Below are 72,089 nucleotides of genomic sequence, written 5' to 3'. Positions count from 1 at the left end.
TGGGAAAAGTATTGACTTTCCTCTCGGCAGAGCGCATGCCAGTCCTCCCTGCCTCGGTTTACGTCTCTAAGTCTTCTTTTCAGCCCTCTTCTTCATGAGGCTGCACCACCCCGCAGGCTGCATCCAGCTCTGACCTCTGACTTCTAACGAAATGCATTTCTTAACTGATCAGTGACACAATGCTTCATATTTGTAGATGGGCTTTTTAAAATAAAATAATTTTAGGGTTTATTTTTAGAACTGACAAGAAAATAAACCAAAATAAAACAACTCCCCCGGCCCCCAAATCTGAAAGAACAGTGAGTTCAGCTTCTACCTAAAGTGTAATCAGAGAAAGGCAACCAGAGAGTGATTCTGGAGAAAGGTTCCACAGTCAGACAAGTTTGGGGAACATCGGTGTGAGCCCCCAGGTGGTAGTTCGTGTTAGGGGCCCCCGAGGCCGTTCTAACTTATAGTGACACTGTGCCCACGCACAACAACACAAGACAACGCCCAGTCTGTGCCATCTTCACAGTCACTCCTATGGTTGAACCCAGTGCTGTAGCCGCGTGTCAGCCCGTCTCCTTGAAGGTATTCCTCTTTTTCACGAGTCCTTCTCCAGGGACTGGTCACTCAGATAATATAGCCAAAGCACACGAGACAAAGTCTCCCCCTACTTGCTTCTAAGGGCATCTCGATGGTACTTCTTCCAAGACAGAGTTGTTCATCCTTCTGGCAGTCTGTGGTTTAGTTAACATCATTCCCCAACACCATAATTTCAAGGCCATCAGCCCTTCTATCTTCCTTTTTCTTTGCACACCTATAGCATGTGTATGAAGCAATGGAAAATACCCTGGTTTGGATAAACACATCTTAGTCCTCACAGTGAAATCTCAGCTTCTTAAACACACCTTCAAGTGGTGTTTTGTAGCATATTTGCCCAATTGTGTTAGTCTGGGTTGACTAGAGAAACAAATGCATAGACATTCATATGTGTGTAAGAAATGAATTTAGATAAAAAGTAATTGTATATTAAGAAAACATCCCAGTCCAGATCAAGTCCAAAGTCTGGTAGTAGCCCATATGTCCGATACCAGTCTGTAAATTCCTCTTCAGGCTCTTGGGCAACACATGCAATGACACCAAGTGCAGGAAGATAACAGGCCAGTGGGTGGAATATTTTGTGGATTTAGTGGCAGTGGGAACATCTCAGTGCTGGCAGGGGTCTCCACGTGGCTCCTCCAGCTCCAGGGCTCTAGCTCCATCAGTGTAACTCCACGTGTCTTGTCAGGAGGAAATGAAGCACAAAGAGTGTGGCTGGCCTCCAGGGAGCTACTTATCTTTGTTGCGCCTCCAAATAAGGTCATCGAGTTATAACCTGATTGACAGGTAGACTCCACCCCTTCGCAAGTTGACAGATTTTATAACTTCCACACCAGTTTAAAACATAGTTTAACTTGCAGACTGCTGCTTCCATGGGGGTTGAATGTAGATCCGAGGAAAATGCAATCCTGGACCAATTTTAACCATTCCTCTGTTTGTTGTGATGTTGCTTGTTGGCCAAGTTGTGAAGTTTTATTTTCTCTATGTTAAGGTGTAATGCATACCAAAAGCTATAGTCTTTGATCTTTATCAGTAAGCCTTTGAAATCCTTCCAGCAAACAAGACTGTATCATCTGCGTGCTGCAGGCTGTGAATGAGACTTTCTTCAGTGCTGATAGTGAGTCCTTCCTATAGTTCCAAGAGAGGGGATAGAAGAATATGAGAAAATTATCAAGGAATTTGATTAGTATCACAGGCTAATAAAATTTTCTTGGGGATAATTATAAAGTGGTTATAGCAGTACAATCACAGTGAGCTATCAGAAAATCAAGTCAAATTCCGAAAAGAACATGGACCGAGGAATATCGTTACTGGTATCAGATGGATCTTCGCTGAAAGCCGAGAATACCAGAAAGATGTTTACCTTCCTTTTACTGACTGCAAAGTATGTAGCTCATAACAAATTATAGATAACATTGCAAAGAATAGGAATTCCAGACAATTGTGCTCATGTGGAGCCTGTTCATAGGCCAAAAGGCATCACTGAAACAGAAGACAGGGATACTGAGTGGTTTAAGAGCCAAAATAGCATGGCTTGGGCCGGTATCCAATAGCAAAGATGTCTAAGTTGTGCTGACGCAGCCATGTTATTTGTTGGACTTGTTCTCTTTCACCACTCCCAGGTTACCCTGACATTTGGAGGTAACAAGCCACAATAAATGATTTCGTCCATTGCCCCAAATTTAATTTGAAACCGTTTTATTAAATGTTTTTTCGAGCATAATTTACAAGTGCCAATCCTATTTCCTCCAGCTTTTCAAATGAGAAAACAGAGGCCCAAAGACTCCAGCAGCCTGGCTGAGACCGGGTTGTTAATAGCTGGGACGTATTAAGGTCTTACCATCATAGGCTGATTTCCCTTTTGCAGCTCTGTCTTGTGTGGCCCAATCTCAGAGCCTAGGCACATGTAAAGACCAACAAAATTAAATCTGTTGCCATTGAGTCGAGTCTGACTCATGGTGAGACTACACGACGGTTTCCAGGGTCCTGTGGATCGGCTGACCTTTTGGGCACTGTCAAATATCCCCAGGAAAAGCCACGCCCTAACACTAAGTACATCACGTACATTTCTGCAGCGGCAGGCATCCTAGGCCCTGTGTTCTGTAGATGTATGAGTGGATCTGTGATTGGTGTGGCTGCTTCTGCGCAGAGCATCCCCGTGTGCCTATTTGCCCACTTGCCGGTGACTGGGAAGCTGTCCTGGTGGGACTTTCTGTTTATGAGTGGTCTTTAACTTCCAACCTTTGCACCTCCGGAAATTTGAAATGGAAACCCCAATCTACATACACTCACTTGCAGCTAATTCAGGGTGTCCTCTATGGAACACGTCAATGGGCTGAAAATGGACCAAGGCAGGAAGCAGGAGGGATTGAGCAGTAACCATAAGGCAGGTAAGATCCAAGGCACGGAACACCACTCTTTCTTACTCTCCGCTCGAGTACTGACTATTCTGAGGATTCTATGTGCTTCCGGAGGACAGTTTTCAAACCCAAACTCAACTGACTGCCAGAGTGGATTCCAAATCCCGACATCCCTACAGGACAGGCTCGAACCTTCTCTGGGACCTTGGGACTGTGCCTTTTGGGCAGTAGAAAGCCTTGTCTTTTTCCCGGGGCTGCTGGTGGTTTCAAACTGCGGACCTGTGGGTAACAACCCAGTGCCTTACTCACTGTATCACCTGGGATCCCAGGAAAGTGTTAAGTTGTTTCAAATTATTTATTTCCGAAATATAATTGTTTCTCACCTAAAAACATTTATCTTAGAAATAACTTCTCCTTTGTGGGGAGAGTAAAATGTTTGCTTCAGAAAGGAGTATAGAATAGAGCAAATTTTTTTCTCATTTGCAAACAAGATACCTGCAGATTTTCTTGAACCATGGTCTTGAACCATGTCTTGAACCATGTCTGCCAACTATTCCCTCCCCTTGGGAAGTACTTTCATAAAGATTGTTATGCTTTTAAAACAAACAAACAAACAAACAGGTTGCATGTGGGATCCTGATTGTGACTGAACCTAGGACAGAAAAAGGACATTAAGAAAAACTGAAGAAACCTGAATAAATAACTTCTGAAAATAATGGTGGCATCGTGGTTATGAGTTGGGCTGCTAGCTGCAAGGTCAGCAGTTTGAAACCATCAGCTGCTCTAAGGGAGAAATATGAGGCTTTCAACTCCTGTAAACACTATGGGAAATTCACTCGATGACAGTGAGTTTGAGTTTTTTTTCTTTTTTTAAGTTCTGTGAATCATAGTGCATCCACAGTCCTTCCTTGGGTGTGATAAGCATATCATATGCATATGAGACATTGCACTAGGGGAAGCTGAGTGTGAGTTTCATGGGCACTAGCTTACTATCAACTCAGCTGTTCCGTAGACCTAAAACTACACTAAAAGATGATTTTTTTTTAATCCTTGCCATAGATTGGGCAATGCACCCACACCTGCACCACAGGCAGTTTTTGAGAACCATGCAGCTGCTCCCAGCAGTGCCATGTGCATGTGTGCATGTGTGCCTGATCCAGCTGGGGGGACATGCACACCGTCAGAGCCTCTTCCTTTCCTCACGAAGAGAGACACCCAGCAAGCAAATCCTCCTCTAAGCAAAATCTCCCCAGCCTCAGGTTTGTAAATGGCAACGAATGGCCTGGCGTCCTTTCTCCTCCATGCTCTCCTACCCCAAGCCCCATCAAGGAGCCTTGAGGAAGGATTGTGTCAAGATTTGTCATGTGGGTTCTTGTGAGGTGCGTCAAATGGATTCTGGCTCAGAGTGGCCCTGCACGCAGAATGACCCACTACCCGGCCCGCGCCCGCCTCACGGTGTGCTTGTGTTTGAGCCCCTGCTGGTAGCCACGGTGGCTATCGGTCTCATGGGGGTCTTCCTCTTCACTGCTGACCCTACTTTACCAAGCCTGATGACCTTCCCCAGGGGCTGGTCTCCCCTGATCACGTGTCCAAAGTGTTGTCTTGGTTGTAGTACAAAATGCTAAACCCGAGGGCCAGAGGCTGCCTTTTCCCCTCCCTGCCTCACAACCTTGCTTCCTCCAGGTGTGTCTCTCAACCTCTGTGTCACCAGGGCAGCTCTTGCTGCTGGCATCCAACAGATCACGCAGGGAGAGAAATATGGTCCCCCTCTCTCTCACCCCTGAGAGAACGGGCTCTTAGCTTCCCCACATGGTAATTCCATTCACCTCACAGTCAAGAGCATATCACGAGGGGCAGGCATTTAGAGTAACACACTTCTCTGAGGTGGAAAGTTAAAAAAAAGGAACTGATTGTGACGATTACCATAGGCAGGAGTTGACGCAATATTTATCCAACTCAAGCCCTTGTGTGCTGCTCATGGACCAGAACCCCTGACTTCAGAGCTACCCCGGGAGACCATAAGCATCAGGACAGCTAGGACAAGTTCTGGAGAAAATATCCTGTTTGCTCCTCTCTGGAAACTATTTGGGATGAGAATCCAGCGATAGGCCTGCGGCATGAGGTCTTCCAGGTCTGTCCCAGAACTCTGGGCCTTGAGATCAATCTGGTTGCTCACAGTCTTTGGAACTGGCATCTGATCAGGGAGCGTTGCGGGGAGCCCAGTTGTCAGCCCTCCAGATCCGTGTCCATCCTGGCCACAGACCTCCTGCTTCATTCCTGTGATTGCCAGGTAACTCTTGACCTCTCCTTCTTGTCGTCTGTTTCTGGACCTAAAATGAGTCTCATGGACGTGATGGCAGTCTGGCCGCCCCTTTGCTGGCAAGTCCCTCAAACTGCTTCTCCCTGCTTCCAGCTCCTCTGATCATGCCATACTTGATACAGCGATGCCCGCAAGTTTGCAGCCCAGAGGAGCTCATGTTCTGAGCCCCAAAGGATGTTTGTCTTGAGCACTGGGAGGGAGTCCAAATGCTGCTGAACTGCTCCTTGGGATTCCTGAGTTGATGGAACCTGAGGGACTCAGGAGGGAGGACATGCTCTCTGGCCAAAGACTCGGGGAATCGTGGTGTCAAGCTCAGGACAACTACGGAAATGACTCAGATGTGTCATGAGAAGACGTTCAAGAGAATGACGGTGTCCGTGAGCATGTCTCCTTTTCTTCCCCAAATTAACACATTGTTAGATAGGAAATATTGGATGTACCAAATAAACCCAAAAATATTAAACGAAGGGCAAAATCGTGTTTTCTAAACCTCAGCTTAACACACACACATAATATACATCTATTTTGCCAGAAGAGTACGTCTTTGGCATGATTCACATCTCCATTGATTTTCATTGAGGACTTTCATTTCTGATTTGCTACATTAATGGCTGTTCCCTATTCACATGTGATAGTCACGATTGTTTCATGGTTGTTTTATTCTTGTACTTCTCATACAAATGGGGATGATGATCATTCTATGATGCTTCCACCATAAGAGCCGAACTTTACTTCCAATGTGGAAATCGTAGCAAAAATCCAGCCCTGGGACCCGATCAAGTGTCTTCTTGGATGTAATGCAGCAAGAGACTGTGTCTTGGGTCAGTACGCATGCAGGGAGTCCTCATGAGCGTATGACTTATCAGAGTCAACGTTGATGTAAAAACAAAATAAGCAGATGTCGACAGGATTGTCTTTCCATTTTTATTCCTTATTAATTCAATAATTACCCTTTATCGGTTATGAGTGTAGCCCTAGTTTGGGGCTGTGACTATTGTTCTAAGAGAAATAATGGATTATCGCCAATGTATTGGCTTACCACCCCCATCGTTCACATATTTATCAATTGATATTTTATTGATCCACCAGTTATCCATTGATACTATGGTGGCTTGTGTATTGCTGTGATGCTGGAAGCATTAGTATTTCAAACACCAGTCAGGTCATCTATGGTGGGTAGACACTAGCAGATTCTCCAGACTACGACAGAATAGGAAGAAAGACCTGGTGATCTACTTACAAAAATTAACCAATGAAACCTTATGGGTTCAACCAAGTATTATCTTTTTCTCTTGCTTTGTATGATATCATGTGGGATCAGTTGCTCGAGGAGAACATCATGGTAGTGAGGGCAAAGGAGACTCCGGGTGAAATAGTCTGCACGATAGCTGCAACGATGGACTCAAGCCTGCAAGCAACCATGAGGATGAGGCGGGCCAGGCAAAGTTCTATTATGTTGGACACACAGCAACTTGAGAGCTGCTAACAGCCACCACGATCTCAAGAACTGCTGGTTCGGAAGGAAGAGGTCCAAGCTGCACTGAAGCCTTTAGCGGAAAGCAAGGTTCTAGGAACTGACAGAACACCATAGGCTTGTTCCAAGAAGCTAATGAAATAGTGGAAGCATGCACTTATCGATGCCAAGAAATTTGGAAGACAGCTACCTAGCCGATCGACTGGAAGAGATTCATATCTGTGTCCATTTCGAAGAAAGGTGACCCAGCAAAATGTGTAAATAAATGTCACCTGTAAGCAAAATTCTTCGGAAGATCGTTCAACATGGTTGCAGCGATATATTGACAGGGAGCGGCCAGAAATTACAACCAGAATCAGAAATGGGCCTGGCATGAGGGACGGCATGGCTGACAGTAGGTAGAGCTTGGCTGAAAGCAGAGGAAACTAGAGAGCTGTTTACTTGTCGGTTATATAATGGCATTGGACGGTGTGTAACGAAGTGAACTCTGGCTCACTCTGAGAAGAATGGGAGTTCTGAAACATGCATGGTGTCATGCAGAAACTGTACATGGATCAAGAGGCAGTCATTGGAACGGGGACCAGAGATTAGTGTGTGATTTAAAATCAGGAAAGGTTCATATCAGGGTTGTGTCTTCTTACCATATTTGTTCAATATGTTTGCTGAGCAAAAATATAAGAAGCTGGACTATATGAAGAAAAATACTGTATCAGAATAAAAAGAAAGCTTATTAAAAACCTGTGATATGCATATGACACAACCTTGCTTGCTGAAATCAAGGAGAACTTGAAGCACTTGCTTATGAAGATCAAGGACAACTTCAGTATGGATTGCAACTCAATGTTAAAGAAAGAAAGAAACAAACAAACAAAGAAAAAAGAAAGAAACAAACAAAGAAATCCTTAGACCAATAAACAGCAACATGATAAATGAAGAGAAGAATAAAATTGTCAAGGATTTTATCTTGCTTGGATCCACGATCAATGCTCATGGAAGCAGCAGTCAAGAAATGAAGGGACATGTTGCACTGGGAAAATCTGCTACATAAAACCTCTTAATATGTTAAAGAGCAAAGATATCATTTTGAGGACTCACGTGCACCTGACACAAGCCGTGGTACTTTCCAGTGAAAGTTGGAAATGAATAAGGAAAACTGAGCAAGAATTGATGTATTTGAAGAATAGTTCTGGTGAAGGATATTGAAAGGACCATGGACTGCCAATAGCACAAAAAACCAGTCTTGGAAAAAGTACAGCCAGAAAGTTCCTAAGTGTGTGTGGGGGGCTGGCCCCAATCCCAACTACTAAGTGGACACCTGCTCCTCCCCCCAGAAGAATTTATTTCAAAGGATGGCATTGAATCTGCAACTCCAGGAGAGGGACATACCTGATCTGAGCACACGGGAGCAGATGAAGCGGGAGGAGGAGAGAGTGGAGCATACTAGGCCTTGAGGATGATGACCCCAATTAGAGCAGCCAGTCCACAGAGAGGACCACATGGCCGGCCCCACTATGAGACATGACGCCCCTCACTGACTGATAGCCCTACGGGGGACAACACGGGAGACACAGTGTGGGAATTGCACCCGATCTGATCCTGCCACACCAAGGCAAAACACTAAGGGGGTGCAACAGAACAGCAAGGGAATGGAGCGGCAAGGTCCTCAGGGAATGCTGAAAGTGGACTTTGGGACCAAGGCGTGGTGCCCCAACAAACTGGACTGGAAAACACTCCTAAAAGCCAACAAACAATCCTTGAACTAACTTCTTTCTTGTTGTGTGTTTTTTTTTTTTGTCATGGGTATGTTGTTATTTTGTTGTATATTGTTGCTTGGTTTTGCTCTGTCTTGTTTTTGTGCATGTTATTATCTCCACAGGTCTGTCTAAATAAGATAGGCTGGATGAACAATCTGGAGGAGAAAATAACTGGACCAACAGTTCCAGGGGGACATGGGAGAAGAGGAGGTGAGGGAAAGGTAGTGGTGTTAACAAACCCAGGGACAAGGGAAAAACAAGTGATCCAAATTGGTGGTGAGGAGGGTGTGGGAGGTCTGGTAGGGCGTGATCAAGGGTAATGTAACCAAGAGGAATTGCTGAAACCCTGGTGGGGACTGAGCATGATAGTGGGACAGGAGGAAGGTCAAGGGGAATAGAGGAAAGAGCTGGGAGGCAAAGGGCATTTATAGAGGTCTAGATAAAGACTGTACATATGCAAATATATTTATATATGAGGATGGGGAAATAGATCTATGTGCATATATTTATAGGTTTAGTATTAAGGTAGTAGAAGGACATTGGGCCTCCACTCAAGTACTCGCTCAATACAAGAATACTTTCTTCTATTAAATTGGCATTCTATGATGCTCACCTTCCTGACACAACTGTTGAAGACAAAGCGGGTGAATAAGCAAATGTGGTGAAGAAAGCTGATGGTGCCCATCTCTCAAAAGGTATAGCATCTGAGGTCTTAAAGGCTTGAAGGTAAACAAGCGGCCATCTACCTCTAAAGCAACAACGCCCACATGGAATAAGCACACTAGCCTGTGTGATCACTAGGTGCCGAAGGGATCAGGTATCAGGGATCATCAGAACAAAAAAATCTTACCATAATGACTGAGGGGGGAAGTGTGGAGTGGAGACCCAAAGCCCATTTGTAGGCCACTGGATATCCCCTTACAGAAGGGTCTCAGGGAGGAGACGAGCCAGTCAGAGTTCAGTATAGCAAAAATGAAAAATACAACTTTCCTCTAGTTCCTAAATGCTTCCTCCCCTCCCACTATCATGATCCCAATTCTACCTTGGAAGTCTGGCTAGACCAGAGGTTGTACACTGGTATAGATAGGAACTGGAAACACAGGGAATACAGGGTGGATGATCCCTTCAGGACCAGTGGTAAGAGTGGCGATACTGGGAGGGTGGAGGGAGGGTGGGTTGGGAAGGGGGAACCGATTACAAGGATCTACATGTGACCTCCTCCCTGGGGGACGGACAACAGAAAATTGGGTGAAGGGAGACGTTGGACAGGTCAAGATATGACAAAATAATAATTTATAAATTATCAAGAGTTCATGAGGGAGGGGAGAGCAGGGAGGGAGGGGCAAAAATGAGGGCCTGATACCACGGGCTTAAGTGGAGACCAAATGTTTTGAGAATGATGAGGACAATGAATGTACAAGTGTGCTTTACACAATTGATGTATGTATGGATTGTGATAAGAGTTGTTTGAGCCCCTCATAAAATTATTTAAAACAAAAAAATAAAGTTCCTTAGAAGCAAGGTTGGACACACTTCATCGCACATAGTTTGGACATGTCAAGAGAGACCAGTCACTGGAAGAGGACATCATTCTTGGTAATGTTAAAGGTCAGTGGAAAACAGGAAGACTTTCAACAAGATGAATTGCCACTGTAGCTGGAATATGGGTTCAGATATCATAATTGTGAGGAGGGTGCAGGACCCAGCAAGGTTTCATTTTGTAGTATATAGGGTCACTATGAGTCAGAACTAATATGATATAGCACCTAATAATAATATCACCAACCTATATCCATATAATCATATCGGTGGCATCCCTGCTGGATCCCCTCAGTAATTGTAGGAGACATTTCCGATGAACCTTTGGCTTAGACTCGGAACCAGTTCCTAGAGAACTATCTGGAACCTGAAAGGAGGTTCTTAGGGAATCAATATGGTATAGTAGGACAAGACATGTTTCCTGAAAGTGACCTATGGAGAAGAGCTATACCAACAGAAAGGGACATCAAAGAATTTTAGTTGACTTCGTGAACAGCCATCTTCCTCGTTCTTGGTACTATTGCTCAATTTTTTTTATTCCTCCAACTTTTTTGTCTGTTTGTCAAGCCCTCTTCTCTGCACCCTGATTTCCCATTGTTCTTATTCCGTTCTGCTGCACTAAATATTTCCGTGTTTAGCTGTGCCTCCAAAGCATGACCATTGGTACAGTTAAACTTGTGAACGTCTTATACCTCGGCAGTAGAGAAAGGAGGAGCACAAAAGGGAAGGTAAGAAGATTGTTCCCCATATATTTATATGTTAGCTATTAAGGTAGCAGACCGACATTGGGCCTCTACTCAAGTACTCCCTCAATGCAAGTTCACTTTGTTCTAATACCTCAGCATTCTGTGATGCTCACTTTCCTGACACAATCACTGAAGACAAATGGGTGCATAAATAAATGTAGTGAAGAAAGATGATGACTCCCTGCTATCAAAAGAGATAGCATCTGGGGTTTTAAAGGCTTGAAGATAAACAAGCGGCCATCTAGCTGAGAAGCAACTAAGCCCACATGAAAGAAGCACACCAGCCTGTGTGATCATGAGGTGTCAATGGGATCAGGTATCAGGCATCAAAGAACCATACAAAAAAATCATATCAATGTGAATGAGGTGGAGGTTGGAGTGGAGACCCAAAGCCCATCTGTAGACAATTGGGCATCCCCTTACAGAAGGGTCACAAGGAAGAGATGAGCCAGTCAGGGTGCAGTGTAGCACCGATGAAACATACAACTTTCCTCTGGTTCTTTAGTTCTCCCGCCCCCTCCCCTGTCATGACCCCAATTCTACCTTAAAAATCCAGCTAGACCAGATCATGTACACTGGTATAGACAATAGTTTTCAACACAGTGAATCCAGGATGGATAAACCCCTCAGGACAAATCGTGAGAGTAGTGATATCAGGAGGTAAGGGGAAAGGTTGGGGGGGGGGGGAGTAAGGGGGAACAAATCACAATGATCGACATATAACACAACAGAAAAGTGAGTGAAGGGAGACAGTTGTCGGTGTAAGACATGGAAAAAATGATAAATTATCAAGGGTTCATGAGGGATAGGGGTTGGGGAAGGGAAGAAATGAACTGATACCAAAGGCTCAAGTAGAAAGAAAATGTTTTTAAAATGATGATGGCAACATATGTACAAATGTGCTTGATACAATGGATGGATGTATGGATTGTGATAAGAGCTGTACAAGCCCCAGTAAAATTACTCAAAACCAAACAAACAAAGAGAAGATTGTTCCCACAGTGTGACTCAGTGGTCCAAAGAATCAGAAAGACTTAGATTTAAATTCCAATCCTGCCATTTACTAGCTGAGTGAATCTGAGCAACCTACTGGACATCTCCAAGCCGTGGTTGCCTGTTGTACACCATAACCGCCACTCACGGTGATCAATCGCACAGGTCAGAGTAGAACTACTCCCTTTACAGAAGGGTCTTTCCAGAAGCAGACTGCCTCATCTTTTTGCTGTCAAGTTGCTAGAAGGTTTGAGCTGCCTACTTACTAGTTAAGCACTAGGACGGCAGGGCTCCTTTATTTGAAAAACTGAGTCTAAAGTCATCTATGGAGATGATTGGGTTGCTCTAAGGATTAGAGATAGTCTATAAAACTTTGACTCATCATGGATGTTCAGGAGATGGTTGCCATTAATCTATTACAGAATTATCTTATGTACACAATTTTACACCCTGCCTTTCTCATGTAATAGTATACTATGAACAGGCCCCATGTTCTTAAAACCTTTTCATGACATGTTTCCAGGCTGGAGATCAATCCATCAGGTGGATGTGCTATGATTAAATAACTGTTTCCTATGGCTGCTCTTATATTGGTGTTCTTGCTTTCTTTTCCTCCCCTAATGGAAAGAATGCCCCCGTGAGCATCTTGGTGTGTAACGCTTTATCTGCATTTAGGTACATTTCCCAAGGGCTGGGTTGCTAGAGATGGAATCACCCTGTCAAACAGCATGGACTCACTGAAACATCTTGATCTGTAGTGCCAAGTTACTTTCCAGGGGGCTTCTCTCCCATCTTACTATGGCAGTGGTTCTCAGCTGTGGGTCTCGACCCCTTTTGGGGTTGAACGACCGTTCCATAAGGGTCTTAGGAACTGAGACACCTCTATCCATCTCCAGGTTGGTCTACCCACATGCAGATACACCCATATACGAGTACCTGGCATGAAGACTGTTACCCATGCTACACCATGCTTCCAGACAAAATTTCATTTATTTGTCATTAGAAATAAATATTTCAAAATGCGTGATTACATATTGTTTTGTGATTAATCACTATGCTTTAATTATGTTCAATTTGTAACAATGAAAATATATCCTGCATATCAGATATTTACATTATAATTCATAACAGTAGCAAAATTACAGTTATGAAGTAGCAATGAAAGCAATTTTATGGGTGAGGGTCACCACAACATGAGGAGCTGTATGAAAGGTTTGTGGCATGAGGAAGATTGAGAACCACTGCACTATGGCCTTGCCAGCCCTCACCCTAACTTGCCTACCTGGGAGCCATCATTTCCCCTTATTTTCTGTTGATAGAGTCTCAATTTGTTCAAATGTTCTTGCATCCTCTAGGAATACATTCTGATTGTTCCAAACCAATCTTGGTCATGTCATTTCCCATGCTGGTAAGCAGTCCTGGACGTTAAGATGAATTGCGACATTTACTATGTTTTAGGTTGTAATAACAGAAAGCAGTTTTTATTCTTAAAAAGAGATATGAGGGGACCTACTGAGTCATCTAGTTATCTATGACAGAAATACCCAAGTGGATGACTTTAACCAGATAAGGTTATTGCGCCACAGTTTAGGCTGCTAGATGGCCAAATTCAAGGTGCTGGCTCTTGGGGAATGCTTTAGGTTTCTGTTAACTCTAGAGCAGTGGTCCTCAACCTTCCTCATGCCGCAACCTTTTAATACAGTTCTTCATGTGGTGGTGACCCCCAACCATAAAATTATTTTCGTTGCTACTTCATAATTATAATTTTGCTACTATTATGAATCATAAAGATCTGATATGCAGGATGTATTTTCATTGTTTTAAATTGACAATAATGAAAACATAGTGATGAATCACAAAACAATATATAACCATATATTATGAAATATTTATTTATAATTAAAAATAAATGAAATTTTGTCTTGAAGCATGGTATAGGATGGGTAACAGGCTTCATGGTGGGTACTCGTATGTGGGTGTATCTGCATGTGGGCGGACCTGCCTGGAGACGATAGAGGAGCAGTGTCTCGGTTCCTAAGACCATCGGAAATATGTGTTTTCTGATGGTCTTAGGCAGCCCCTGTGAAAGGGTAATTTGACCCCAAAGGGTGTTGTAACCCCCAGGTTGAGAACCATTGCTCTAGAGGAAGGTCTTGGTCTCCTTTCAACATCTGGAAACTTGGCATTCCTATGTGTGTTGACATAGTCTCCTGGGTCTGTTCTCAACACAGGTACCCTGGGTCCAAAGGACACAGTCCTCTCCTAGCTCTTTGTTCTTGGTGATAGTAAGTACCCCTTTTTGGCACACCTCTCTCTCTCTTTATATTATTTAAGATTAAAAAGTGGTGCAAGACACACCTCATGGATTATCTCCTTACATAGATCAAGGCTGTGACCCGAATAAAGGTGTCACATTCCTACCTATTCCAGGTACAGCTCAATAGCTGATCATATCCAATCACATCATTACATAACTGCCAAACCAACGAGAATCCTGGCCCAGGCACATCGACCCATTTGGGAGCGCACAATTCAATCCATGGCAGAGGGTCTCCCTTCTTTTACTGGATATTGCCACAGCTCCAAGTATTACTCCGGGAATAAAACCAACAAACAAGGGCGAAGGGTTAGAATTTGATGATATTGTTGAATTCCCAAATTAATCAACCTTAGACTGCTTTTCCTTGGTACTTCTTTTTAATGAGGTTACTATCTTATACATGTTGTTTAAGAACTTTGATTTGGATATTCTGTTATTATAACCTACAGCAGTCAAATGCCAGCATAATGATTTCAAAAAAAAATTGCCTATAATGAGTTCACACATAACCCAAAGAAACAAACCCACTGTCATGAAGCTGATTCCAACCTATCACAACCCTATAAAGATTTTCAAGACTGTAAATCCTATCAGATGTGATAGCACCATCTTTCTCCTGAGAAGCAGCTAATGGGTTTGAACTACCAACCTTGTGGTTAGCAGTCCAACACTGATTCTATAGCACCACCTATAGCTCCTTAGTGCATACCCACAAAAGCATCTTACTTTTGTTTTAATTTGCTGCTCTTTAAGAACTGTTGTGATTGCATGTTTATTATTCATATGATAACTAACAATTGATATTATCTTTTCCTGAAGAGCTCTAGTAGCACAGGGGGTTAAGTACTGGGCTGCTAATCTCACCAGCCACTATGTGGGAGAAAAATGGGGCTCTCTGCTCCCATAAAGATCTACGCCTCAGAAGCCTTAAGACCTAGTCTTACTTTGCCCTGAAGGGTTGCTATGACTCAGAATTGACTCAATGGCAGTGGGTTGTTATCTTTTCCTAAGTGAAAAGGTTTTCCAAAATTAGTGGCCCACAGCTGAGGACCGCTTGCAGGCTGGACTGAACAGATGGGTGTGGAATGGAGAATGGGTCATTCAAAGATGTACAGCTAAGGTACTGAGCATACAAGATGGCTGGGGAGACATTGGGCTCATTTTCATACAAATACTCCTTCAATTTATGAAATATCTTCAGGACAGTGAAATAGGCTTCTGTTACAAGTTTAGTCTTTGTGATAGTTAGATTTATTGTGCCAACTAGGCTTCCATAGGAACATGTGGGCAGTTTAATCAGATCGAAGCTTGATTGGAGATAAATAGCTCCATGAAGCCGCCTTCTCCCTCTTTTCTCCCTGGAGATAGGAACAGCGTGTTGCTGCTTGGGCTAGTCCTTTGCCTCAACCATGTGCTGCACTACCTGTGGGCTGAGCCAATCCATGGATTGTGGATTGTGTTGCCTTGACATGCACTCTAGAGTTTGATACTCCATCAGGACCTGGCTCTCTATACTCCTGAGCTAATGGCTATTGCTGCCCCACCCTGCTGCCTGCTGTCTTTCGGGGGAGCTACTCTGCTTATCTTGCCTCTTGCCTGGCAGCAGATTACACCATCTGCTTCCTTGATCTTGGACCATTGGCCAGAGAAGGTCCTTCAGTATATTAATTGTTTAACCAAGTGAGTTGAACTGAGCCCTCTGTACTGCTGTGTGGACTAAATTAGCTATTATATTTCTCTCTCTCTCTCTCTCTCTCTCTCTCTCTGTGTGTGTGTGTGTGTGTGTATAAAAGTGTCCTGGTTCTGTTTCTTGAGAGAACCCCACCTGACACAGTAATGATGGAAGTCCATCTTTCGGGGCTGTTTCCTTACAGCTAGACATTAGAGAGAGCTGTCTGTTTGCAAGGAAACAGGATGCTTGGTGAGCAAGAGAACAGCGTGAGTTCAAAAACCCAAGGAGGAGCTGAGGGCGAGCAAGCACGGGCCCTGTCGTGGCCCTCTGTGAGCATATATGCACAGGAGCACATTTAGTCTTTCTGGAGGCTCACGCTGGGCTTCCCAATGTCCAACCACTATGCCACTCCCACCTCTTACCCCATTAAGCTCACCCGTGTTTCTGCTCTAACATAAAAATGTTTTTATTAGATTTGCCAGATAGAAATGTGTGTTTCAATTACTCTGGTTTTGAAATCAACCTTGAGCACAAGCACAAGCGTTGGAGCAATTGACTCTGATTCATCTTCCAGAAAAAAGGAACATATTCAAAATGATTCACTCTCCCTCTTTATTAGCACATGTGAAGCCTACACAATTCTGAGTCATCAGTATTAAGGTAATGTACAATGGTCAGATAATTGGAAATATAAATGGGCTGAATTTAATAGGAGGTTTTCAATGTTATGAAGAGTCAGTGAGTTTAAGCCCTGACGATGCCTTGTCAATAAGCAAATCTATAATACAAGGATTCAGTTGTTTTATAAAAGACTTATTGACTTTTTGGTCAAGGCTCTAGTAGCTTCCATCAAAGTCTTGTTCTAAACCATTGTAAGTGAACAAATCAATAGCTAAAGGTACTGCTAGAAAAGTTTAAAACCAAATAACTCAGATACCAAGACAACTTGATTTTACTCATTTGTAATGTAGAGACACTTTTGTAGACAAACTGATATTTGTTTTGCCAAATTGTGAATCTCCAGGTCTTCTGCTTGAACCACCTTTCATTAAGTTTGCCAAACCCAACCAAACTGTGGTCTCGTTGCCAATGTCACCTCAAAAGATTAGACGTGATTATCAGGGCCGTGATCATCAGTGGTAAGATCCCAATCATATCGACACATGGACTCGCTCCAAAGCTGTGAGACAACATGAGAATGTGTGCCAGTAAGAAGACCTTGCTTCATAAAAATATAAGGCAGCTTGAGGGTGTGTGGTGTGTGTATATCACGTGGCCCGTGACTCTTATTGGTTGGCTATTTGCTGTTACTTGTACTCACTACTCGATGGTTTAAAAACTGATATTGCTTTAGTTTTAATTAAACTCTGCTGAAACAGGAGAAAACAGAGGAGGGGGTGGGAATAGATCATTTGTGTTTCTGGTTGCCTGCTTTTTACATGCAAAATTATAAACAGCATCCCAAAATAGCACTTTCTCTGCTCTTCCAAAGAGGCGTTCCACTCAGCTCTGAGTTATAAAAGCCACTGGTTTAAAGGAGCTAAGTGATCAATCAGGCTCCCATGAGGAGGGTTGAGGAGAAGGAAGCAAGGATAGCCCTGGTCACAGAGGGTTTGACTTCAGTGTCGCTGGCTGGTGACTGTCAGAGACAGCTGATTCTCACGTCTGGAGTGAACATGCCGCTCAGGAGATGCCAGTAAAAGCCACCTGTGGGCCTCCTGTCAAATCCAACTGCTGGCAGCCTCGTGTGTAGATGGAGGCTCCAGTTTTCTGCTCATGACCCGATGGCAGAAACTTTGGTGGATTCTTTTATGGAAGCAGATTCCAGCCACCACTCAGTGGGTTTGAACTGCCAACCTTGCGGGTAGTAGTCAAGCACAAATGGGTTGCACCACCAGATGACTTAAACTCATTGCTGCCTTGTGGCCTTTGACTCGTTGTGACCCCCGTGTGTTACAGAGTTAGAACTATGCTCCATTGTGTCCATTGGCTGTGGTTTTCATCACACCCTTCAGTAAGGTAGAGTCTAGGATGCATCCCAAAGGAGCCCTGGTGGCCTAATGGTTATGCTTTAGGCTGCTAATCACAAGGTCAGCAGTTCAAAACCACTAGCTGTTCCAAGACAGAAATAAATGGCCTTCTGCACCTGCAAAGAGTTACAGTCTTAGAAACCCACAGGTTCAGGTCTACACTGTCCTGTAGGATTGCTATGTAGTGAGTGAGCAGATGCTTCCTACCCTTATCCTTTAGCGGAGAACTTCCAAAATGGAAGCAGGGTCTCAGGATGCATCCCACCTTAATCCTGTAACAGAGACCTCAACTCCAAAATGGGATCATCACCACAGGTACAGGAGCTAGAATCTACAATATATCACGGAACGGATGATGGCAAACGAGAACATGGCTAGAAGGGCCATATTAATGAATCCACTATGTGGTACCACACCTTTCTTCTGCAGAGTTGCTGGGGCGATTCAACCCACCGATCTTTGATTAGCAGCCAACAGCAAATTGCTGGTGGCACCCCAGGACCTTGTTGTAGAGATACAGACCCCAAATATTAGCTAACACTGCTGCTGCTGCCGCCCATTTAACTACAAAGCCAGCTCACTGTTTCAGGCAGACAAGGTTGCCTTAAGTCCTGCCCAGTCCGCAGATGTCTGGTACAGCTGAGTCATGAGAGCTTTGGCTCCTAAGACCCGAGAGTTACACATTTTCTTCTCCCCTCTTCAACTTTTAATCATCAGAGCCCCGCTCAGTCCCCACAGCCAGTGGAGCCTACGCACCAGACCCAGACTCTCGCCATTTACTGCAGGCCCACGGAATCAGAATCCCTGATAGTGGAAGGGCAGGAAGAAGGGCTTTTGACAAGGGCCTCAGGAAGCCTATGCTCATCTTGATTTTTATGTTCCAAGTTTGTTGTTGTTGTTGTTTACATTGACTCAGAGAAACGGGGTACGGCATCAGGAAACACCGCGCGGTCCCGCACCATGCTCACGGTCGGGATTATGTTTGAGCCCATGGTTGCCGCCCGCGTGTCAGTCCGTCTGAGGGACTTCCTCTTTGTTGCTGCCACTCTTCTTTACCAAGCACGATGTCCTTCTCCAGAGTCTGGTCTCTCCTGACCACATGTCCAAAGCATGTGAGAAATTTCGAAGTCTCACCACCCATTCTGGCTGTGCTTCTTCCAAGACAGGTTTGTTGGCTCTTACAGCACTCCCTGATACTTTCTTTCTTTCTTTTAAACATTTTATTAGGGACTCATACCGCTCTTATCACAACCGTGGCACTTTCAGTGTTCTTCTCCAGCACCATAATTCAAACACTTCTGTTCTTCTTCCATCTTCCTTATTCAATGTCTAATTTTCACATGCAGATGAGGCAATTAAATCGACTGTGGCTTGGATCAGGCACACCTCAGTCCTCAAAGCAACCTCCATGGCTTTCAACTCTTTAAAGAGGTCCTGTGACTAGAATTACCCAATGCAAAGTGTCCTTTGATCTCTTGACTGCTGCTTCCATGAGCATTGATTGTGGAGTCATGCAAGATGAAATCCCTGACAACTTCAGTTCGTTCTCTGTTCATGATGATGTTATCTATTTGTTGGCTCGGTTGTGACAATTTTGGTCTTCTTTGCACTGAGTTCCAGTCCCTATTGAAGCCTGCAATCCTCGATCTTCCCCTATGTCATAGTTTGTTTTACTCTCCCCCTTTATGTTTTCCATCTCTGTTATGATTGTCTTTGTCTTATAAATTTTCTTATTACACCAGGAAAGGTACTTTGACCAGATTTTGGAAGTGTTTATCATTTCCATGGCAGACGGGTGCTGGTGACTCAGTTTGAGTCTTGGCTGAACTAAGTTTGATTCCCCAGGAGAGCTGCTGTGGCCACTTCCACACTGGCTGCTGGCTGAGGGCTGCGCGACCTGTCTACTGTTTACTTTGTCCTCTCCGAGATGCTTCTCTGGACCACGAGAGAAAGTTGTGCCAAAAACCATAGCAAACTCCCTGTGTCAGGCCTTGTTGACTAGAGAAACAAACCCAGTGACACTCATATCTGAGTAAGAGAGAGTTTTTATATTAAGGAGTAATTTTATATCAAGAAAGCATCCCAGCCCAGTCTAACTCAAGTACATAAGTCTGCTATTGGTCCAAAAATCTCTTGAGACCCATGCAGTCCCAAGTAATACTGTAGACTGTGGAGATATCACAGGTTGTGGGTGCAGAGTCATGTGGATCCAGTGGTGGTGGACACTTCACAGGGTTCTGGCAGCAACCAGGGTCCGCAGCAGGAAGGGGAAGGCAGAGAGAGAAGGGGAGGTTCCCAGGACCTTCCTTAAGGGAAGGCCACGCCCACAAGGCCTAACCATCAGGCGTTGACCTGATTAACAGGCTAAACCCCACCCCTACATTTATATATCTTTAAGTTGACAGGAAAGTATGTAACTACCACACTACCCATATACTACTAGTCCAGCCTCTGCTTCTAATATTACAACAAACCATTTATTCTGTGTATGTAATATTACTAACAATTCTCTCTTGCATATTCTGTGTATAGCATTTACACTGAAGAATAATGAACTTAATATATCGCAAATTCTTGACTATTCCTTTTGTGGATTTTCTAAGGAGATATTTTAATCCGAGGCTCAAGGTCTTCAGTGCTCTGAACCCTGCCAGGCTGTCATTCCCAATTTGGTGAAACTAGATGTGACTGGAAAGGCACTGCTGTTACATCTGTAAATATCTCAGCTTTTGCTATAATTTGGTTCATGTTTATGGTTTTTATTTAAGCGTTATTGATGATAATTCTTGTCGACACATGCTGCTTGCGAAATCAAATTTTGTACTCATATTTCTGTGTTTTGTGGTGCGTGTATGTTATGCTGGTTTTGCTCTGCTTTTTCTCTTTTGGAAAGAAATAGCTGATGATGGTTGTGCAGTGAATTATTTAAGCTACATGTGTGTTCATGGGATACTGCATCTCACAGCTAACCCATCATGGAAGTGGTGCCCTTGAAGATCAGGACAAAGGCTGATGTTAAGTCCCCCTACATTACCCGTGGGAAAGACACGGGTCCGTAGCCAGCATGTCTCTGATCTCTTTACTCCTGCTCCAGCTTCATCTCTGGGTGGCCTTACTTTCGTTAAGGCTCCAGACTGGAAGACATCCCAACATGCTGTTCTTCTCTTCACGCCCCACCCAAACGCTCCAGCTAGAGCCACCTGCCTCACGGCAGGACCCCAATTATCCCAACTGCTTGCCTGTTGCCCCCACCCCCACCCCATTACCACTACAACCCGGGTTCCCAGCTCTGAAGTAACCCTGCACACCTGATCAGACTGACCCAGGCCTTTCTCTAACCACCTCGCTCTGTGCATTGTGAGCTCAAAATTGAAGCCTTCGTTTTGGGGATGCTCATTTTTAGTATACTTGCATTTTAAAAAAAATCTGCATCATAAAGCTGCGATTAAGTATGTTTGAGAATGAGCTTGCCACTAATGACGAGAACAACAACAACACCATAACCCTGTAGTCATTGAGTCAGTTCTGACTCAGGGTGACTCCTTGTGTGTCAGACTAGAGCTGTGTGCCATCCGGGTTTCAGAAGCTGTAATCTTGTAGAAGTGGATTGGCACCAAATGAGCACTGCCCAAAGTGAACCGAGGTGCTACCTGGCTAGACTGTACGGGCCACAGCTGTCAAGCAAGATGTCCGTTCTACCAGCGAGCCAAAAAATAGCCTCTTGCAAGGGTCTTAAATTCTGTCTTGAGGTGAGAGAACCGGTCAGAAAGAGAATGGAGTAATAAAATTGGAGAGCTAGAAGGAGGCGAGAGAACTTGGGAGGAGACGGGGCTCATTTGAATATGACCGCTGCTTCATGTAGGTTTACCGGCCCACTAAGAAGCCCTGCTCGCACGGCAGTTAAAAGTGCCTGGCTGCTAACTGGAAGGTGATTCCAAGCCACCAGAACAGTCTGCTCCCATAAAGATATGACAAAATGACAATAATTTATAAATTATCAAGGGTTCATGAGGGAGGGGGGAGGGGGGAGCAGGGAGGGAGAGGGCAAATGAGGAGCTGATACCAAGGGCTCAAGTAGAAAGCAAAATGTTTTGAGAATGATGATGGCAACAAATGTACAAATGTGCTTGACACAATGGATGGATGTATGGATTGTGATAAGAGTTGTACGAGCCCCCAATAAAATGATTTAAAAATAAAGGTTGACAGCCTTAAAAACCCTATGATTCAGCCAGACTCTGTCAGCTCCTCGAGTCCAAATCAATTCAACAGAAGTGGGTGGACACTATCCCCATAGCTCAGATACACTTGCTGGGGCCTTCCCCAGAGGAGGAGGAAGACCCAAGTATGAACCAAAGTGTCTAAAGTATGATGCCTGAGCTGATCCTACAATGAACACAAATGCTACATCTCTACACCATATAGTTTGCTTACTCCTCAATATACAATTGTTACTAAGAATTGCAAGCACTAGGCTGAGGTTACAGATAGATAGACACACACACACATACACACAAACACACACACCTATAAACTTGTCCCCTACCCCTCTCTAACCTTAGGCTCCTGCTCCCTGTGTGTCGGGATGACTCTGCACAAAACAAACTATCATCCCAAAGGAGTCAATGACTAGCTTTTCCATTTGTAAAGTCTTGCCCTCGGGAGAACAGAGAGAGCTGGAGCATGCGCAAGATATGTCAGAGAAGAAGTGATAAGTAATAGCAAAGAAACTTCCTCACTCCTCACAGCCCTCCCCGCTCCTGTACAGGAAAGTGCCCCTTCCCCAAGTCCACCCACCAGGAAGCCAGAGGCAACCAGAGGTAGACAGAGACCTTGGTGGAAAATGTCTGCACCCTGGTCCCTTCTGAGGAGGAAGGAGGCAGCGCTTTCCCCCAGAGAGATTTGGGGATTCCAGTACAAAGGATCCCCGTGTTGACTTTCGCAGCAGCTTCTAGGAAGGAGGCAGAAACCCAGCCTGGCAAGTGAGTTTACGAAAACTGCAGAGTACAATGATGAATGGGACTCCGTGTGTGTGTGTGTGTGTGTGTGTGTGTGTGTGTGTGTGTGTGTGAGACAGTGGCGGGGGGGGGCTGTTGTTGATGCTGAAGCAATGGAATGATTCTGCTTACCCCACGACATCGTGTTTTCTATAGTTCTGAATGGCACAGAAGCATCAGGATGTCTCTGGGGATTCAGGAAGGTCAGCAGGACCCCAAGTTGCTAAGGTATGGCCTGGTACAAGGGCTGGCTCAGCAGATGTCTATTGACATATGTCCATCTCAAATTTAAGTGCAGACACAGGGAAGGTTAAAAACACTGCCATCAAGTCGATTCTGACTTCCAAAGGCCCTGTGAAGAGAGTAGAACTGTCCCTGTGGGTTTCAAGGCTGTGGGAGCAGAAAGCCTCATCTTTCTCCTGAGGAATAATTGGTGGGTTCGAACAGCTGACCTTGAAATTTTCAGTTTAACTCATAACCCATTCCATCACCAGAAAGGTCAGGATCCCTGGAAAAAAACAGAAATCAAATTTCTGTTGTCTAGGAAAAAGGGGAATTCATTATAAGTATTAACTTCATATGCAGGATGATGGATTTGTCCTATCTCTGGGTTTGTGAACTGAGGTTTATATCAATTATATATAGAAATAAGCATACCTGTGGTCCTCCCTCCTCCAAGTCCAGGCAGGATGCATCATGGGTGTCAGATACCCCTTGTTTTCCCTAACACTTTCAAGTGCTGCACCAACTCTGTGCGTTCATCTGTTTGTGGTGGTTTTATTCCTGATTGCCATGGAGAATGGCTCTCCCTGGTTTTCAGTGTGTGTGTGTGTGTGTGTGTGTGTGCACGCCGTTTCCCTCCAGAAAACAGCCGTCTGCTCTGAAGTCAGGAGGGTTACCTAGTCCTCGTGCTTGCTTCATTTGAGAGTTGGCCTTACATGATGTGGATTTCTAATCTCTATGGGAGGCTAAAATGAAAACGAGACCAATTCTTATCCAATGACCCCAAACAATTGGAACAAATTACTTTCGAAAGATTGCTTATGGATGGTGAGGGTGAGGGGAGGCGTCTACATTCTTCTTGATGATGACGGTTAGAAATTTTTAAAACAAAAGAAGAAAGAAACAGCTTTCTATTCAAGACTGTTCTGTTGCCCATTTTTCTCTTAGAAATCTCAACTTAGACATATGAACAACCAGTGTTAAGTTTGATATTTGAACTTTAGTTTAGCTTCTTGATTCTTAAAATTCAAAGTATCTAATTTGTGAATTCGATAATGTCCGTACGTTTTCCCATAGTTAATTCCTCCGAAAGGGACAGCCTCTCCCTTCTTCATAGTGTTAGTCTGGAAGCTCTGCTGAAATCTGTTCCCTTTGGGTGACCTGCTGGCATTTGAGATGTCAGTGACATCGCCTTCAGCATCATCAGCAGCACACAGACAGTCCAACAAACTGACAGACAAGTGGACTTCGCTTCATGAGCTTTGGGCATGTGGTCAGCAGAGACCAGTCCCTGGAGAAGGACATCATGCTGGGTAAAGTAGAGGGGCAGCAAAAAAAGAAGACATTTGACAAGTTGGATTGGCTCAGTGACTGAAATAAACAGTAAGAAAACTCATGAGGTAGCACGGGACCGGACAGGGCTTCCTCCTTTATACAGAGGGTCACTCTGGGTGAGAACCGACTCCGCATCTCTTAACAACAACCCTGGTTTGCTAAAACACGACTCAATGTATTTCGGTCCCCAGACCCCGTCTCTCCCTGAGCATTCTACATTGACAAGCTGAGTTTCTAAGGGTGCCTCAGTGCCCCTGAGAAGGAGTGGTTGGCCTTCAGGATGGCCTGGGGTTCATTGAGCTCTAGCTTGGACTATCAGGCTTTGGACATGAGTTCAAGGCCATACCTGTCAGTCCTTCAGTTCCTCTATGGCAGTGGCCCTCAACTTTCTTAATGCCGTGACCCTTTACTACAGTTCCTCATGTGGTGGTGACCTCCAATCATAAAATTATTTTCTTTGCTATTTCATAACTGTAATTTTGCGACTGTTATGAATTGGGCGACCCCTGTGGAAGGGTCATTGGACCCCCCCAAAGGGGTCGCCACCCACAGGTTGAGAACCACTGCTCTGTGGCATCATATGCTCATTTCACACACTCCATTATATCCATCATGCTAACTAAAACCCTAAACGCTCCTTCATATCCACTTGCCCCTCTCTGCCACTCCCTAAGTAAATCAACCTTTCTCCTGCATAGGAGCACAGGACCACCATGAAGAAGGCCGCTCAGATAAGTACCATATTCTTTAGCGATCTAGTGTTTGTGCATACTTGATCATGAAAAGCCACCAATCGCAAAGCAACTGTCTCTGTTGTAAATTTAGAGCATCTACTTAGAAGTTCAAGAGCAGAGTCAGCTTGGTAGTTCTTTCCCGTTTTTCCTCTTTTCTGGGACCAGTAAATGGTAGCCTGATCCAAATGAATGCAGCTGGCTTAAGGAGGCAAAGGAGAGGCAAACACGTGGCAACCAGAAGGACAGAGAACTTCAGTTAGTCGGTCACAATGTGTTGCCACCCAATTCTGCCTCCGAAATGCAATGATTTGTGATGCGCATCAAAATCATTTCCTCCCATGCCCTTACAACTATACGGCTCAGGTCTACTTTCCTCACAGGAGGAAGTGCTTGGATGAGGCCCTTAACTTGCTCACGTGGGTCGCAGAGAGTCCACAGCAACTGGGACTGGCTTTGCTGATCTTGTCAGTGTCCTCTGTTGCCACTGTCCTTGCGCTGAGTTGCCCAGGCCAGCCCTTCCTGGACAGTTCTGCACCTTTCTACAGTGTTCTATTCAATGGGCGCTGCCTCTGACCCGCTCCCTCTAGCCTGGTAGAAAAGGGAAGTCGTCAATAGTTGCTGCCTGTTGAACCTTCGTTCCTCCTTCAACCCTCCCTCCTCTCCCATCCTTTTCCTTCCCTCCTGGTGGAAGTATAAACGATCACAGGAGGGAGGAAACTGATCTGAAGCCTTTGGAACTGAGAGAAACCTTTGTGCCTTCTCCATGACTGGCATCACAAAACCTTATTTTTGGTGACGTATTGCCTTATTGATTATAAGTGAATTCTATTCTTGAAGTATTCTTGAGGCTGGGATGCAATTTTTACAGTTTTTGTGGGGGGCTTTGAGCATAGCTTTTAATCATGGCTTGAGAGAAAAACAATTTCTTGGGCAACACAATTCTGAAGAGAAAGGATGATTATGAGTTTGTTTTGTCGGAGGCCTTTCAGAACACTTTCATTCCAAAAGGGGACGCTTGCAAAAGATTGTGGATCATTCCAAGAGGCATGTTTTCAAATGAATTAATTCTTCAAGACAGTTCTTATCTCCCCTTTAAGGAAAAGCCTTTCATTATGAAACTCTTTCAATATTAAGTTGCGATCAGACTAGTGTTTCTCTTAAGAATGGAATGAGGTTGTTGGCTCCGAAAACCTAAGGTTCTGAAAGACCGTCTTATTGCTTTGCTCTCCAACATTTGAGCTGCCTCACACTTTTGCTGTAGTGATGTCTTAGACACTGCAGTTACAGCTCCGAAGTTATAAGCCCTCAAAGAAATGTCTGTATATTTACGTCTCCAGAATCCCAACGCGAACCATCCACGGTTCTGCGTTGAGCATGTCCTCGGTGAGGAAGAGCTATGCCAGGCACTGAGAAGAGATTACGGTGACTAGACGCTCCCTGCCCACACGAAACTAGTCATCAAATGAGTGAAGCGAGCATGCCAGCAAAGCACCACCGCCCACGGCAGAGAGAAGTACGTATCAGCCAATCCGGTCCAGGAAAGCGTTTTTCACATTTTGAAGACCCACTCATGTCTGGGAAAAATTTTTTTCTTTAGATGTTTCTACTTATTTTCTACATTTAAAACCTGAGATACTTATTCCTCCTTGAAAGGAGTCTGTAAGCCTGGGGGAGGTGTTTGATTCCAGGGCTGGATAAAGAGCGTTTCTGGTGGGACTGGGACATCTTTGTGGTGCCACAGGGCTGGGAAGGACACAGAAGCCAATGTGAAGGAGCCTCTGATAGTGAAATCTGGGGCAATTTGAGCAAAAAAAAACAAAGGTAGTATTGGATTATAAGTTACAGGATAAACAAATATTTGTGAGTCCATATTAATATAAACAACTAATTGAATAAATAAACAAAAGGGAGAACAGCGCAACTCTGCCTCACAGAAGAATTCCAATGGACAAATAGAGAAGGAATGTGGACGAGACCACTCAGTGTTAGGCACCCAGTGCAGTATTGCCCATGATACGCAAAGTTCCACTGATGGGGAGGGAACTTTGCAAAGAAACTTGCGAGTTGGGCAGCCCTCCAGAGTCTAGTAATTACAGAGGAGAATGGTCACTTCCTAGTGAAGAAATCCAACACGGCCGCCTTCGCCAAGTGAGCAACACTAGCACACCATCCTGAGACCTAGCCACATGGTACACCTGCTGTAATGCTCGGAGAAAGGCAGGATACCACTTCGGTGCGGGGTTGGCAAAAATGCACACTCTCCATCTAATCATGAGAAAACAACAAACACAAGTTGAGAAGTCTTCTACAGAATGACTGACTTTGCCACTGGCACCGAACCCAAAGGTTGGCATGTCAAACCAACACAGGGACTCCGTTGAATGGCCTGGCCAACTGATTCCATGAATATGTTAGTCAAGAAAAGCCTTGGGTATCCGGACTGTCCAGGCCACCCAAGAGCAGGAATCAAGCCATTGAGATGTGCCTTCAGAACAAAGGAATAGAGAGAAAGGCGGTCACTGTGCTGGGGGATACACTGTGCTTGGAGGTACACTGTGCTTGGGGGGGTACACTGTGCTTGGGGGGTACACTGTGCTTGGGGGGGTACACTGAAGAGGGCTAGGTTTTGTGAGAAAGCAATAATCAGATTGCTGGTTCAGATGCTGAAGGGTAATTTTGTTGTCTTGCCATTTTACCAATTACTTTTCAAGTGACAGGAAAGGCGAGGGAGGTGACATGCTAGTGCGCTTTTCAGAAAGGACTTCTCTGTGTCTGACCTGAGCACAGGTAAGGATGGTGGGGGGCATCCAATCCATTTTTGCTGATTTTTTCTAGATTTCAAGGGGTAGGTTATGCCTGCACCATGCAGTCCAAAAATGTTAGAATTCGCTCGAGCATTTTGATGGTCTGTGTGAGCATAGCATAAAGAATTTTTAAAAAATCATTTTATTGGGGGCTCATACCGTTATTTTCACAATACATACATACATCTATTGTGTCAAGCACATTTGTGCATTTGTTGACATCATCATTTTCAAAACATTTTCTTTCTACTTGAGCCCTTGGTATCAGCTCCTCATTTTTCCCCTCCTTCACAAACTCTTGTTAATTTATAAATTATTATTTATTTTATCATGTCTTACACTGACTTATGTCTTCCTTCATCCACTTTTCTGTTGTTCATCTCCCAGGGAGGGGGTTATATGTAGATCATTGTGATTGGTTCCCCGTTCTCCCCCCACCTTCCCCTTCCCCTTCGCTGCTCTCATTGTTGGTCCTGAAGGGTTTATATATCCTGGATTTCCTGTGTTTCCAGCTCTTATCTGTACCCATATACATGCTCTGGTCTAGCCAGATTTGCAAGGTAGAATTGGGATTATGATATTAGGAGGAAGAAACATTAAGAACTAGAGAAAAGTTGTATGTTTCATCGGTGCTTTACTGCACCCTGACTGGCTTGTCTCTTCCTTGTGACCCTTCTGTGAAGGGGTGTCCAATTGTCTACAGATGGACTTTGGGTCTCTACTCTGCCCTCCCCCTCATTCACATTGATATGATTTTTTGGTCTGGGTCTTTGATGCCTGATACCTGATCCCATTGACACCTCGTGATCACCCAGGCTGGTGTGCTTCTTCCAAGTGAACTTTGTTGCTTCTCAGCTAGAAGACTGCTTGTTTGTCTTCAAGCTTTTAAGACACCAGATGCTATATCTTTTGATAGCCTTTTGATAGCTGGGTACCATCAGCTTTCTTCATCACATTTGCTTTTGCACCCGCTTTGTCTTCAGCGATTGTGTCAGAAAGGTGAGCAGCATGAAATGGCAGGTTGTTAGAAAAGAGTGTTCTTGTAGTTGAGGAAGGACATGAGTAGAAGCCCAATGTTTCCCTGCTACCTTGAAACTTAACATACAAATAAATATATGTACACAGATCTATTTCCCTTTTGTTATATATAAATATATTTACATATGAACATGCCTGTATTTAGACCTTTATAAACGTCCTTTGCCTCCTAGTTCTTCCATCTATTTCCCATAAAGAATATTTGCAAGAGCTTAGTTTTCCATTAGCATTTTGTAATATTCATAGGTAACAATCTAGTCCTTATTTGACTCTTGGAGATCCAGTCTTTCGTTTGTCTTTGGTCTTATGATCTGAGTGCACATCCTCTCCATCCAAGAAGGAAATGCATTTGTCCTTGTTAATAGCAGCTTTTAGCTTGCTGAAACAATGATGTTTTGTAATGGGCGTTAATAAACTTCAATGACACTTGGAGAAAAGACGGAAGAAAAGGAAGGGAGGGAGGGAGGGAGGGAGGGAGGAAAGAAGGGAGGGAGGGAGGGAGGAAAGAAGGGAGGGAGGGAGGGAGGAAAGAAGGGAGGGAGGAAGAGAGGGAGGGAGGGAGGGAGGGAGGAAGGAAGGGAGGATGGAAGGGAGGGAGGAAGGAAGGAAGGGAGGGAGGAAGGAAGGGAGGGAGGGAGGGAGGAAGGAAGGGAGGGAGGGAGGAAGGGAGGGAGGAAGGAAGGGAGGGAGGGAGGGAGGGAGGAAGGGAGGGAGGGAGGAAGGAAGGGAGGGAGGGAGGGAGGAAGGAAGGGAGGGAGGAAGGAAGGAAGGGAGGGAGGGAGGAAAAAAGGAAGGGAGGGAGAGAGGGAGGAAGGAAGGAAGGGAGGGTGGAAGGGAGGGAGGAAGGGAGGGAGGAAGGAAGGGAGGGAGGGAGGGAGGGAGGGAGGAAGGAAGGGAGGGAGGAAGGAAGGGAGGGAGGGAGGAAGGGAGGGAGGGAGGGAGGGAGGAAGGGAGGGAGGGAGGAAGGAAGGGAGGGAGGAAGGAAGGAAGGGAGGGAGGAAGGGAGGGAGGAAGGAAGGGAGGGAGGGAGGGAGGAAAAAAGGAAGGGAGGGAGGGAGGGAGGGAGGAAGGGAGGGAGGGAGGGAGGAAGGAAGGGAGGGAGGAAGGAAGGAAGGGAGGGAGGGAGGGAGGGAGGGAGGGAGGAAAGAAGGAAGGAAGGGAGGGAGGAAGGGAGGGAGGGAGGGAGGGAGGGAGGAAGGGAGGGAGGGAGGAAGGAAAGAAGGAAGGGAGGGAGGGAGGAAGGAAGGAAGGGAGGGAGGGAGGGAGGAAAGAAGGAAGGAAGGGAGGGAGGAAGGAAGGAAGGGAGGGAGGGAGGGAGGGAGGAAATAGCCATTGGAGTAGATCTTCTCAGTAACACGTGTGGTCACCATGAATCAGAGACCAGCTGAACAGCAGCTACCAGTAACATTCTATTAGAATCGCTACCTTCATCGAAGGTTCTGACACTCATAATTAAGAAGCTGTGTAAAATTGGGCGCGTACACACCCTCTCCGTGTCTGCATTTGTAAAACACCAGCTACTACACAGGGCACCGGGAGCCATGGTTTAAGTGCACGGGTGGCCTGAGATGTGGGGTGGATGTTGTCAGGGAAGCTCCAAGGCTGGGGCTTCCAACCCACTCGGAACTGCACTCGAGAAAGGTGGGGTTATCTGTTCCTGGGAAAATTCAGAGCCTCTGCAACCCTGTACAGAGTTGCTATGAGATGGAAGCACCTCAATGGCCGTGGGTTTGGGATTGTAAGTGCAACACAAACAGGAAGCAACCGGAATGGGTGTTGGACCCAGTGAAAAGATGTGACTATTTGAAACTAAAAAAAAAAAAATCATTCCTACAAGTGTGAGCCAGGATATAGTGGATGATTACCAGCCATAAATGTGAAAATGAAATGAGCTGATCAATATAAACTGCTTGGCATGGTGTCAACCACAGAGTAAGTAATTAATGGGGGCTATTTACTGGGACCGTGTCCCACGAACTGGTAGGTTTTAGATCTCTTAATGCTTATAGTTTTGTGAGACAGATGTTCTTTCTACATAAAATAAGGAAGTTCCCCGAGGTTAAGTAACTAGTCCAAGGTCACAAACTCGGAATGGATCAAAACTAAACCCTACGTTTTGTGTTCAAGACCACCAAAGCTCCATGCAGATTCAGTCGACAATTAAAATACAGGCCCCCTGTTCAGAAAATAAGAATTTCACGACAGCAGCAGCAAAGCATTAAACCAAGAAGAGGCTCCTTCTAAGCGCAGGATCCTGTGTCACTACAGGGATGGTAATCCCGTGGAACCAGCTCTGACCGTGTGTCTGCCAAAACAGGCGAACTCACTGGAAAGAGAAACAGCAGAAGGGAAAACCCTGAGTCTGAGGAATAAGTGTTCATATGGAAAAACACATAACCCCTTGGGGTTCCATAAACGCCATTGTGATGTGCTAACACCTTCCAGGAGACAGAGGAAAGAAAAGCCACCTTAGGTGTGATCTGCTACTGTGTGGGTTGTCAGTGGATTTTTTGCCACCATGTGGGTGGAAATTGTTCTCCTTTTTCCATTGTGCGCTGGGTTGAAGATCACTACCGACTTGATATGCCACACTGAATGTAGTTTGAACTCAGCCACCTCCGGACATCACAAAATTTAACATGAAATTAACACGCACACATGCAGACAGATTACTGATCACGCTGCCTAATAGTCGGGAAGACGTTACTTAGCGAGCAAACTGAATTTCAAAGTAAGGCGAGCTAGTAAATATGGAAATAAATGTCCTTCCCTTCGTTCTTGTCCAGAGTTGCCTGGGAATAGACCTTCCCCTGTCCTGTAGAGAAGAAGCCTGCCTCAGGCCACGCTGCTTTTCTGTCAAAGCTGGCCATTTGGGGGTACCCTGAGGCAGCACCCACTTTTAGTAACATTTATCTGAAGATGTGCAAACACTTCCAAAAAATCCTTTTCATTTATCAAATGAAGGAGCTGGGGACCTGATGATAGCTCACCCACGCTCCCTCCTGATGTGCAGGTTGGAGGCACAGTTTCACAGCTGCTTTGGTGCCGTGAGCCCATAGGTCAGCAAGCAGCCTGTCCCTACTCCATTCCGCCTTCCCAGTGTCCCAAGGTGTCCCGGAAGGCACCACAGGAAGGAAGAGAGGCCAGGCTTTCTGGAGGATGCCCAGCCTTGTGAGGATATGATGGTAACGGTTCTCGGCTCATCTGGAGGCTCTCCCCATAGAGACATTAAAGGATGCGAACGAACCGCCCTAAATGATAAGGCCATTGTGCAGGGGAAAGTTAGACACCAGGGGCTGTGACCCATCAGAGACTGGCTGAAGCCATCTGACACCTGGAGTAGAAATTCTTCTCTGGCCCCTATCACAGAAATTGCAACCCCCCCAAAGGGCAGGGCAGGCTGTCCCTCATTTAGAAGACGATGGTAAGTGCTGGTTGAAGGAGTGTTGGCCTATGTTAGGTCATCACCTTCCATTTTGAGTGAAAACAAGCTTATCTCAGAAAGGTGTGGGATCGGGGCCTGCGGGATCGTCAGGGCTGCTAGCCAAGTAGCAAAGTGCCCTACACCAAGCCTGGGGGAGGAGGCCCTGGAGGTCTCTGCCCTGTTCCATCCACAGGAAGGCTTACGACCTAAGGGCTCACCTGGCGATTCTGATTTGGGGTGTTTGGGTGGAAATGCGGCTGCTCTTCAGAGATGAACCAGCTTGAAGCTCTGGTTAAAACACCACAGAGCTTCCGGTTCCTCCCAAGATGCAGCTGATTCTCTGGAATGAATGATCCTGAGATTGTTGTTCATCTTTGGCTAATTTTCAGAGTTTGCTAGCGTTGACTGGGACCCGCTTGTCAGGGGCCGGTGTTCTCTTTGCTTTTCTGAAGTGTGAGCTCTTAGCTGCCATCTGGGATCTGCTTTCTCGAAAGGGCACGTTTACGTAGAAAGATAAAGGAACAGCCTGGTGGGCAGGAGGTTACATTTGTCCCTAAACATCCAGATACCTTCATTGGACGTTATTAGGGGGAGAGAGAGGGTCGGGGGTTGGATCATGGAATCTTACATCTGTTTTATATTTTCATCTAATAGATAATATTTAATATGAAGCGTTTGTGTTATCTGATCCTACAATAATCAAAACCTCAGGCCATCCCTACCTAATATATATCTGAAAATGTTCTTGAACTTGGTTCAGTGGACTTAGTTATGTTTGCTTGTCATTGTATTAATTAGTATAGAACTTGATTCTTGCTATAATTTTTTGGAGTCTTCTCAGAAAACATGGACTTTTTTTTTTTGGACTGTTCTAAATGAACTTTAAACTACCATGCATGCTAACCTACCTAAGGGCAGGTTATTTTCAGTGACACATTGAACAAAGTAGTATCTCTTCTGGCTTTTTTCCTGCCCCCATCCCCCCAATGTTGTATTTCAAGGGAGGAAGAACTCGAAAGGAAGAGAGATTGTTCCCTTGGGGTCCCCTGGTTCTCTGGCTGATTAAGGGTGTAATATGACTGCAGAGACCTTGGACTGAGTGGCTACATCCTGCTTCTTATCCCCTCTGTGGCTGTTCATTTTGTTTGTCTCTCTCCCGCCATTGAGCTTGTTCAATATGAATTCCTTTACTAGCCCAAACACAGCCCTTTCTGCTTTTCAGAGAAATGTTGGCCTTGCATTAGTGGCCTCTCCTTGGTTGTGTGACCCTATGTTCTTCAAAACCACCAGCAGCTCCTCCAGGTCAGGCTTTCTACTCCCATAAGCAGTTAGTCTCGGAAACTCACAGGGGATCGCTCTGAGCCAGCATTGACTCACTCACTGGCAGTGAGTTTGTGTTCTTTTTGGCCCCATCTCCTTTCCCAGCCTGAACTCCGCACCCCCACCCCCGCCTTCTTTTTTCTCATCCTTGTCCCAATGTTCCCAAGTTGAAGGTGATCTTGTTGAAATCTCCCATACCAAACCAAACTCAGTGCCATCAAGTGAATTCCAACTCATAGCAACCCTACAGGGCAGGGAAGAACTGCCCCGGTGAATTTCTGAGACTGTACCCCTTTCTTTCCAGCAGCAGGAAACAGAAAGCCTCTTCTTCCTACTGCAGAGTGGCTGCTGGTTTGGAACTGCTGACCTCACAGTTAGCAGCCCAATGAGGAACCAGACTACATCCCTCCCATTTCTACATGGATATACATTTTGCCCATTTACTATCTCAGATTCAGCATTAAACCAAACAAAATAAACACACTGCCATGAGTCAATTCTGACTGATGGCGAACCTATAGGACAGAGGTTCTCAACCTGTGGGTCGAGATCCCTTTGGGGGTCAAGCGACCCTTTCACAGGGGTTGCCCGATTCATAAGAGTAGCAAAATGACAGTGATGAAGTAGCAACAAAACTAGTTTTATGGTTGGGCGGCCAGCACAACATGAAGCACTGTATTAAAGGGTCACGGCATTAGGAAGGTTGAAAACCACTGCTATAGGACAAGGTAGGAGTGCCCCCTCTGGCTTCCAAAACTGCAACTCCTTACAGTTGGAGAAAGCCTCATCTTGCTCCCAAGGAGCAGGTAGTACCTTCACACTTTGAGCAGCCTGCTGCGCAGCCCGCTCTGCCGGCAGCCTCCTCCTCAGGCTCATCATGAACGCCCTAACCCTTCGCTCTCTTGCCAGTAGGAAGAGGCAACTTTGTTCAGTGCATGTGACAGAGAAATTATGCTTTGACGGAGGAAAACAGGTTTTTTTAATGCTTCAGCACCTCCACTGCTAGTTGTGCTGAAGTCCTCACTAACAAAACAAAATAAAACATAAGTCAATGTGTCCATGAAGAGGAAAGAGAGTCAGACCTGAGCCGTCTTGGTCCAGCAGAGGGGGCATGTCGCTGGGGCTGAAATGCAGTGGCTTGGATTTACCGTATTGATCAAGCGTGGCTCAGTGCCTCCGGCTGGTCGAATCAAAGCGCGAGGTTAAACCCTCATTTGGCTGTGCGCCTTCACAGCGCAGCAGAGCTTAAGCGAGGCAGCGGTTTTAGTGCCTGCGCCTCCCCGAAGCCTGCCAGAAAGAATTCAAAGCAAGGACGGAGCTGCCTCTTGTTGCTTGGGGGAGGTACGGGATACATTTAAAAATTGATTTATGTTTTAGTCGCTCTTGAAGCTTCATTACTCCAAGTAGTCATATGAAAGACCATCTGATCCAGCAGCCTTGTTTGTTAATGCCTTTGTGGTAGCAGCAGATGTGCTGTTTTTCATCTACGGCCTGATTCATCTGCTTCTGTTTTCATTTTCCCGTCATTGATTTATTAATGATGTCTTACTTTTCTGCGGGGCTTTATTTATTTATTTTATGGGATGGGTTTCCTCTGGCATAGTCCCAAGGGACAAGTTCTGCACCTTCCCCCGGCATCAAAAGCCCAGCCTGCTCCCTAGCGTTCTTTATCTGGGCTCCAGAGATTCGAGACTAATCATTTAGTAACTGAAATCACCTCCGTGGCTTGCAGTTTATTGCCAATTTGTCTTCAGCACACAGAATTCACTGCTTTTGCCTGCTAAGCAATGGGCCATGCTTGCTGCTTCTCAGTGCCCCCGGGCACTCAGTACCCTCCCTTGAGACCCAGGGCTTCAAACAGGCTTGGTACCATTTGACCCCTGCTGAGAAAGCACAGGTCACCCCAGATATGCTGAATCCCTATATTTCACCCCTGCGAGTCACCCCAGCATACTGGCACAGAATCTGCATCTTAACAAGAACCCCAGATCCTTCTGATAGACCCCCAGGTGATTGCTGCATCTACAGAAGATTTATATTAACACGGAGATTCGGATTCAGCATGTCTGGGACGGAAAGGCAAATTCTCAGCAGGGGGTGTGACAAGAAGGTGCTTATTTGAAACTCTGCCTCAAACTCAATGACAAGAGTAGGCAGCTCTGATGAGCTCAGACCACAGAGGCCAGACTTAGCTTGACCCTGGGGACACGGTACGTCTACCATGGGTCTGTTAGTATGTGGCGTTGCTTACAGAGTTGACTGTGGCTTTGGGGGCTGAGAAGCTAAGAGAAGAAGGTGAACTGGGACTGCAAGTGGGATGTGAAACTTGCGGACTTCACCATCAATAGGCTTGTTTACTACTAATGCCAAATGGACTCCTTTTGTTGTCTAGGGTTTTTTTAATCTTCATTTATTTGGAAACTTTCTAGACCCCTAGAAAATCCAGGGGAATATGTAATCACAACATGCAAAAGCATACTTACCTATTAAATTTGACCTGAAGATTTGAATGTAATTACATATTTTGATGTTACAGTTTATAAAACTCTACATACATAGCAAATAGGTTCATGTGATAGTGACATGGTACTGGGCCCAGATGCCCCTTCAGGACGGAAGCACTCATCCCTGTGTGAGGCTGGGTTGACTAGAGAAACAAATACAGATATACTCAGATATGTATAAGAAAAAGCTTTATATAAAGAGTAATTGTATGTTAAGGAAATGTCCCAGCCCAGTCCAGATCAAGTCCATAAGCCTGATGCTAGTCCATAAATTTCCCTTCGGATGCACACAGCACATGCAATGATGCAAAATCCAGGAAGATCTCAGGCCAGTTGGTGCAAAATCTTGTGGATCCAGTGGCAGTGGAAGCATCTCCAGGGCTCTTTCAGGTTTCAGTGTGGCTCTGACGGCTTGTCAACAGGAAGGTAAAAGCAGTGTGTATCCCAGTTCCAGCAAGTCATGTATCTCTGTTGCCCTCCAATCGAGCTGATTGACAGACTAAATTCTGCCCACATGTTTCTACGGGAGCCATGTTGGCACAGAAATCCTATCACAACACCCCCCCTCTTATACTTCCTGCCTACAGATCCCCAACCAGACACTGACAGCCACAGCTAAATTCTGTGGGACTTGCTCTAAAGTAAAGATTACACTTAATTTTCAGGGGAATTTCTTACTGGTGACGGTTATATGCTTATAATAGTTGTCTGGCTCCTCACTAATGTGGGGTAACAATAGGGTCGACCCAGTTCCAGAGCTCACAGAGGAATCCTCTGAGGCCTTTCTTTTTAACTTTTAAATTTACTTATTGTTTTTATTTATATAATCATTTTATTGGAGACACATACAGCTCTTATCACAATATATACATACATACATTGTGTCAAGCACATTTGTACCTATGTTGCCATGATCATTTTCAAAATATTTTCCCTCTACTTGAGTCATTGGTATCAGCTTCTCATATTTTCCCCCTCCCTCCCCCACCCTCTCTCCTTTACAAACCCTTGATAATTTATAAACTATTATTATTTTTTCATGTCTTACACTGACTGATGTCTCCCTTCACCCACTTTTCTGTTGTCTGTTCCCCAGGGAGGGGGTTATATGTAAGTCCTTGTGATTGGTTCCCCCTTCCTCCCCTGTACCTTCCCCTTCTCCTCCTGATATGGCTACTCTCATCATTGGTCCTGAGGGGTTTATCTGTCCTGGATTCCCTGTGTTTCCATCTCTTATCTGTAGCAGTGTACATGCTCTAGTCTAGCCAGATTTGTAAGGTAGAACCGGGGTTGTGATAGTGGGTGGGAGAAGCATTAAAGAATTAGAGGAAAATTGTATGTTTTGTTGGTGCCACACTGCACCCTGACTGGCTTGTCTCTTCCTTGTGATCCTTCTGTAAGGGGATGTCCAATTGTCTACAGATAGGCTTTGGGTCTCCACTCCACCATCCTCCTCATTCACATTGATATGATTTTTTTTGTTCTGGGTCTTTGATGCCTGATACATGATCCCATCGACACCTCATGATCACACAGGCTGGTGAGCTTCTTCCATGCAAACTTTGTTGCTTCTCAGCTAGATGACCGCTTGTTTATTATCAAGACCAGATGCTATAACTTTTGATAGTCAGGCACCACCAGCTTTCATCACCACATTTGCTTGTGCACCCATTTGTCTCCAGCAATCATGTTGGAAAGGTGAGCATCACAGAATGCCAGGTTATTACAACAAAGTGTTCTTGCATTGAGGGAAGACTTGAGTAGAGGCCCAATGTCTGTCTGCTACCTTAATAATTAACATATAAGTATATGTACATGGATCTATTTCCCTATTATTATATATAAATATATTTACATATATACATGCCTGTATAAATGTCCTTTGCCTCCTAGTTCTTTCCTCTGTTTCCTTTTCCTTTCCTCTTATCCCACTATCATGTTTGGCCTTCATCCAGTTTCAGTAATTCCTCTTGGCTACATTTCCCTTGATCAAGCCCTACCAGGCATCCTATACCCTCCTCAACATCAGTTTTAGATCACTTGTTGTTCCCTTGTCCCTGGGTTAGTTAACACCCTCCTTCCTTTCCTCCACCTTCCCCTCTCTTGTGTCCCCCCCCCCCAGAACTTTTGGTACCATTGTTTTCTCCTCTGGAGTGTTTATCCCACCTGTCTTATCTAGATAGACCTGCAGAGACAATAATAAGCACAAAACAAGACAGAGCAAAACAAAGCAACAATAATACCAATGACAAAAAAAAAAGAAAACCTATGAATAGTTCCAGGTCTAGTTGTTGACCTTTAGGAGTATTTTCCAGTTGCGTCTAATAGATGCCATGCCCTGGACCCAAGGTCTATTTTTGGTATTCCCCAAGGACTTCATTGCTTTGCTCCCCTTGCTGTTCTGTTGCATGACCTTAGCTTTTCACCCTGGTGGAGGGTTGGGGGGGCGGGAAAGGGTGTCAAATTGGGCACAATTCCCACACTGTGCTCTGAGGCCTATATTGTGATTGCCTGGAAGTTTAATTTCTGCCTCTGTCCATTCAGTTTTTTTACTCTCTAATAGGGGTTGATCCCAAGAGCACTCCTCCTTCTTGAGAAGCTTTTTGTGAGCAAATCTCAGATTTTGCTTCTCACAGAACCAGACTGACACTAGTTGATACCACAAGCGATGACCAATAGTGGACTATGAAAACCAGAGGGCCTCCCTGGAAGCGTGCAGAGGTTTCCCTCTGCTGTAGTTGGAGGGCAGAAAAACAGGGAACAAGCCCAGGGCGTCTTGAGAGAATTGGAGTCCCAGAGAGAGCTGGGTTCTCAGTTCCAACAGGTCGCTGTGGTTAGATGGAGGATGTGTCATCAATGGGACTCTGTCCCTAGTTCTCAGTGGGTTCACTGGACACATAGCTCCACCAGGTGTTCACTGTGCCTGACTTGGGGTATATCATGGACACAGTTTTAGTTGTCAAAGCCTCCATCTTAGTTTCTTGGCTTTAAGGAAAACCAATGGGACTGCCTTCCCCTCCCCCTCCCACCCCCATCCCCTTTTCCTCAACAGCCAAGGGCAATTTTTGCTGTTTGGGGGTCTGAGTCTTACTGACACTATACACAACAGAATGTAACACAGAGTATAACTGCCTGGTCAAGAAAGACTTGAACCACCTGCAAAGACCTCAACGATGCTGGAATGGTGGTTCCCATCATCCTCCCATTAGTTGGCCATGTTTCCCTTCCAAAGCCAGTTAGAGGCTGAAGAATGAGACAATTAATCACTAAAAACTCAAATAAGTTAGTAGCTCCAAATGCAGATGTTGTACCAAATAATGCCCTCTTCTACCACACATCAATATGGCCTTGGGCACACAGCACTGGTTATTGGTCTGGATTGTGCGAGAGGTTTGTTGGTTTGGTTGGGGTTTTGCTTTTATCAGAGAGGAATTGCAGAAGCAAGTCACGTTCTCTTGGCACAGACAAGCACACACCTTGATGGTCTTTCCCCAGAGTGCTATGAGGGCATCACTGTGGCCGTTTGGTTACTACATGGCAGGCAGCTCCTTCCCGGGCCAGTCCTGCTCTCTTCACACCCCTGCCCGTGAGTGAACCACCCGGACACGACTCTCCATCTGAGTCTGTGTCCTGGAACCCAACCTGAAACAATTTCCCTGTGTGTGTTCGTGCCCAACCTTTTGAGTTACAACCACCCTGAATGTTCTCAGTTCGGGACCCTACAGGAGTCTGGTATGAGCTAAAGCAATAGGAAGTCTGGGGTACAGGGCAGAGCCCTTTTGCCAATTCCCCACATTTTAAGCAGACCATGGTGCTGCCTGGGCTCAGAGTCCAAGAACAATTTTGGCCCAAGTGGGCCTGTAAACAAGTCCTCTCACCCATTTCAAAAGATATCTAGTCTTCCCTGCACCTTCACTGCCGTCAAATCAATTCTGACTCACAGTGAGTCTATAGGGCAGAATAGAACTGCCCTTGTGGGTTTCCAAGACTGTAATTCTTCAAGGGAGTAGAGTGGTTGGTGGTTTTGAACTGCTGACCTTGAAGTTAACAACCCATCCACTACACCACCAGGGGTCCCACCTGCCCATAATCCAGATTAAGGGTAGGAGACAGAATCGATAGCCTAAGCAGAAGTCAAAAGGAAATTGCTAATCAATGGGGTCAGGTTTGAAGGCCAAACTCTAGTCACACATTTTTACTACATCTGACACCAGCAAGACTCTTGAGGAAATCCTGACCAAAAAAAATCCTGCTGCCAGTCCCCTGCTCCTCCATAAATTAAAGGATGCAATTAGCCACGCTCGGGTTTTAGGAATATATCGCGTGAAACCTGGCAGTCCTCTCATGTGAACCAAAGCCTCTTCTCTCCACCCTAATAACACGGGCTGACGGCGGCGTTCTGCTCTCGGCACTCCCACCAGGCCGAACTTGGCTGCTTGACATCTCGGAAGCACTAAGGTATTTAATCGCCTCGCGTTCCTGGCTCCCCCGGCCTCCTCCTCAGAGAGGCCAGGCTCTCATCGAGAGAGCTCGGGGGCCCTGAATAGGGACCGTTCGTCCTCTCTTGTTGGGCCTGCTCTATCCCTGTGATTTGACTCATTTGCTCCGATTCGGATCAAAGCATTCACGTAATTTCCTTCCTTTCCGCCTCATCTCTATCTGCCTGACTCCTTTAGGGGGTTCCACGAACGCAGGGCTGCACCCTGGTGATTAGCTAGGTGTTAAACTTATCCGTTTTTAATTTCGGGTTCACTTCACTGAATTGCAAAGGGAAATGTTCCAGTGTCCGGAGCCCGCCGCTTTCAGATTGGAGAAGGGAAGGAGAAGGCACGTTCTTGCAATTTCTCACTAAAAACAATCTACTTTACGCAATGATGTGAGCCCCGTTGAAGGTGCTCCCCAACCCCTATCTTTGCGAAGCTGCAAGGATTGCCGATTTTCAACCTGGTGGTTCAGCTTTGGCCACCCCTGGGTCTACCAGAATTACGCTTAAACGTTTTTTTCCGGGGTCCCACACCCATCATAAGGAACTGGTGGCTCAGCGGATTAAGCCAAAAGGTGTGTTGTTTGAATCCACCACTTGATTTCACCAGCAGGAGGAAGCCGAGGCAGTCTGCTTCTGTGAAGATTTACAACCTTAGAAACAGCACGGTGCAGTCTGACTCGCTGTGTAACCACTGGGGGTTGGAATCCACTCGGTGGCAGTGGGGTGAGCGGTGCAGTGGTTAAAGGTGGTTAGACGCACTTGGCTCCTAGACAATAGGTCCGTGGTCCCCACCCACTGTGGGGGAAAGATGTGCCAGTGTGCTTCTGTAAAGCAAATGTCATGGTATCTTGTGAACCCTTGGTGATGGTAGATTTTATTATTTTCACATCTTAAAGAAAAAGAAAATATCGTGGCTTGGATCAGGCACATCTTAGTCCCCAACCTGGTACCTGCTTCTGAAGATGCTAAAGAGGTCTTTTATAGCAGATATGCCGATGCAAACAAGTCATTTGGTTTCTTGACTACTGCTTCCATGATCGTTGCTTTTGGACCCAAATACAATACAGTAAACTCTTTGACAACTGAAATATTTTCTGGTCATCATGATGTTGCTTATTGGTCTGATTGTGAGGATGTTGGTTTTGGTTGACGGTAAATACACTGAAGACTGTAATCTCTGATGTTCATCAAGAAGTTCTTCAAATCCCTCTTCACTTTCATCAAGCAAGGTGGTTGTCAGCGGCTTACCACAGGCTGTGAACCAGCCTTTTCCCATCCCGATCCCATATTCTCCATATAGTCCAGCTTCTCAGATTATTTGCTCAGCACACAGATTGAAGGAGTGTGGTGAAGGAGTATATCCGAACACACCTTTCTTGATTCTAAACCAGGCAGTCTTCTCTTGTGTTCACAGAATGACATTTTGATTTATGTACAGGTTTAATATAACCAGAATCGATTATTCTGGAGTCCTTATTATTGGCAATGCGCTTTAAAACTTCTCGTAGTCCACACAGTTCGATGTTTTTGCTTACCTAGCATCTTTCAGCCAAGGTCCAGCGCTGTTCTGTGTTCCATGTCCTCTTAGGAAGCCAGCTTGAATTTCTGGCAGTTCCCTGTTGATGTGATTCATGTCTAAGCATCCTCAGCAGACCTTTACTTGCACGTGATGTTGATGATATTGTTTGAGCATTCTCCTATTCTGGTGGATCACCTTCCCTTGGAATAGGAACGGCCAGGTGGCCGTCTCACAAATGTCTTGTCATAGGAGTGGAGCACTGGAGGTGCGACAGCAGATTCTTGAAATATTACACCTGGTCTTATGTTAATTCCTGGAGCCTTGTTTCTCTCTAATGCTTCAGGGAAGCATGGACTTCAGACTCCAATACCACTGGTTCTTGATCATATGCTACCTCCTAAAATCGCTAACACTGATCACTTCTTTGGGGTAGAGTCTTGATATTACTTCCATCTTCCCTTTAGGCTTCCTGGAGCATTTCATATTTTTTATTTTTCTTCTCAAGGCTTGACCTTATTCAGCTTGAAAAATGCTGAGTATGTTCTGGTTCTCTAACTCTAAGTCGTTCTTTGTTATAATACTTTGCTTTGTCTACTCAAGTTGCCTTCTGAAATTCTCTGTTTAGTTCTTTTACAGCTGCAGTTCTCAACCTGTGAGTCGAGACCCCTTTGGGGGTTGAAAGACCCTTTCACAGGGTCACCAATCAGAAAACACGTATTTCCAATGGTCTCAGGAACCGAGACACTGCTCCTCTATCAGTCTCCAGGCAGGTCTGCTCACATGCAGATACACCCACATATGAGTACCCGGCATGAAGACTGCTACCCATGGTACACCATGCTTCAAGACAACATTTCATTTATTTGTCATTAGAAATAAATATTTCATAATACATGATTACATATTGTTTTTGTGATTGATCACTGTGCTTTAATTGTGTTCAATTTGTAACAATGAAAATATATCCTGCCTATCAGATATTTACATTATGATTCATAACCATAGCAAAACTACAGTTATGAAGTAACAATGAAAATAATAGTATGGTTGGGGGTCACCACCACAGGAGGGACTGTATGAAAGGGTCTCGGCATGAGGAAGATTGAGAACCACGGCTCTACATCATACAAGACAGTGGATTACTTAATATGGCCCTTCTCACTATAGTTTTTGCTACTCCCACCAGTCTGTGTTTCCCTGTTAGGTCTGGGTAGGCAGGTAGGGGCAGATACTGATTGACTTATATGACTTAGCTGTGAGTGCTTGTTATCAGGGTTGATTGTGATTGCCATCCTGCCGGATAGAAAAACGAGCTATTTCAGAAGCAAGAGTGAGGGTCATACCACCAGCAAGAAAGAAGTACCAGGCATGGACTGTGTCCTGTGGATCCCGAGCTAGTTGTACATCGAGCCTCCTTGATCCAGGAGGTAGCTGTGACACCAGAGTGACAGCAGAGGGGCAGCAACAACAGGACCCAGGGCATTGAGACAAAGCTCACAAAGCAAGTGCAGCTGAGGGGTTTGGGGTAGGGAGTTGGCTTGTAGAGTGGGGTGTCTCCGAGTACTTTGGGTTTGAGGTTTTTAGAGGAATGGCAAGCCCTTTGGGTTTTTATTGGCAGCCTTAAATGAAATTTGTAACATTGTCCAAACAGGCTGAAGGGCCAGGCCAAGAGGTGGAGGGCTAAAGAGAGGCCTGACTTTGGGCCCAGCAGAGAAGAAAGTATCCTGAGTAAACAACGGTATCCTGAGCATTTCTCCCCTGAATTGTAATCTATTAACTTCCTTAATCTCACAGTTGTAAGCACTGTGTGGGAGTCGTGTATGACCACTGTCATGAATTACCAAACTCAGCTGAAAAGTAAACAGTGCTATGGAAGGGACAATTGGCATCAGAACTGCCAAGGAAAATGGAAGGTTGGAGAGTGGTGGTATTGGAATCACCGTTGGGCAGCTGATATGGGAATTCTCCTTCCCTCTTGGATAGCTGGAGGGACTGGGGCAGAATGCTTGCACATTGGGCTCCACAAGGTCAGACATTTGAAACCATCAGTCATTCTGAGGGAGAAAGACTGGACTTTCTACTCTGGTAAGTGATGACAAGTTTTAGAAACTCACAGGGGCAGTTCTTCTAGCCCTACAGCGAGTGTCCCTCGGAGTCAGCATGAACTCCATGGCCGTGAGTGGGTGTGTGCCTGGTCAGAGGCCACTTCATGTCATCAGTTTTACCCGTCATTCCTTCTGTTCATTTTAGTTATTCTTGAAGCAAGTTTCAGAGTCTCTTAGGACATCCATTTGGGTCTTTTTTTCTTTCCTGTTTATTTTTGAATGACCTTCGCTTCCTCCATGTCCGATATCCTTAATGCCATCCCACAACCAGTCTGGTCCTCGGCCATTAGTGTTAAATGCAGCAAATCTTTTCTTGAAATTGTCTCTAATTTTAGGTGGGACTGACACAAGATTTACTTAGGCTGTTTTAGACTTGCCTTAATTTTCTTTAGCTTCAACTTGAAGTGGCATATGAACAATTGAACTGTTCCACTGTCAGTCCCGGGAATTATTCTGATCGAGTTTCTCTATCTCTTTACACAAATGTGACTCATTGGATTCCAGTGTATTCTATCTGACTGTGTCAGTCTGGGTAGACAAGAGAAACAAACCCATAGACCCTCATATGTGTATAAGGAAGAGCTTTCTATAAAGAGCATTTGTACATTAAGAAAACATCCCAGCCCAGTCCAGATCAAGTCTGTAAGTCCAATATTAGCCCCTATGTCCAATATCAAACTATAAATTCCTCTTCAGACTCACAAAACACATGCAATGATGCCGAATGCAGGAAGATCACAGGCCACTGGGAAGTCTTGTGGATCCAGTGTTGGTTGTAAGCATCTTGGTGCTGGCAGGGCTCTCTACATGGCTTCTCCAGCTCAGGGCACTAGGGTAGTTCCATGTGTCTTGTCAGCTGCAATGTCTCCCAAGGAGTGGGCTGAGAGAGTGTTTCCCGCTTCCAAGGAGGAATATAGGAGTTCCCAGAAACCTCAGGAGGAGGCCATGTCCACACAGAGGCCTCATTAGTATTGACCTGATTGACAGGCAAGACACCACCTCTTCACTCTTAATCCACTCAAATTGACAAATGATTACATAACTACCACACTGATAAAGCCCACACATATAATCACCATTTATGTTATTTAAAAATATATATTTGCAATGAATAAGTCCATGGTCTTGCAAAATTCTCTATCATGTGAGTTGTATCAACACCATAATTTCCAACTACCGATTTTCTTTGTTACCCGCATTCATATTCCAACCGCCAGTAATTATGAATTCCTCTTGATTGCAGATGTGATCAATTTCAGACTGAAAAAGTGTTCCATTTCTACACCCTTGGCCCTACATCATTGATCAGTGCACAAACTTGAATAATAGTTGTATTAATTGGTCTTCCTTATAGGCAAATGGATATTATCCTATCACTGATAGTGTTGTACACTAGGATTCATTTTCTTAAAAAACATGAATTATATTACAAAAAAATCTATCGTCCAATTCAACAGTTCAATAATGGTAAGAAAGTTTATGTAATCATCACCATGACCAACTTTGGAACATTTTATTCCTTCATATGCCCATTGCTGTTGACTCCCCTTCTATTCCAACCCTCCCATTCCCTGTGCCCAGGTAACTCTTGATCCAATTGCTGTCTTCATAGAGCCGCCACCCATCCTGACTTCCCTAAACAGAAAAAAAGCAAAGTAAATGCCAAAGAACATAAAAGGACCTAGCAACAATGACCAAAAAATAACAAAAACTTCAATAGAAAGAAAGCAGAAAATACATATTTTTAAGAAGAATAAATTCAAAATGGCACTCTAATGTCAAGTTGCTACTTTCCAAACTATCTACAGCTGCTCAAATCTATTTTACACTGTCCGTTGTCTTATATTAAGGTATTCACATTCCTAAACTATGACCAGTGGGGATTCACCAGAGACTGCTCAAGAGCAGCTGGTGGGGTTCAGCTACTACTTGCAGTTAGCAGCCCAACATGTAACCACAACACCAGTTTCTTTATACTCTAGGAGAGATCTTGGAAGGTTCTGATGATTAATGTACCACCATTTATCTTCAGTTTTCACTCACAACATAAAACAGCATATGATTGTCCAGGTTAACATGCCATTACCAGTTCACTCAGGCTCAGAATATTACTCAATATCCTTTCCATTCATGTTTTCTGACTTCCAGTTTCCTAAATTCATAGTTTATGCATTTCATATTTTTATTATGAATAGATATTTACCATTGTGTCTTCTCATTTTGAACTAGGCCCCATAAGAAAATTAAGGTCCTGAAAACTTTATTTGATCCGTATCATTAAGGTAAATCTACTTTGAGGAGGCAATTCTTTCCTGGTCATGTTTTAAATGTCTTCAATCCGGAGGGCCTTTTCTTCCGGCACTGTATCTGACAGTGTTTCTTTGCTATTCATAAGGTCTTCGCTGGCCAAATTTTTATTTTAGAATTAGATCACGCGGTCCTTCTTTCTAGTCTTAGTCTAGAAGCTCTACTGAAACCTGTCGACCACAGGGAACTCTGCTGGTATTTGAAGCATTGGTGTTATAACTTCCAGCACTGCGGTAACAATCAAGCCATCACAGTACAACAAACTGGCAGACAAGTGATGGTCTATAACGAGGACAGCCTTAGAGACTCTCTGGGGAGTTCTCTTGGGCCCTACAGGGTCACTTCGAATAAAAGTCAACTTGTCGGGAGTAAGGGTGGGTATACCCGGTTTGCATGAAACCTAGAATTGGGTTGTACTAAGCTTGGTGTTTACTGCTTGAGGAGCTGAAATTTTCTTGAATAACTTTGTGTGTATCCCACAGGCAGGAAGCAATTGTACTGAGTCATGAACTTCTCTTGACCATCTTCTATGTTCAATACCATAAAAGCCTGCTTAACCTGTTCTCCCTGATGCACTGCACAGTGTCCCAAACCCCTCCACCTTTCTCTGCCCAGCTGGGAGTGGCACAGTTTCACTACACATGGATGTCATCCCTTGTGGAAAGTGTTGCTCACAGGTAGATCCTTCTGTCTCGAGACGCTGACCATCAGAGGACTTGAGTTAGAGTGGACCCAATCTTTCTATGTTTCCAACTCATTAACTCTTGAGGAGCCGGTCCTCTTCTTAGGAGGCTAACACGATAGCTGGATGGTCCTTCAGATTCAAAGCTCTCCCAATTCTAGCTTATTTGCATTCGTTCAACAGCACACCATTGATGCCCTGAGACCATTTTCAGCCAATTCACATGTGACTTGTGAAAAAATAGAACTTGCAAAACACGCTTCCAGGAACTCTTTTCTAGGCTCGCATGTAACCGTCAGTTGCCAGAGTGGATTGCATGTTATGGCCGAGGCTCATCATTTCTTATAAATATTGTCCCACCCCTGGATATTCAGCAACCAATGGCTATCTCACGTGAAATACACACCAGACCCAAGAAGAGCCATTGCCTGGGAATGGCTTCTTCCTGAACAATTCAAATAGAAGTTATCTTCCCAATGTTTTGTGAAAACCACTAGAGTGTAGAAGCTTAATGTTTCAATTTTCTGTCACTAATATTCTGAATCTTAAATCCTTGGGGGATATCAATTTAAATGATATATTAACTCTGAATCTCAAAAATAGTTTAGAATCTAGAGATGAGAAAAAGAAATACAGAATTTCTTCTACACATTTGTTTCATTCCAAAACCTGTCATGCGCAGGAGTTGAGTTCTCATCAGGATGGCTCATGTGAAATTTAGAATTCCTTTTCTACTTCTTGGGTGCCTTGAGCTTTGTAAAAACCCCTTAATCCGCATGTACCTAACTGAAAATCATAATGAGTGTTTCATCCTCACCTGCCTATTGGAAAAGGAAACTAAGGAAGTTCAATAGCAAAAATGACATGGAGGTCATGTCTGACATCCTCTGGCTTCAGTAGGGGGAAGGAGAATCTGGCCCCACATCTGCCCAAGGATGATTCCTATGAGGCAGAGTGAAGGCACACTTCCACTTTCCAATATTCTTTATTCTGACACCAAGCTGGCCCTCCCACGGCACCGTGCTTCTCTCCTGGATTTGATAATAGACTACAGTGGCCATACAGAACTCACAGATAATGCAATGCTCACAGTGATGAATGTTGAGGTATTCCATAGATACTAGTTTTATAACTATCATATATACTCATGTATAAGTTGAGTTTTGCGGCACATTTTTAATGCAATTTTTGTGGTAAAATTAGGTACCTTGACTGATATTTGCGCTGGCTTTTACTCCAAGTATATACAGTAAGTACCACCAGAGAGTCTGTTCTAAGTGGAATAGACTTATTTAGTTTTAAGTAAAAGACAGGGTTTTGTCTGCTGCTATTTGACATTATTTGATAATAACTATATCCGGTGTCTATTGCTTCTGTAAAAAGTAACCACAAGTACTATCTTATCATTCCAGTCACCAGAAGCACCACCTGGGACTGACTTGAATAAGGCACGGGGTGTACTTGTTGGTAGGCCGCAGGGAAGCATCTGGTTTCTTGGCCTTTCCAGCTTCCTGAGGTCAACTGCATTCCCTTGCTCATAGCCACCTTCCGTCTTCAAGGTCAGCAATAGTCATGGGAGTCTTTCCACAGTCTCATCAAGGACACTGACTGCCTAGCTCCCTTCTTCACTCATAAGGGACCTTGGGATTACCTTAGAGACGACCTCAATGACATTACATTATCTCCCACCTCGGGATCCTTATTGTAACCACCTATGCAAAGTCTCATTTGCCATGCAAGGTAGCAAGCTCATAGGTTCCAGGTAGTAGGGCAGGGATATCTTTAAGAGACCATTATTCTGCCTGATACCCTGGTATCGAAACAGATAATTTTAAGACTTCTTCCTTTGATATTTTCAAAAAGTTTGCATAATTTAACTCTTGATGTTTCAAAGATTGAGCATAGGCTCCCAAACTTCTTTGGTTTACCCCGCTCCTTTTCAGAAACACAACAACAACAAAACACTGACTTTGTACTATAGACCGTAAGACAGGATAAAGTATAGGTATCTACTTTTGCAGCTTCTCTCTATTGTTTGAGTGCCCCCAGGGGGTGGTACTACCCACTTTTGGAAACTGTGTTAGAGGATCCTTACCTAACCTTGGGTGAAAGACAGGACTTTCTACTCCCATAAACAGTTACAGTCTCAGAAACCCATAGGGGTAGTTCTCCCCTGTCCTATTGTGTTACTGAGCATCAGCATGGACTCAATGGCAGTGAGCTTGGTTTTGTGTTGACAGAACCTCTACTACTTCATGGTTATGTTACAGCTCATCCTAATTCTTTCTGTTTTACTTTTTATTGTGATTTGAGTAAAAATTTCCACCTAATTTCCCCTAAAAAAGAGTAATGTTTTCTAGCTTTGGTGCCTGTAGGTGAATACTACATGTCCCTTGTTACCTTTACTTTGCCAAGCTCTGTTCTCCTTTATTCTATAGGAACCTGGGGGGTTGCCCTGGGAAACTAGCCCCTCCCTAGAATATGACCAGTGTTGGATTAGATGAAAAATATTATGAGCTGGTCACTTGACATGTTGAACTTACGTGAAAGTGTATCATAATATCATCAGCAAACAAGAAGGAGTGGATTGTGATTCTTAGAAAGACTCTGTGTTGCTGATTTATTGGAAACAAGGTTTACCCCTCCCTGCATTGGTTGAACATGGTGATTCCCTTTTGGTCACTGTTGCTTCATTTCTATGTGCAACACGATGTCTGCCCGGTACCAGCTGATGCGATGCAGCCAGCAGCGGCCCTGTGTGCTAGAAATGTCCTGTGGTTTACCATGGAGAATCAGGACTGCATTCATTTACCCTAGCTCTTCCCTGCCTTTCTCTGCCAACACAGCTGCAACCCAGCTCTGCCATCTAGAAACCTGGCAGCCATCCCAGCTGGGAGCTACCTGCCAACACTTTTCTGAAGACCTGCCAGAGGAGAGCAGAACTGGAGGGCAGTGGGGGCTGAGCAGGGAGGGAAAAGAAGATGCAAATCTAATTGTGTTGGCCTCCAGTCCCCTTCAGGTCCCCATGTTTCGAAGGTGATGACACACTTGTATTCGGCAACCATCACTGATACTTCTTGTCAAAGTCCAGTTAGATGGGGCCATGCTTCCCTGAGGGCTGAGTCTCTGGGGTTGCCCGAAACTTTCTCACTACTTTGCAAAAGAAATGGAGAACTAGCAAAACCTAACTGCGTGTACCCGTGGCCTTCCATGAGGCAGAGTGGTGAGATGGTTCTCAGGTCTCTTTCATCTTACCTGTTCATGAAATCACGTGATGTCTTCTCACCGCCATCACAGGCTTCAATACCTCTGTTCAGATTGTCCGGGGCTCTCTTGTCCATGTCAATGTTTATGGCCTCCCTGCATGATCGTAGCTGCACTTTTAGAATCAGTTGAGGTAAAAAGAAGGTGGTAGGAAGCATCTGTGTTTCGTGCACTTTGAGATAAACTTGTGTTCCATGAATCACAGCCGTGTCTAATTACATTGAAGAACCAAAGGGGACAGGGGCACTGCAGGGGTAGTGAGATGAATAAAGGCAGCGCTTGCTGATGAATATCCATTCCTGGGCCTCTTCGTTCAACACAGAAAGCAGCGGTGTCACAGGATGGGGCCCCATTTGGGAGGAACCAGGACCAAATCTGCCCACTCTTGTCTATGCAAAGCCACTGTCTTTGAGCCGCTCTGGCAGCTCCTTCCAAGTGGATAGCCTCCCTTGGGAAAGAGAAAAACAATCAGAACTGCTCTGCAGTCTGGGACTTCAGCTTTTGATTCATACCATGCACTTCACAAAGTGGAGTGAAGAAGGAAACCCCTTCCAGTGACAAAACACTGGCCAGGACAGCCAGCTCTGGCCCACCACAGGAGCCTCCACAGGGAAGAGCTAGTCCAAGTTCTCTGTGATTCCGAGGTTGAGTCATAAAAGGAGTAGGTAGAGGGAGATGGTCAGACATGGAATGATCAGATTGTTAGAAAGGCATGGGTGCAGGTGTCTCAGGATGACAAAGAGCCAGGGCTCCTAAAAAGGTCTTGAAATACATCCCACCCCAACAACATACCCTAGAACGAGGCATTGATCCCTTGGTGGCTGGATGAGAGAATGATAGGTTCTCTGGGGAGAGACCAAGGTGATTGGTTTATGTGTTGTCCAGGTAGACTAGAGAAACAAACCCATAGAAACTTATATGTGTATAAGAGAGAGTCTTATATAAAGGGTAATTATACATTAAGAAAACATCCCAACCCAGCCCAGTCCAAGCCCATAAGTTCACTATTATCCCATATGTCTGATACCAATCTATAAAGTCCTCTTCAGACTCATGAAACACATGCAATGATGCAGAATGCAGGATGATCCCAGGTCACTGAGTAGAAAGTCTTTGGATCCAGCGGGGTTGTAAGCATCTCAGCATGGGCAGGGGTCTCTATGTGGCTTCTCTGGCTTCAGAGGTCTGGTTGTATCAGGGTAGGTCCATGTGGCTTCTCCATCTCAGGGCACTAGTGTATTTCCATGTGTCTTGTCAGTTGCTATGTCTCCCAGGGAGTGACAGAGAGAGGTAGGTGTCTCCCGCCTCCAAGGTGGAAAATACCAGATTTCCCAGAATTCCCAAGAGAAGGCTATGCCCACACAGAGGCTTCATTGGCTATGATCTGATTAAGAAACTAAATTCCATCTCTTCACTCTTAATCCTCTCAAATTGACACGAGATTATGTAACCACCACAGTTTATTTTTAAAAGACTTGATATAGAGCTAACTTATCAACAGGTGAGGAAAAGTCTCAATATTTAACGCGGTAGAACTACAAGTAAGTGTGTGCAAAAATTCCATTTTAATTCCATTTCTCTACAGACTTCTTGAAGCTGCTTCATATCCCTGCATAGAGGCTGCCGAGGTCTGTAATCAAGAGCTCTGGAGTGGCTCATAATGAGTTTTAGAGTCATCCTGAAATTTGGAGCTACTCTATTTGGAGAAAATATTGATAGAATCTCATTCCTGTTTTGCTTTCACAGTTGCGATAACTAACTCATCAAAACCTGCCCTCTCTTCTCTGGAGAGAATGGGACTTGGAGATGCAATAATCTATTCTGAAGGGGAAAGGAAACTACTAGGTGCTAAGTGCTGACTGTGTGCCAGAACTCTGACCCAAACTCCTGGGTGCACATACATGGTTTGATTTACCCTCACAATGCCCCCTCCAGAGGGTATTTCATGGGCATAAATGTCACTGATCTTATAAAGGATGGATCCAACTTCCACCCAAATCAACCTGAGTCTTAAGCCTATGTCCTTCCCAGCAACATTCACCAGGTCTTTGAAGGATTTGTTTGTTTGGTAACCTTGTCCGTGGCACAGTCCCTTGGCAATCATGGTCATCATCGTCATCATGTGCCTTGAAGTCGATTCTAACTCCCTGAGGAAAGAGAAGAGTAGAACTTCCCCATAGGGTGTCACTGGTAGCCATCAGGTCTGTGTATTGCATCAGACTTTTAACCACCCCGCCCCGCCCTGCCCCACCCCAATCAACTCTTCTTAGATGAGAATATTTCCTTTCATTCCCATGTATTAGCTGTGGTTGTTAGGTGCCACTGAATCTACCGTGGCTCATAGCTATCCTGTGTACAACAACACAAAACAATGGCACGTCTTACACAGTCCACGTCGTTGTGATGTTGGAGCCCATTGTTGCAGCCACGGTGTCAATTCATCTCACTGAGGGGCGCCCTCTGCTTTTCCATATATGGTGTCTTTTCCAGGGACTGGTCTCTCCTGGTAACAAGTCCTAAGGACAGAGTGAGACAAAATCTAGGCATTCTCCCTTCCCAGGGGCCTTCCTCCAAGACAAATCCGTCTGTGCTTCTGGCAGCCCGGGTACTTTCCAGGTCCTCCACCCACACTGCCACTCGATGCTCGACCCTGCCCTGGTCTTCCTTCTTACCTTGACTGGTAACCCATTCATCAGCCTAATCACCTTGGGTTCATCATTTTTAGTAAAGTAATGAACAAAGCCACACTTAATGTCTTATTTGAAATATCTGCTTGCTGTAACAGGGCTCTGACTTTTTTTTTTTTTAAACATGGGCCTCCTTACTATCACAAGTAAGAAACAGCTCAATTAAAAACATATACATGTGTACTTCTACCTAATCATTCTCCCAAAGGATCATTGCTGAAGCAATTCTTAAAGATTTCCTGGGGTTTTCATCGAAAACATTTTCCATGGAAATCAATTTCATGGATTTTTTTAATGTGAGCAAGTGCCGCGTAATGGAGACTATGCCCTTTCGTAAAACATTTCCACCCCCATTATCCCTCAGCGTGTTTATCTTCTGCCATTTGTTGATAATGTAGTGTGATTAATATCCATCAACTATAAATCAATGGTGATAATAAATGTCTGTCCCCAATTAATTTGATCTAACGCCTGGTACAGGCTGGAGAGCTCAGCCGTGGAGCAGCGAGTGAAACATTTCAGTCGTGGTTAGAGAGGGTATGGAGCAAACACCTGCTTTTCCTACTCTGCCCCTCTTGCTCAGCTTTCTCTGTGGCATGCCTGAAGTTTTGTCCTCCCCAGGAAAAGGGCCAAAGGCCATTATATATTATCTGAGTCTGTGTGGGACTACGTGAGTGAAAATGATCTTTGAAAGAATTCAATGAATGCTGTGTATGAAAAGACTAAAGTTGTTACTTTTTATCCCATTAAGTCTGAACAAGGATCAGGCTGGTCTATTTCTAATATTTCAGAATCCAACTGGAAAGCTGATAGAAGTTATTTCTTTCAACCTGGGCAACAATTAGACAATTGTAAACCTGGGTGGGAAGTATCTGATCTGAACTTCCTAAGAAGTCAAGGATGTTGAGTTCTGAAAGCTATTCTGATTTTCTGGTTTCAATGTCTTCTTTTAAAAAACAAGCATTTGGCTGGCCCCAATCCCAACTATGTGGACAGCACCCCCTCCCCACAGAAGAATTCACTTTAGGAGAGCACTGAAGTTACGGCTCAGGGAGAGGGACATGTCAGATCAGAGCACACATGCAGGAAATGAAGGGGAGGAAGAGAGAGTGGAGCACACCCTGGCCCACCAAGCCCTGAGGACAATATTCCCACTCAGAGCAGCCAAAGCACACTATGAGACATGACATCCAGTCCCACTATGAGACATGACATCCCTCACTGACCCATAGCACCATGGGGGACAAAACTGGAGACACAGTGTGGAAATTGCGCCCAATCTGACCTCAACACATAAGACAAAACACTAAGGGCGTGCAATAGAACATCAAGGGGAACAGAGCAATGAAATTCCTAGGGAATACCAAAACTAGACTTTGGGGCCAGGGTGTGGCACCCCATCAGACTCAACTGGAAAGTACTCCTAAAGGCCAACGAACAGATCTTTTGAACTATTCACAGGCTCTTCTCTTTTTTTCTCATTGTTTTTTGTTGTTGTTTCACTTTTTTGTTGCTTTGTTTTATTTTGTGCATATTATTATCTCTGCATGTCTATCTAGATACAATACGCAGGATAAACAATCTGGAGGAGAAAACAGCAGGATCGATGGGAGATGGGGAGGCAGGGGAAAGAAAGTAGGTGTTAACAAACCCAGGGACAAGGGAACAACAAGTGATTCAAAATTATGACAAGGAGGGTATAGGAGGCCTGGTAAGGCTTGATCAAGGGCAATGTAACCTAGAGGAACTACTGAAACCCAAATGAAGGCTGAATATGATAGTGGGACAAGAGGAAAGTCAAAGGAAATAGAGGAAAGACTTAGGAGGTAAAGGACAGTTATAGAGGTCTAAATAAAGGCCTGTACATATGTAAATATATTTATATATGACAATGGGGAAATGGTTCTATGTGCATTTATTTATAGGTGTAGTATTAAGGTAGCAAATGGACATTGGGCCTCCACTCAAGTATTTCTTCAATGCAAGAACACTTTGTTCTTTTATACTTGAATTCCATGAAGCTCACCTTCCTGACAAAGCGGGTGCATAAGAAAATGTGTGAAGAAAGCTGATGGTGCCCAGGTATCAAAAGATATAGCATCTGAGGTCTTGGACTTGAAGATAAACAAGTGGCCATCTAGCTGAGAAGCAACAAAGCCTACATGGAAGAAGCACACCAGCCTGTCTGATCACAAGGTGGCAATGGATTTGGGTATCAGGCATCAAAGAACAAAAATTATATCATTGTGAATGAGGGGGGTGCAGAGTGGGGACCCAAAGTCCATCTGTAGGCAACTGGACATCCCCTTACAGAAGGGTCTTGGGGAGGAGACGAGCCAGTCAGGGTGCAGTTTAGCAATGATGAAACATACAACTTTTCTCTAGTTCTTAAATGCTTCCCCATCCTCCCCACCCCCTGCCCCACTATCATGGCCCCAATTCTACTTTACAAACCCTGGAAATGCACTTTATGATTCTGAATCTCTGTGCTTAAAGTCTGGGATAACCACGTTATTTTGAAGCTTCATTTTAACTAGGCAATGCCTGGACCTCATCTGTGACGGTTGGATGCTCTGCCTCCAGCCTTGTGCACACACCTGCCCATGCTCACCTCATTGAGTGTTCAACAAGAAATCCAACGCTTTTGACCCTGGCTTTGCATTTTGAATTACCTGATGCGTCAGTCTGGGTAGACTAGATAAACAAATCCATGGACACACATATGTGTATAAGAAAGAGATTTATATATAAGAAAAATTGAACATTGAGAAAACATCCCAGCCCAATCCAGATCAAGTCCATAAGTCTGATATTAGCCCATATGTCCAATACCAATCCATAAAGTCCTCTTCAGACTCACGAAACACATGCAAAGATGCCAAATGTAGAAGATCACAGGCCACTGGGTAGAAAGTCCTTGAATCCAGTGGCATTGGAAACATCTCAGTGCTGGCAGGGGTCTCTGCATGGCTTCTCCAGCACCCAGGGCTGCACCAGGGTGGGTCCATGTGTCTTGTCAGCTGCTGTGTCTCCCAAGGTATGAGCAGAAAGTCTCCCCCCTCCAAGGAGGAAAATTCAGCAATTCCCAGAATCCTTAGGGGGAAAGCCATGCCCACACAGAGATCTCAATGGCTATATTCTAATTAACAGCCTAGGCTCCGTCCCTATACTCTTAATCACCACACCTGGGAAGCTGAGCCCACCACCTGCCTATTAGTCTGTGTTACTGTGTTGACATGTGTGTTCCTATGATGATGGAAGTGACGCTGCCAGAAGGATCATTACAAGTAGCATCAGGGACACCCAGGGTGGACAGGTTTTAGCAGAGCTTCCAGACTGAGTCAGATTAGGGAAAAAGGTCTGGGTTTTGCCTGAAATCCAGTCGTTGAACCCTCTAGGGGTCACAGCAGAAGATTTTCTAATGAAGTGTTGCACGAGCATTTCCCTAAATTAGGAGGCTCTTGACATACACCGTGACCACAACAATAGATTCAAACCTCTCCAACAATGCTTTGTTCGGTGGCAGATGGGAGCCAACTCCAAGATAACTAACAACTAGCAAAAGGGAGTTGGTCAAGCTCTCTGAACTGGAGATGAACTTGGCTCATTGACGAGGAAAGGATACAGCTGCCTCCTACAGCGGCCGCCTCACAGTAATGCCTTTGACTGGAAGGCGGCCTTGGATTGGGCTGGGGCTGGTGTGGTAGAGGCAGACTCAGATGTCTTTCCACTTGGCCTGCTCTGGGCAGGGCTCTTGTCTTTCAACTTGGGACTGTCGTGTCTGGAGAGTCATGGCTCGTGGTCACTGGCTCGGGCCCTCATCTGAGTTCTCAGGTGACTTTGTGAGTCATTTCTTGGTGCGGGAGAACTCTGATGAATAACTTTATTTACACTGTTCTATGGACATTGCTCATAGCTAAAAATAATACTTTAAGGCCTGTGGGTTTTAAAGATAAGAGGGGGGAAATTTTGGAGTCATTTGCCTTGTTGCTCCTGTATATTACAGCCAAAGAAACACATCCCCACGTTTATTTATGTTACAGGCCAGTCATTTTTCCTTACACAGGAATCTTATTAAAACAATAAATCAACTTTAACCTGGGCTTTAAATTGGCCCGATACATTTGGAGAAGTTGCTGGTTTAATTTTCCTATTTTTCATTTTTCAATTAACTAATTTAGCTTCCCCAGTTGGGATACCACAAACCTTAGCACTTAGATTTATCTTGAAAACAGAAAGCCCCCACATATATTGCTGCCAAAACAAAAGAGGAAACCTCAACATTGTGTCCTGTAATCAGGCAGCCGGGAAGCCCGGAGCCAGACAGTCCCTACCCTGACCACTGCACAGTGCCTAAGCCTGCCTCTGAGACATAGCCCCAGTCGCCTGTGAGTTTTTGAGAATATGGTTTTCTCTTTGTCTCCTTGGACCATAAGTTACTAGTGCATCTCCCAGCAATGTTTTCTCAGAAACACTGGCAACCCTGGTTCCCCTCCTCCTCCTGGAAAATGCCTGATGTCCCAGCAAAGGTGTACCATGGGGATACCTTCCCGGGACTTGCACTGTCTCAACTGGGTAGCCCAGATCCCAAAACACAGTTGGAAACCAAAAGTCAAGGGAGTGAAGCTTCTCAAACCACCAGTTCTCTGAGAAGGGTGCGTGCGCAGGTGGTGAGGAGAAAGTTTGGGGGCTTTTGTAGCAAATCAGGACAAGTGTCCTCAAACCCCATGGTGGCATTGTAACTTGGGCTCCATCTTCAGCCTGCAACTTCAGCTGCCCAATCTGGGCTTCCAGAAAACCCAAATTCAGAGGGTGCCGTAAAAGCACGGACAACAGAGACTGACAATGTTGGGTGCAAATTAATGTCGGCAGCATTGATGTTGACTGCTCTAATCAGAAGCAGGGAAGGAGTTAACGATTGCTAAGCATCCATTCTCTGCCCCAAGCTATGCCAGCAGCTCAGGTAACATTCACAATCTAGTATAAGCAAGCACTTCACTGACTTGTAATCGGAAAACAACTGGGGAGTTATCTTACTTTTAGGCTTTGGTAGGTCCAGATACTCAAATGATGTCATGAATAGTCTGTGTCTTTCTCATTTCTGGCTCTGATTTTGTCTGTATTGGCTTCATTTTTAAGTGACGAGGAAATGGCATGACGTCTTTCCACATCTGACCTCTTTCCACACAGGAGGAGGTGACTCCCACGCCACACCTGCGCAAGGTCAGTTGCCACCAGGCAGAGGTCATACGTGCCTCCACCCTCCTCCTGTGCTGACACCGGTCGTTCCTCCCACTGAACACTAAGGGTTCTGTCATAGGATGCTCGCCTTCCATGTGGATGACAAGGTCCAGTTCTGGCAACACACACACACACCGACCACCTCCCTGTCACTAGAACCCTGTGTGTTGCCCTTGTGATGCACAGGTTTCAGCAGGAGCATCCAGGCTACCAGGGATTAGGAAGAAGGACCTGGAATTTGCTTCTGACAAGCAGCCAATGAAAACCTGCTGGTTCCCCCAAACCCCATCCCCAGCTCGTCATGAGAAGGGCACAGGCCTAGGTAGCATTTGATTCTCTCATGCATTAAGTACCATGACTTAGGAACTGCCAACAACACACGGCTTCCAGCACTAGGGGAGCTGGGAAGGGTAAATGTGCTGCTGGTATAGCGTGGGGCATAGAATGGATGCCTAGTAATGGTGAACGACCCCTTCTTCCTGCCTGCCTGCCTTTCCTTGGCCCTGACCCTGTCCTTTCCTGGTGGCCTGTGGATGATCAGAGGGATGGGCTGGGCAGACTCAGGCCTCTTTTAGGCTGCGCAGGTTCATACAGCATGGTCCTTCAGGACTCACTCCACAGGGGTTCCTATGTCAAGGTGGTTCCATTTGAGACTGGCAACCTCTGGGACACAGTGGGGACTCTGAGGGCCCCAGGCTGGGCTCAGCCCTGGTCTCTTTAGGCGGGCTGGCAAAGCCTTTGGAAGGGCAAGGCTGCAGAGGGATAGCTGCAATCCCCTGGCCAAGAGAGCTGGAGTCAGCCAGCAGGCGCCGTCCTGGTAGTCGCTGGAAATCAAAACCAAGCCTCCCACGGCATGCATTTGTCTCTGCATAAACTAGACCCTGTAAGAGATACGCTACCCGTCTCAAGCCTGTGGGGTTGCGGGGGGACGGGGGGCGTTGCCCTCAGCCAAACAGCCACTGCAATACTTGACTCAAGCCCAACGCCTGCTAAAGGATCTGCATATAAGGGCACCACTGAACGTGCCTAAGAGAGACGGATACCTTGAAGGAGCCAGAGGTGTCCTTCCCACTACGACCTGCCCGCCCTACCAACCTCTCAATACCCTTGTTATTCTCACTGGAGCTTCAGAGAGTCTGGGGGCCGAACACTGAGGATTCCTGGCAGGCTGGGCCCGAGTGTGGCTGCCTGCCAGCCGCAGGGAAAGCGGTCTAGCGTGTCAGCAGGCTACTCTCGCCCTAGCACTGTGCTTTGCAGTCACCCCAGATTCCAAGGAGGTCCCCTTTGGGTAAAAAAAGTCACTGACTATATTTCTTTCAAACCCCAGTTTCTTCAGCTCCCCCTCGATCTGTTCTTGGAATCTTGTTTTCAAAGCTGCTGGTGAGGACATGGGAATCCCTGGGGGGGCAGAGGGGAGCGGCATGCCAGTGGCCAGTACGCTCAACCAGTAGCTGAAGTCTGGAGGATTGTGTCTCTCCCCAGTGTCTCAGAAGACAGGCCTGACAATCACTGGCCCCCAAACCAGCCTTGGTCACAGGTCTCTGGACAATGTGGGGTCACTGTGGCTCAACACTGACTCGGTAGCAACTGGTTGGTTGGTGTCAGGTATCCACACAGCCTCTACTGGCATCTCCATAGAATTTCAATGAACTCTACCTCGGTAAGAGCCTGGGGCGGTCTATGAGGTCACTCACATTAAAGTGTTGTGAATGCGCTGGTGGAAACGTCCATATAGCTTGAAGGTAACATTCTTCTTATTATTATTATTATTATTCGTATTGTTATTCGTTATTGTGATCTTCATGGGCACTCAGAGAGTGGTTATTTGGAGGCAACGGGAAGTTAGTTTGGTCCTATCTTGGGCACGAGCTCTGGTTTCAGAAGAGGAGAATGTGCTAGAAAGCATGTATATTTAAGTAGCCTGGGGCCATCACTTCCATCAAGAACAGTGGCTTATGGGTAAAATTGCCAGTGTTAGAGGGACTCTCAAGGGTCTCCGAGTGCAGCACCAGAAAGGAACGGGGGTCTGACTGGACTTTCTCAGTGGGGTCACTTGCTCTTCCGCCTGGACTTCTGTGCCTTGGCATGGTTTTCTGTGACTGTATTGCTTGTGTGAGTGCCTCTCTTTAAAGGGTCTCTTGTGAGGATGCCAGCCTTTCTGGACATCACAGATGGCAGTCTGACTTCGTGTGTCACCTCCTTTGGAGGAGGGGCATTTTCCCTTTGGGCTGATCACATTTTAAAGACCACCGTTGTCTACTGGTTGGGACCTAACATCACCTTTGAGGATCACTTTGAGTCATGGAGATGTTTCCCACCCATTTGATGGTGTGGCCGAGATGTGCTGCTGGCCACTTTTCTCTGTGTGTGTGCTTGTGGGTTGAGTTCCAGATGGATGGGTTCCTTGGAATTCTATGGGCGGTGCTCTAGAATTTCTCTACCTCCAGAGTGTGTACTGAAAACTGGAAAGATGGCCTCGTCTCTCTATGACCTGGACCCTAGGGAGAGAAGCTGAGGGACACAGCACTTTGAAGGCTGAAGAGGCTGGGGCAGCAAGGAGAGTGTGAACGAATGATGGCCAGTCTAGAGCATACCCTCAATTGTGTTGTCTCCTAAGTTTGGGGAACTGAGGAGGGCCCATGCTGCTTGCAAGGTGAAGCTGCCTCCTTGAGCATCTACCTATCCTAGTATTTGAGGACCTATTCATTTAGTTGTCTAAACAGAGAGACAGGAGCCCTGGTGTCACAACTGTTAAGCTATTGGCTACTAACCAAGAGGCTGGGATTCAAACTCCTTGGGAGAAAGACCAGTTCTACTCTGTCATACAGGCTCACTCTGGGAGAGAGATCAACTCCACAGCACCCAACAACCCACAAACTTGGAGAAAGCGCAACAAAGGAGTCAGCTAAAAACATGTTAAAACACCTGTTCATTTATTCAGTTTATTATTGTATGAGTGGTTCCTTACTTATTAACCTATAAAACAGTAAAGCTAGATGAAGGAAATTTACACAACATCTTTATCAGATTGGTAAAGCGTGAAACGTTGGTTAGTCCTAGGCTTAGCAAATGTGGAAGAAGCAAAGGCATGCGTACTGATGAAATAGTGGAAAGGGCTATAAATTGGCTCTTTTTGGAACGCAGCTCGGCCGTGTCTGTCAAAAATGAGACGTGCATAGTTCCTGACCCAGCAGTTCCCCTTTTCAGAAATTCTCATGCAGAAAATCCTTGCAGATGTGTGCAAAGATTAATCTACAAGAATTTTATTCATTGCTGATTCTATTCAAGAACACTGGAAATGACCCAAAAGCATGTCAATGGCAGATTAAGCGAGTGTGATTACTTCCATACAAAGTGATACTAAAATGGTATCAGAAACAGCTCTTCTACTAAAAGGAGGCAAGATTTTTAAAAAGGGGGTGGGCAATGTAAAACAATATATATTGTATGTATTTATTTTAGTTTATTATAAAGATCTATAATAGCATACATTAAAAATACTTTGGCAAATATAAACTGGTGTTTACTGCTGGGCTTATAGGAACTTTTACTTTATATGGCACATTTTTATAATTTTTATTAAAGCTATCTATTACTTTTATGATCCATATAGTCAAATGCCTTTATGTAACAACCAAACACAGGTAAGAATTTTTCTGATGTTTCTCTGCATTCAGCCGAGATCCATCTGACACCAGCAATGGTATCTCTCTTTCTATAGCTTCCTAAGAATCCACCTTGAATTTTTGGCAGTTCCTTGTCAATGTACCACTGCAAACTATTGTTTCATTTTCTTCAACAAAACTGTACTTCCATGTGACACTTTTATTGATCTTGCTCAGTGATTTCTGCATCCTATTGGATCACCTTTCTTTGGAATAGGCACAAATATAGACCACTTCCAATCAGTTGGTCAGATTGCTAACTTGCAAAATTTTTCCTGTAGACCAGTGAGCACTTCCAAATTTGCATCCCTTTCTTGAAACATCTCAGTTGGCAACCCCTCAATTCCTGGGCACTTGGTTTTTCTCCAACCATCCAGTGAAGCTTAGACTTCTCTGTTAAATTATCATCTGTTCTTGACCATATGAAAAGGTTGTCAACCAATTCGTTTGAGTATAATGACTCTATTGATTCTTTCCATCTTCTTTAGATGTTTCCTGTATTGTTTAATATTTTGCTCATATAATCCTTCAATATTTCAACTCAAGCCTTGCCATTTTTCTTCTGTTCTTTCAGCTTGAGAAATGTTGGGTTTTACCTTTTGGGTTTTCTAACTCCAGGTCTTTCCACATTCCTTTGTAATACTTCGTCTTCTCCAGCTCTCCTTTGACCCCTTCTCTTCAACTCTTTTATGTCAACACTTCTATTCAATTTAGCTCAAGAGCAAGTTTCAGAGTCTCTTCTGAGACCCACTTTGGTATTTTCTTTCTTTCCAGTTTGTTTGTTTTTTAAACTTACTTTGAATTAAGTCAAAGTTTACAGAGCAGAAAATTCAGCTTTCAGTCAACAATCTATACACATTTTGCTTCAACTCACTGAGTTAATCACCACCATGTAAATCACTTATCCCACTTCTTCTTCCTGGTATATGTTTCCACTCCTCCTTTCAGTACCACTTCTGAACTTTGTCCTTGGGTAAGTGCTATCCTATTGATCTCAAAAATAGTTGTTTAATTCTAAGGTGTTGTGTTAATCAGAGTACTTTGGAGAAACAAAATCCACAGAAACTCATGTATAAAAGAGAGTTTTATAGAAAGGTTAAGTGAGCATCAAAAAATATCCCAATCCAGTGCTGCCCAAGCCCACAAGTCCAACATTAACCCATTAACCCATATGTCCAACACTGGTCCACAAAGTCCTCCTCCATCTCACAAAACAGATGCAATGATGGCCGACTACAGGAGGAAAGCTGAGTCAGTGAATGTGTAAGCATCTCAGCGCTGGCAGGGGTCTCCACAAGGGTGCTCCAGCACCCAGGGCTGCATCAGGGTAGGTCCATGTGGCTTCTCCTTAGGGCTGTCTTGGAGGAAATCAGTCTTGCAAGCTGAAGCAGGGAACTTCTAAGGCAGCTGCACCCTGATGTGACCACAAAGCAAGAGACCCGAGAACTAGAAAGATGAGGCTCACTGAGCCATTTATCCCTCCACCCTTCAATTAATCCCACAAGTGTTTATCAGCCAGGTTGGCACAATAAACAAAGTAACTCAGGTGTGCATACTTCAATCACATTATTGCACACCTACACACATATCTATTGACTGTTTCACGGACAATTGAGCCATCGACTCAAATTGGCCAAGTGCCCTTCCAAGCCTGAGGGATGAGGAGGGGCCTGGGGTTCCACCAATCCCTATCAAACCAGTAAGCCTGTTGTTTTTGTTTTGTTTAAGCTTTTTATTCTGAATTGAATGAAGATTTACAAAGCAGGTCATCATTTTTATATTCAACAATTGATACACGTTTTGTTATATCTCATTGATGGTTGGCATCTCTACAAAGTAACATCACTTATTCTCTCACTCCAAGTCCTCCTGGTATCCCTGTCTTCATTCCTCTTTCTTTCCAAACCTTTCTGTACTTTGTCCTTGATCTCAAATGGCTGATTATTCTCAAGTGTGCACATACCTCCTTCCTCTTACTGTTCTCCTTAGAGACCAGCTGTCATGTGACTGGAAATTGAGCCAGCAGACAAGTTCAGTGCTAGATCTGAAGAGCAACTAGAAGGCACAGGCTCAGGGGTTTCACCGTCTTCTGTCTGAACAGTAAGCGTGGTCTCTTATACGGGTTTAAGTTTTATTTCACACTTTTCTCGCCTTCTGTCCAAGATATTCTAATGCCATGCCTTTCTCAACAGCTAGTAGGGGTAGCAGGGGACCAGCTTATTCTGGCTTCAAGGTCATGGAGGTGAAGTTCAAATGGTTCTTTAATCCATTGGATTGTTTCCATGCATCTTCAGCCTTCTTCAGTCTTCTTTCCTGCAGACCGACCAATCGCTGCACCTTACATGAGCTTTCAAGATCCCAGTTGCTACTCACCAGAGTAGGTTGAATAACATTGTCTTCATGAACTATGATGTGCCAGTTAATCTTGGTGTCCCCTGAGACTATGGTTCTGAGTCCCTGGGCCCAGCAACTAGTTCCCTCAATGTGTTCAGCTGTGCCTAAAAAGGTTTCAGAACTTTGCCCCATCCATGCACATTGGTGTCTATATTTGCAGTGAAGGTATGTATCCATGCACAAATATCCTCTGTCTGTGTGTATTTGCATATATTTGTGAGTGGACTACGAGTCTTCCCCCCACACAACCTCTGTGTCCATCCAAGAATCTGCTTGTAGATCACTTTGGGTGGGTGCTTATATTTATGGCAATATTTACTTCTATTGCCTTAAATGCTCACCCTCCTCCTCCTTTCTGGTCTTTTGCATGACCCTTGCCTCTCTTCATGTATGATATCCTTGATTTCATCTCAAAAATCATGTGGTCTTCAGTCATTAGTGTTATATGCATCAAATCTATTCTCTAAATCCAGACAAGATATGCTCAAGGTCACAGAACCTGTCCATAAGCCAAGAGGTGATTCAAAATCACTTGAGGATACTTTTTGGTTTAAAATAGGGCAAGGTGTGTAGCAGTGTTTTCTGTTCACATATGCTGAGAAAATAAGCCAAGAAGTTGAACTATATGGAGAAGAATGTAGCATCCAGATTGAGGACTACTCATTAACAATCTGCAATGTGGACATACACATCCTTGCTTGCTGAAAGTAGAAGGCTTGAAGCACTTACTGATAAAGATCAAAGGCCACAACCTTCAGAATGTATCATATTTCAATGTAAAAACAACAAAAATCCCTACAACTAGACCAATAGGCAACATCATGATAAATAAATAAAAGATTGACATTGACAAGGGTTTCATTTTACTTGGACCACAATCAATATCCACGGAAACAGTGGGCGAGAAATCGAGTAACATTTTGTATTGGGGCCAATCTGTTGCCAAAAGACCGCTTCCAAGTGTTGAAAGCAACTGTGTTAAATGTTAAGTCATTTTGAGGATGAAGTGCACCTGACATAGGCTATAATATTTTCATTCACCTTATCTGCGCAAAAGCTGGTCAATGAATAAGAAAGAGCCAAGAAGAACCAACGCTTTTGAGTGGCACTAGTGAAGAATAACAAATGGACCAGAGAGATCCAGAATGAACAAATCTGGCTTAGAAGAACTGTGAGAATATTCCTTAGGAGCAAGGAGGATGTCACTTTGTCTCATGTACTTTGGGCATGTTAGCAACAGACTGCTTCCTTGAGGGGTAGTGCGTGCTTGGTAAAGTTGAGGGGAAAGAGAAGGCAGATCAAGGAGATGGAGCGACGTCATGACGATGGGCTCAGACATGGCGATGGCAGTGAGGAAGGTGCCAAACCAGCCTGTGTTTCATCCTGTTCTACATAAGTGGCTGCACCTGTTCATCAGCCAACAACATTGTCTCCTGAGAGACAGCAATGACCTTTTTAATTAAAAAAAAAAGGTGGAGAGAAATGTGCAGCACACTCATTAAAAACAACAACAAAACTGATGCCAGGAAGCTTGGGACCCTACTTTTGAGTGTCAGGGTGTACTTCTGAACAGCTTTGCCCACCAGCTACTAGAATGTGGTAGAGACGTATCTGTGCTTGCTTTAAGGGTATACCCTCGAGCCTGTCAGGCAGCGCTGCTCTGCGTCATTAGAATTGGCTATTTCCATGATCAGAAAGACAGTAGCCTGATTACTTCCTGAAATTTTACCCAGAAAATCCCACAAGGTCTTTTAAGATGCTTGCGAAACACAATTTAGAGTGACAAGCCTCCCTATATTGTAGATGAATGTGTTTTGCCTTAAGCATTTTGAAGGTCCACCCAGGAAATGATAACCCTTTCAACACCCAGCACTGGAAACACATTCTCCAAACCTGCAGCTAGAAAAATGTGCTCCTTGCTTCTTTCAAGTCCCTGTTACTACTTAGCTGAGCATCAGGACCACCCAGATTTTCATGAATTCAGTCAGCCTCCAAAACTGCTGGGCAGGAGCAGGACGCCGTCTGCTCTTACTGGATGGTTTCTAGTGCCCTCTCTTGGACTTCCTCTTAAATTCCCAGGTTGGTTCGTAAGCGGAACGTGCTCAAAGCTGCTGATGCTGTTAGCGTCCTTGAGTTATTTTCCCGTCCTGTGAGTGCCGTGGTGAAGTAGAAGGGTCCCAGAGGGGTTTCTAGACTGTAATCTTTGCAGAAGCAGCAAACCAGGCCTTTTCTCCTTGGGAGTGGCTGGGTAGGTTCCAACCCACCAACCTTTGGGGTGTCAGTCAAATGCCTGACCGTTTGTGCCACCAGGGTTGCTTTGGCTACTTTAAGATGAACCGAGCAAAATGGTCGAGACCCTCATTCAGCGAATTGCCTGCTTGGTTTGGGTTTGGCATGAAAGGCGGGCATTCCCAGTTACATCTTCTTCCGGCTAGTCCTGGCAGGAGCTCTGTCGGTGTAGTGATTACTCATTGGGCTGCGATCTGCAAGGTCAGCAGTTCAAAACCACCAAGCAGCTCCACAGGACAAAGACAAGACTTTCTACTCCAGTAAACAGGTACAGCCTCTGAAACTCACTAGGGCAGTTCTGCCCTTTCTAAGAAGGTCGCTATGAGTTGGCATCAACTCAATGACAGTGAGTTTGGGGGTTTTAGAGGTGGGAGTGGGTGGGGTAGTCCAGGTCCTAAAAAGGACCAGGTTGATGATCCATCCCAGCAGTCTCATTTGCAGCAAGAAATTGCAGACTGGAAAGTAAAGTGACTTGTTCACTGCAGCTTGGGGCAGGGAGCAAAGCCTAAGTCCCCTACATAAATTCTATGACACGGACCCTCGTTCATAGGACACGACCTCTTTGTACTTTGACCCATGAAATAAAACCCAATTGCTTGTGGACGCCAGCAGCCAGTTTCTTGAAGAAACAACAAATTCTAGCACCAGAAACTGCACTGCAACATCATTCATGAGGTGTGAGGGCCAGAGTGCCCTGGGTCTTAAAGGTCAATGGCTTGAGGCCATAAGACTGCACCCTCAGAGGCGGCTTTGCCTGGAAGCAAAAGGAGAGGAAGGTCAAGCGCCCCATTCCGCCCTTAATCCAAAGAATCTTTAAGAGCAGCCACCACAGAATAAAACTGGAGCTACCCTGAAATCATCAACTCGTTACAGAAGATGTCTGTGTTAGAGGTTTGTTTCTAATTGGATAATCATCCTATAAAATCATGCGACATTTCTGATAAAGAGCTGAAAGAGTGAGATAAGGTGCGAAACTTACTACTAAAAGCAAATCTTATAAATCACAAGAGAAAAGAATCCTCTAACTGGGTTTTCTCCCTAAAAAAACGAGGATCGCTAAAACACATGCAACCACAAAGGGGAGGGGAGGAAAAGCACCAGATAATTAAGGAAGAGAAACGGGGGGGGGGGGGGGAGGGTTGTGAATATTGTAATGGTCGTGGTGTGTGTCACTAGTTTGGAATTTTTAATTTGCTGTGGCTGCCCTGCCTTTTCATCCTTACTCGAAACGAATATTCCTTTGGCACTTAATTTTGTGCTCTATCTTAAGGCCCCCAATTTGCAAAACCCCAGCCCTGCTTTTGAATGCCCTTCTCTTGTGCTTTCCAGCAGGAAGCATGTGTCCAACACTTACCAGGCACCCTGACCGCTGTCATCATAGCCCTTTGCAAGGGACTCTTGCTTCTGACTTTTCAAAAAGGATCACTTCTACAAGGATATGTCTAAAGAAAAGGTGCCCAGCTATCAAAAGATATAGCGTCTGGGGTCTTAAAGACTTGAATGTAAATAAGCAGTCATCTAGCTCAAAAGCAACAAAGCCCACATGGAAGAAGCATACCAGCCTGTGTGATCATGAGGTGTCGAAGGGATGAGGTATCAGGCATCAAAGAACAAAAAATCATATTATGAATGAGATGGAGTGTGGAGTGGGGACCCAAAGCCCATCTGTAGGCAACTGAACATCCCCTTATAGAAGGGTCACAGGGAGGAAATGAGCCAGTCAGGATGCAGTGTAGCAATGATGAAACAACTTTCCTCTAGTTCCTAAATGTTTCCTCCCTCCCCTGCTCCCATCATGATCCCAATTCTGTCTTACAAAACTTGCTAGACCAGAGAATGTACACTGGTACAGATAGGAACTGGAAACAGATAGGAACAGGGAATCCAGGACAGATGATCCCTTCAGGACTAGTGGTAAGAGTGGCAATACCAGGAGGTTGGAGGGAGGGTGGGGTAGAAAGGGGGAACGGATTACAGGGATCTACATATAACCTCCTCCCTGGGGGGTGGACAACAGAAAAGAGGGCGAAGGGAGACATGGAAAGTGTAAGATATGACACAATAATAATTTATAAATTATGAAGGGTTCATGAGGGAAGTGGAGTGGGGAAGGAGGGGAGAAAATAAGGAGCTGATGCCAGGTGCTTACATGGAGAGCAAATATTTTGAGAATGATGAGGGTAATGAAGGTACAAATGTGCTTTACACATTGATGTATGTATGGATTGTGATAAGAGTTGTATGAGTCCCCAATAAAATGATTTTTAAAAAGAGATTGCTACAAGTGTGGTAAAGAGAGCAGATGGTGCCCGGCTATCAATCAGAATAATGTGTGGGGTTTTAAAGCCTTATATTCAAACAAGCAGCAATCTAAATGAGGGGTCAACTTAGTCTATATGGAAGTTGCACACCAGCTCATGTGATCCAAAGATGACAATGACAAAACTCAAAGGTGACAAATGGAAAAGCATGAGAACTTAAATTGTGAACACCCAGTCTGTAGAAGGTTATGGAGGACAGTGGGAGCCCAAAAACTGATCTGCAAAGTATCTAGTCAGATTAAACCACTGGCAGATCTACTCTAAGCCACAGGCAAGGGTCTTGAACAGCGTTGCTATCAGACAGAGATCATTATGATCTTGAGTATGCTGTATTGAACTTGATACTTTGTCAGTTGATCTATCTCATGACTCAACCCAAAATTGTTCTAGGTGCAAGTTGTTCTGTGACAAAAATTTCATCCCCGGCTTTTTAAATAATAATGGTGGTCTTTTCTTTCTTTTTAAAAATCATTTTATTAGGGGTTCATACAGCTCTTATCACAATCCATACCTACATCAATTGTGTAAAGCACATTTGTAAAATTCATTGCCCTCATCAATCTCAAAACATTTCCTCTCCACTTATGCCCCTGGCATCAGGTCCTCATTTTCCCCCTCCATCTCCGCTCCCCTCTCCTTCATGAACCCTTGATAATTTATAAATTATTATTTTTTCATATCTTACCCTGTCCGATGTCTCCCTTCACCCACTTTTCTGTTGTCCGTCCCCCAGGGATGAGGCCACAGGTAGATCCTTGTAATCAGTTCCCCCTTTCCAACCCACCCTTCTCTATACTCCCAGTATTGCCACTCACACCACTGGTCCTGAAGGGATCATCCACCCTGTATTCCCTGCATTTCTGGTTCCTATCTGTACCAGTCAGTGTACATCCTCTGGTCTAGCCAGACTTGCAAAGTAGAATTCGGATCATGATAGTGTGGGGAAAGGGAGCATTTAGGAACTAAAGGAAAATTGTATTTTTCATCGTTGGTACATCACACCCTGTCTGGCTTGTCTCCACACCAAGACCCCTCTGCAAGGGGATCTCAAGTGGCCTACAAATGGGCTTTGGGTCTCCACTCTGTAATCCCCCCCCCTCATTCACTATGGTAAGATTTTTTATTCTGATGATGCCTGATACCTGATCCCTTTGGCACCTTGTGACTGCACAGGTTGGTGTGCTTCTCCCATGTGGGCTTTGTTGCTTCTGAGCTAGATGGCTGCTTGTTTACCTTCAAGCCTTTAAGACCCCAGATGCTATATCTTTTGATAGCCGGGCACCATCAGCTTTCTTCGACACATTTGTTTATGCACCCATTTGTCTTCAGGGATTGTATCATGGAGGTGAGCACACAACAATATGATTTTTTGTTCTTTGAAGCCTGATAACTGACCCCTTCAGCACCTTGTGATCACACAGGCTGGTGTGCTTCTTCCATGTGGGCTTTGTTGCTTTAGAGCTAGATGGCCACTTGTTTACCTTCAATCCTTTAAGACCCCAGACACTATATCTTTTGATAGTCGGGCACCATCAACTTACTTCACCACGTTTGCTTATTCACCCGCTTTGTCTTCAGCCGTTGTGTCAGGAAGGTGAACATCACAGAATGTCAATTTAATAGAAGAAAGTATTCTTGCATTAAGGAAGTACTTTAGTGGAGGCCCAATGTCCTTCTGCTATCTTAATACTAAACCTATAAATATAGGCACATAGATCTAGTTCCCCATCCTCATATATAAATATATTTGCCTATATACATGTCTTTATCTAGACCTCTATAAATGCCCTTTGCCTCCCAGCTCTTTCCTCTATTTCCCTTGACCTTCCTCCTGTCCCACTATAATACTCAGTCCCCACCAGGGTTTCAGCAATTCCTCTTGGTTACATTATCCTTGATCATGCCGTACTAGGCCTCCCACACCCACCTCACCACCAATTTGGATCACTTGTTGTTCCCTTGTCCCTGGGTTTGTTAATACCATTTCCTCCCCCCCCCCCCAGCTCCCCCTCTCCCATGTCCCCCTGGAACTGTCAGTCCCGTTGTTTTCTCCTCCAGATTGTTTATCCAGCCTATCTTATTTAGACAGACCTGCGGAGATAATAACATGCACAAAAACAAGAAAGAGCAAAACCAAGCAACAATATACAAAAAACAACAACAAACCAATGACAAAAAACAACAACAACACAAGAATAAAAAGCTTGTAGTTAGTTCAAGGATTCTTTGTTTGCCTTTAGGAGTGTTTTCCTGTCCAGTCTGTTGGAGCACCATGCCCTGGCCCCAAAGTCTACCTTTAGCATTCTCTGGGACCTCGCCGCTCCATTCCTTTGCTTTCTGTTGCACCCCCTTAGTGTTTTGCCTCGATGTGGCAGGATCAGATCGTGCGCAGTTCCCACAACGTGTCTCAGGTGTTGCTTCCTGTAGAGCTATGGGTCAGTGAGGGGTGGCATGTCTTATAATGGGGCTGGCCATGTGCTTCTCTCTGAAAACTGGCTGCTCTAATTGGAATCTTTGTCCTCAAGGCCTGGTGGGCCAGGATGTACTCCACTCTCTCCTCCCCTTTCATCAGCACCTGTGTGCTCTGATCAAATATGTCCCTCTCCTGGAGCTGCAGATTCAATGTTGTCCTTTGAAATAAATTTTTTTCTGGGGGCAGGGGCAGGTGCCGGCTTAGTATTTGGGATTGGGGCCAGCCCCGAATTCCTCTCCACTGGTTCCCTACTCCACACTGGCATGTTGCATTCATATCTTAGAGCACTGCGTTGAAGTCTGGTCCCTCTTTCCCTGTGGAGATATAAACAATACCCTCCCCTTCAGTGGATTAATGCTCTCTGCCCCCGCTACTCATTTTTTTTTCTTTCCCCACCTTCTTTTTAGTTGTCCACCATGTGTACCCCTGTATTTGATCTGGTCCCTGCCATGTTACCTGGTCCTCACCCCAGGAATGTTTATAAATAG

This window comes from Tenrec ecaudatus, chromosome 14 (assembly GCF_050624435.1).
Source record: "Tenrec ecaudatus isolate mTenEca1 chromosome 14, mTenEca1.hap1, whole genome shotgun sequence".
NCBI lineage: Eukaryota > Metazoa > Chordata > Mammalia > Afrosoricida > Tenrecidae > Tenrec > Tenrec ecaudatus.
Note: the sequence above shows the minus strand (reverse complement) of the source record.